Here is a 72,089-nt window from a genome sequence, read left to right on the forward strand (position 1 = left end):
CTATCTAAATTGAATAACAAGCTCAATTAAGCTTTTTAATCAGCACTGATTGAAACATAGGCGCCTATCAAGAAAGCGCGATGCTGTAACATGGCGCCTCTAAAAATTTAGGCGGCCTTCAAAAAAATCAGCGCTATGCATGTTAGGCATGGGCGTGGCTAGACATTAGGCACCTTCTTACAGAATCACTACTCTTAAGTGTGCTTAAGCGTTCAAATGGGCGCCTACCTTTTCGTTGTGCCGAGAGCTGGCCTATTTATTGGGTGCCTCCAAAACAGGTGCCGCTCAGCGTGATTCACTAAACAGCACCCGATTTTACTTGAATGACGCTGAACATATCGGCGCCTAACTTTTGGGTGCTTTGTATAGAATTTGCCTTATGTACCCTAAATATTAATATGATTCTACCAACATTATCAGGGCCCCTGAGAGAGAGGGCGAGATAGCACGGTAATAAGATTGACCAGCGATCAATAATGCAGCAGGATGTCATGTGAAACTAGGGGTATATAGGTCAAACAATTTTTATTTGTTTAGCTTTCCATGTTTAAGGGATCTTTTTGTTTTATTTATTTATTTATGGGCTCAATAGTGTACAGTGGATAATTATTCTGGGAGAATATGGGCTTAAATCTATTTTAAACACCTATTAAAAAAAAACAATGACTTTTAGCATTTATTAATAACAGGTATTAAAACAATTTTATCTAAATTTCTCTAAATTGAAATATACCACATGGTGGAATATGGTTTATTTGTATAGTAAATATGAGAAAATATATGCAATTAAGTCTGGCAATGTGCGGAAATTTAAAAAAAATTTGGAACTGTATGTTGAATATGAAGGAGTAATTTTTCTGTTTTCATTGATTTAGGGGTCCTTTTACTAAGGTGTGCTAAGCGTTTTAACATATGTTTAGCGTGCACTAAATCAACGTGTGCACTAACCACTTAGGTGTCCATAGGATAACATGCTTGCATTAGCGTTTATTATGTGTTTAGCGCATGCTAATATTTACCACACGCTAAAAAGCATAGTGCACCTTAGTAAAAGAGGGAGTTAGTAAAAGAACCCCTCTTATTTACTTATTTAGTTAGATTGTTCGTATTATTTGTAATGTTCTATTTAAATTTTAATAAAATATTTTTGGAAAAAAAATAGTGTACAGTGGTGTATATTACTCTTCATTAATGCACCAGTTGATAAATAGTGCATGCTATTTATCAATGGGGTGAGCTATGTAATAACATACATAGTAACATAGTAGATGACAGCAGATAAAGACCCAAATGGTCCATCCAGTCTGCCCAACCTGATTCAATTTAAATTTTTTTAATTTTTTCTTCTTAGCTATTTCTGGGCAAGAATCCAAAGCTCTACCCGGTACTGTGCTTGGGTTCCTACTGCCGAAATCTCCGTTAAAACCTACTCCAGCCCATCTACACCCTCCCAGCCATTGAAGCCCTCTCCAGCCCATCCTCCACCAAATGGCCATATACAGACATAAGTAATAAGTAATTGTGTACTATTGTTACCATGAGAAAAAATCCTGGATATTTTTTTTCCTATTTCAGTTTAAAAATGATGCAAAACAACATGAGACTGTTACAAATAGATGCAAATCTCATTGGGTTTTTTTTTTTTTTTTTTGGGGGGGGGTTTGACTGGGTGATGCTGGCCCACATTTTTAAGATCAGGTTTTACTTGTAACCACATGGTACAATGTTAGTTTAACATTATATACAGTAGCTTGTTTATCCCTTTCCTGATATGCAGATGGCATTGCCAACATCTGGGAGTAGGCAGAAGAAGTACACAGAACATGGTTCAGTGCAAATGTTAGCTCACAACTATAGATGAGAAACTGATAATGCTCACTCATGCTTCTGAAACAACACCGTTTCATTCAAACTCATAAAAGAACACGTACAGTTTGGTGTCTGTTACATAAGAACATACGTACTGTAAGAATTGTCATACTGGGTCAGAACAAACATCCTGCTTCCAAAAATGGCCAAGTCATGCCACAAATACCTACTCAATCAATACAGACAAAAGGGGGGGGGGGAAATGTATATTTCAAACAAGTGGGAGAACAAATGCAAATATACAAATATATATATATGAAATTCCCTTATGTATACTTTCTCACAATCAACAAATGTGAACTGATTTAAAGAGATGTTCAGCAGAAAAAAACAATATGCTCAGAGACCTGGACAAAATTTTCTCCACCCCGTCCCCACAAGTTTTGTCACTTTCCCTGTTCCTGCCCCATTCCTGTAAGCTCCACCGTAACGGCACAAGCCTTGAACACTTATGATTTATTTTTTTTTTTAACTGGTAATTTTTATTAAAGTGTTTGAAGCTTGTGCAGAATGAGGACAGAGCTTAGGCACTGGTGGAATGAGGCATTATGACATCACAGTCTGAGCTTTAGAATGTTGCTACTTAGGATTTTAAAGTGTTTGAGGCTTGTGCAGATGAGGACAGAGCTTGCAGGAATGAGACAGGGATAGGAAAAGAACTCACGGGGACGGGAAAATGAGTCCCTGTAGGGATGGGGACAAATTTGTCTCCATGTCATTCTCTAATCTGGAGACCACGACAGGGATTGACTATTCCCAGTATGTAGCCTCACTATCCAATCATAGCATATTTCTATTTAAAGTGAAATATGCTATGATTGGGTGCTGAGGCTACATACAGGTCTCGGAGCCTATTGTTTTTTTTTTCTGCTGAATATCTCTTTAAATCAGTTCACATTTATTGATTATGAGAAAGTATACATAGGAGAGCTTCATATATATATTTTTGAATGCCACAAACACCTGGCAGAATCTCAAGAAGATTCTGTGCTACCAAACCCCAGGGATAAGCAGTGGCTTTCCTGAGGTCTACCTTAATATCAGTTTATTGACTTTCCTGCCAAGAACGTATCCAAACCTTTTTAAAACTGAGCTATGCTAACTGCATTTTACTATCTGGTAACAAATCCCAGAGTTTAACAATGAGCTGAGTGAAAAAAAAAATATTCTTCTATTTATTTTTAAAAGTATTACTATGTACCTTCAAGTCATGTCCCTTTGTTTACTTTTTCATAGAGTAAAAAGACTATCAATTCACATTTACCTGTTTCAATCTACACAATTTACTAACAAAATAGAATAAATTGGAGAAATCTTTTTTTTTTTTTTTTTACTCAATGAACAATCAAGCTGTGGAATTTGTTGCCAGAGGATGTTGTCAAGGCATCTAGCAATGCTGGGTTTAAAAGGTGTTAGGATAAGTTCCTAGAGAAAAAAAAATAATCCATAAACAATTACTAGTTAGGTACACTTGGGAAAGCCGCAGCTTATCCCCGGGGTGAACTTCAAGGAATGGATCTCCCTTTTGGATCTGCCAGGCATGTCCTAGTGACCAAATTAGCTACTATCACAGGCTAGTCTTATGGATTTTCAGCTGACTTTGTTTGACTGAGAACTTTTCAGTGGTCCTTTGTAAGTGGGCAGAAGGCTTCCTGCCTGCTTAAAATTGCTTTGAATAACAGTGTAGCTTTTTTTTTTGTGGCAGCATGTTCCTCTTCTTCCTGTCATTTCTGCTACCGCTTAGCTGAGATATCATGGTCGGTGCTTGATAAACCTTCTTGTATAAGTTTGTGAACGGACGCCTGAGGCCGGCGCCTTGTGCCAAAACACATTTCTGTGTCAAGTCTCTTTTAGTGGATGCATAATAAATGTTACCCTTGTGTTGGAATCAGTGGTCATGCACATTTTTTGTTTTATTTTAGTGCATGGGTAATGCAGGGGCCCTTATAGCCTACAAAACAGGAGATGGCAAGTGTTCCTGTAGTAATATTTAATAATGACCATGGGCTAATGGCAACATTAGTGCACATTCATTAATGTAAAAATATAAAATTGAGGTTTTGACAGCTGTGATAAAAATGACTTTAATGCAATGGCATAGTAAGTGGGCGGATTGTCCTGGGCACTAACTTGGTAGGAGCACTGGCGCATCTCCTCTTTGCCCCCCCCCCTCCTCCCCTGTTCATCTTTCACATCGCCATGCCCCATTCCTCCTTTGACAACACTTCCTGTGTGAGGAGCCAGGAAGTGATGTCAGAAGAAGCCTCAACTGGTGCGAGCAGTGGCTATTCCAGCCTACACAATGCCGGCAAAGATAGGAAAAAGGTAAGAGGAGAGGGCACGATGCAGTAATTTCAGGGCACCAGGGAAAAGTAGGGGGCACAGTGACATTGGGGCAGTAGAGAAGAAGACATAGGGGGCCACATAGAGTGGCAATGTCAGGCACCTTTACCCCCAGGCACTAACTTCCCTCACTCCGCCACTGTTTTTACTGTAGCTTAGTAAAAGGACCCCTAAATTAACTGGTTAAGCTTACGTCTTACCCCTGAAACGCCTGACATTTTTCACATTTAAGCAGATCCATTTTAATTGGACAACAGTTATCTGGTTAAAATGTAGCCAACAATAAATTCTGCAGTTAAATTCTTGAATCATTTTGAATATTTGCTACAAACTAGAGAGTTGCGCGGGGACAGAAATCCCATCCACCCCGCCCGTCCCCGCCAGGATTCTCTCCGTCCCCACCCATCCCCACAAGGAATTACCTCCATCCCCGCCCGTCCCCATAAAAAGCAGCAATTACTTTTGACAGGATCATCAACTCCACAGTTTATTTTGTGTTTGCGCTGCTGTTTTCCTTGTGGATTCTCTTTGGTGGAACCCTTTTATTGTTTTCTGTTCAGGTAATTAACTTATAAACCCCCTCTTTTACTAAGGCTGACGTGTCCATTATATTATAAGGATGAACCCTGCTTCCAAAGCCTTCCATCCCTGTGGGAGTCCCGTTGGCTAGAGGGGGGTCACCTTGGGAGTCCCGTGGGTTAGGGGGGATTTCTGCGGGACCCGCGGGATTCACGCGATCCCCGTTCAGACCTCTACTACAAACAAATTATTCTATGAATCACAGACAAATCCATAAAGATTTTCAACTCAGATTAGACTGAAATACTCAGAGAACACCAGAGAATTGGACAGAGGGAGTGCGCTAGATGTGGTGAATTTAGATTTTTAGCAAGGCCTTTGACAGTGTTCCACACAGACGTCTAATAAATAAACTGAGTGCCCTTGGGATGGGCCCCAAAGTGATGGGCTGAGTCAGAAACTGGTTGAGTGGAAGATTACAGAGGGCAGTGGTCAATGGAGATTGCTCTGAGGAAAGGGACGTTATGAGTGGTGTGCCTCAAAGTTCTGTTCTTGGGCCTGTTCTTTTTAACATTTTTAGAAGCGATATTGCTGAAGGGCTGTCAGGTAAGATTTGCCTCTTTGCAGATGATACCAAAATATGCAATACAGTAGGGATCCTGAAGGGTTGAATAACATGAAGAAAGATCTAGTGAAGCTTGAAGAACGGTCTGAAATTTGGCAGCTAAAATTTAATGCTAAGAAATGCAAGGTCATGCAAACCCGAAGGATGAAGGGGATGAAGAACTTATGTGTGTGACAGAAAAGCGGGACTTTGGTGTGATTGTATGTGATGATCTTAAGGTGGCCAAACAGGTTGAAAAGGTGACGGCGAAAGCTAGAAGGATGCAAGTTTGCATAGGGAGAGGTATGGCCAGTAGGAAAAAGGAGGTATTGATGCCCCTGTATAAGACTCTAGTGAGACCTTATTTAGAATATTGGATACAATTCTGGACACCTCACCTTCAAAAAGATAAAAAGGATGGAGTCAGTCCAGAGGAAGGTTACTAAAATGGTGCGTGGTCTTCGTCATAAGGTATATGAGGACAGACTTAAAGATCTCAATATGTATACTTTGGAGGAAAGGTGGGAAGGGGAGATATAAGTTTAAGTTTATTAGGATTTTATATACCGCCTATCAAGGTTATCTAAGCGGTTTTTACAATCAGGTACTCAAGCATTTTCCCTGTCTGTCCCGGTGGGCTCACAATCTATCTAACGTACCTGGGGCAAAGGAGGATTAAGTGACTTGCCCAGGGTCACAAGGAACAGGCGGGATTTGAACCCACAGCCCCAGGGTGCTGAGGCTGTAGCTTCAACCACCGCGCCACATGGTGTAAGTGCTCATGAGTCGAATCTCTTTCATTTGAAAGGAAGCTCTGGAATGAGAGGACATAGGATGAAGTTAAGAGGTGATAGGCTCAGGAGTAATCTAAGGAAATACTTTTTTATAGAAAGGGAGGTAGATGTGTGGAACAGTCTCCCGGAAAAGGTGGTGGAGACAAAGACCGTGTCTGAATTCAAGAAAGCGTGGGATAGGCACATGGGATCTCTTAGAGAGAGGAAGAGATAATGGTTACTGTGGATGGGCAGACTGGATGGGCCATTCGGCCTTTATTGGCCATCATGTTTCAACGTTTACATTTAAACCAAACTGCTTTTCACATTTTTTTTTAATACTCTATCTAAGGATACGTTTTATATATACATCCCCCATAGGATTGTTTCTACGCTTATAGATATCTTCCATTCTTCTAATCAGCAGCTGAACTTTTGACAGTTACATTTACATCTATTTATTCAGCCTGGTGTTTACAAACATGGTTGATATGACAACAGGCTGTAGCCATGGGCTGAACCTTTCATGCAAATGTTTTGTTTGCAAACAAAACTAATGTTCTTGGTGAGGGCTGCATCCAGGAGCCCAATCTTGTGTCCTTGAATCACTGAAAGAGGAAACTCTAGTAAAACTGAATGTTTGTAAACCGTTCTAATGTTTTTGTTGCTATACAGTCGAGTCCATGAATTCAGCACTACAATGTTTCTCTTTTTAATAGTTTGACGTTGATGGATGCGTCATTTTATCACATACAGTTACAGATTAGAAAATCTCCTGACTGAGACCTGGTGATCACTTTGAGATGTTAAAATCCTAACCTATAATTTACCAATCCAAATTAGGTAGTGATTTATTATGCCAGATTTTTTTATTTGCAAAGCTTTAATAATTTAGGTGCCCATTTATTAGGCTGCTACAACTATCAATGGCAAGCATTAATGCCCAGTTTTAATGTGGGCATTTGAGGGCATTTTCTTCTACAAAATATCTTGGTAAATGCCTGCTGCAGCACTAATGAGCATTAAACCTCAGATTTTTCGGGAAATAACACCAGTGTCTCCACCACTGATTAAACATCAGCATTGCTCTTGCCGGTTCATAGACAACCCCGCGAAAGACAAAGGCGCGCGCCGACAACTGAGCGCAAGATAGAGGTGCACGCCGAAGAAAATTACAGTTTTTAGGGGCTCCGACGGGGTTTTTTATTGGGGAGCCCCCCCTGTTTACTTAATAGAGATCGCGCCGGCGTTATGGGAGGTTTGGGGGTTGTAACCCTCCACATTTTACTGTAAACTTAACTTTTTCCCTAAAAACAGGGAAAAAGTGAAGTTTTCAGTAAAATGTGGGGGGTTACAACCCCTCACGCCCCCCCGTCGGAGCCCTAAAAACAGTAATTTTCTGCGGCGCGCACCTACGCGCTGCACTCAATTGTCTGTGCGCGCCTTTGTCCCAGCGCGCTTTTGACCTGACACCCTCTTGCCTGTTGCTGGCTATCACCAGATCCATGGTGTACCACAATATATCGTATATACTTGAATATAAACCGAGGTAACTTTTTTCCCCCAAAAAAAGGAGGAAAAAAGGTTGACTTGAATATAAACCAGGAGAGTTTAACATTCAAATGGAGTGCCTTGCCTTGTCCTGCCCTACCTGACTCTGCACCCTATTTTCCCTTCCTCACTGCTCTGCCAGGCTCTGCATCCAGCCCCCCTCCCTCCTGCCTGCTGTGAGAACTGATGGTCCAGTGGTGGCTGGGACACCTCCTGCCTCCTGTCCCAGCCAATTCTAATTATTTTTATCTCCCTCCCGCCTCCTCCACGTATATTAAGTATCCCAGGTGGTCCAGCGAGTTCGCAGCCGTCAATTAGCTAGCAGTTCTGCTTGGGCAGGAGTGAAGAAAGGTCACTCCTGCTGCGATTCACCGATGGACCACCAGAGATACTTAAAGTATGCGGGGGGAGGCGGGAGGGAGATAAAACTAATTAGAATTGGCTGGGACAGGAGGTGGGAGGGATCCGTCCTGTCCCGGCCACTGCTGGCCCACCAGGCCACATGATGCTGACTCAACTATAAACCGTGAGCCCATTTTTGAACCATTTTTTGGCCCCACAATATTGGTTTATATTCAAGTATAATAAACACTCCAAAATATTGTGAAACACACTAAAACCTTAGAAACTTGGCTAAAGTACAAGACACCATTACCTACAACAGGTAATATATAGAGAGGTATCAGGGATCTCAAGCGCTCACAGCTAAAAGCCCGATGTTTGTTTCAAGGCTAATAACTACAATGTGAGCTATCATTGGTCCCGTACATAAGAACATAAGAAGTTGCCTCCGCTGAGGCAGACCATAGGTCCATCCTGCTCAGCGGTCCGCTCCCGCGGTGGCCCATCAAGCCCATTGCCTGAGTAGTGGTCTATATCTATCTATACCCCTCAATCCCTTTTTCTTCTAGGAATCTATCCAAACCCTCTTTGAAACCATTTAATGTGTTCCTGTCTACCACAGCCTCTGGAAGCGCGTTCCATGTATCCACCACCCTCTCTGAGTTTGTATGATTTAATGACAGCATGGCATAGGAAATCATTAAATCATACAAAATAATATAAAAAACTCAGAGAGTGTACGGGACCAATGAAAGCTCACATTGTAGTTATTAGCCTTGAAACAAACATTGGGCTTTTAGCTGTGAGCGCTTGATTCACTAAACAGAAGAAGGAACACCAATTGGGCTTGCCGATCCAAAATGAAGCGACTGCTGAGGACCAGACGCTTACTGTCCCTGCTGACTCTCCTGCTCTCTGCTCCCCATATATTCTGCAAAAAGCGCAGTACAGTGTGAGCCAAATTGAAATGGTTCATAGACAATGGCGCGAAAGACAAAGGCGCGCCCGGACAATTGAGCGCAGGGCAGAGGTGCGCGCCGCTCAAAATTACTGTTTTTAGGGGCTCCGACGGGGGGTTTTGTTGGGGAACCCCCCCACTTTACTTAATAGGCATCGCGCCGGCGTTATGGGAAGTTGTAACCCTCCACATTTTACTGTAAACTTAACTTTTTCCCTAAAAACAAGGAAAAAGTGAAGTTTTCAGTAAAATGTGGGGGGTTACAACCTCCCAAACCCCCCACAACGCCCCACAATGCGGCACAATGTCTATTAAGTAAAGTGGGGGGTTCCCCCCCACACACCCCCGTCGGAGCCCTAAAAACAGTAATTTTGAGCGGTGCGCACCTCCGCGCTGCGCTCAATTGTCTGGGCGCGCCTTTGTCCCGGCACGCTTTTGACCTGACACCAATTGAAATGATTCCTTATTAATGTCCACTTGTAGAGATGTCTAAACTGCGGCCATCGCTCCCCCTTTGACCTCACTTGTGCTAAGAGCTAGCACATGCGCAAATCACATCTACAGCCAACATAGATGATCTGCGCATGCATCTCAATCACTCTACAGCGGTCCATGCGAAGCTGAAGCTGTTGTGAATCGGTCGCTCGGCAAGATTCAGCCATGGATCGCCCAACAACAGTGAGTTTAGTGAATCTAGGCCTTTGTCTCCACCATCTCTTCTGGGTAACTATTCCATGCATCTACCACCCTTTCTGTAAAAAAATATTTCTTTAGATTACTCATGAGCCTATCTCCTCTTAACTTCATCCTCTCATTTCGGAGCTACCTTTCAAATGAAAGAGACTCACCTCATGCACATTTATGCCACATAGGTATTTAAATATCTCTATTATATCTTTCCTCTCCTGTCTTTCCTCCAAAGTATACATATTGAGATCTTTAAGTCTGTCCACATACACCTTATGACAAAGACCATGCACTATTGTAGTAGCTTTCTTCTAGACCAGTGGTTCCCAAACCTGTCCTGGGGGACCCTCAGCCAGTCAGGTTTTCAAGATATCCCTAATGAATATGCATGAGAGAGATTTGCATACCTGTCACTTCCATTATATGCAAATCTCTCTCATGCATATTCATTAGGGATATCTTGAAAACCTGACCGGCTGAGGGTCCCCCAGGACAGGTTTGGGAACCACTGTTCTAGACTGACTCCATCCTGTTTATATTTTTTTGATGGTGCAGTCTCCAGAATTGTATACAATATTCTAAATAAGGTCTCCTCAGAGTCTTATACAGGGGCATCAATACCTCTTTTTTTCTACTGGTCATACCTCTCCCTATGCACCATATTGTCCTTCTAGCTTTAGATGTCACATTTTCAACCTATTTGGCCATCTTAAGATCATCACATACTACCATACCACAGTCCTGCTCCTCTTTCATGCACAGAAGTTCTTCACTCCCTAAACAGGGCCATTCCCTCAGGTTTTTGCAGCCCAAATCCATGGCCTTGAATTTCTTAGCATTAAATCTTAGCTGCCACATTTCAGACCATTCTTCAAGCTTCTCTAGGTCCTTCCTCATATTATTCACACCATTCTATTGCAGATTTTGGTATCATCCACAAAGAGGCAAATTACCCGACAGCCCTTCAGCAATATCGCATATAAAAATATTAAATAGGACAGGCCCAAGAACTGAACCATGAAATATACCACTGGTAACATTCCTTTCCTCTGAGCAATTTCCATTAGCCAATAGCTTTTGTCATCTTCCACTGAACCAATTCATAACCCAATTGGTCTCTTTGGGGCGCATGCTGAGGGCACTCGTTTATTTTTTAGAACACTGTCAAAGGCTTTGCTAAAATCTAAATCTAGCGTACTCTCTCTATCCAAATCTCTGGTCACCCAGTCAAATAAAATGATTGGATTTGTCTAACAAGCTTTGCCTCTAGTGAATCCATATTGCCTAGGGTCCTGTAATCAACTGGATTCCAGAAACTGCAATATTCTGTTTTAAAAGTGTTTCCATTCATTTACTTACGCCCTATTTCTACATGTGAATACACTTCCCCCTCCCCATTCATGGTTTCCCTACTCGCGATTTCACATAATCGCGATATTTTTGGGGGGCGGGAGGAGGAAACCCCCCCCCCATATTTTTGTCTTCCCCCCGGCATCCTGGCCTTACCTGGTGGTCTAGCTGGTTTTCAGGGTAGGAGCGATCTTCCTACGCTCCTGCCCCGTGCAGATAGCCATTAGGAAATGGCTGTGGGGAGTTCCCATAATCTCTCGAGAGACTACAGGAACTTCCCACAGCCATTTCTTAATGGCTATCTGCACGGGGCAGGAGTGTAGGAAGATTGCTCCTGCCCCAAAAACCAGCTAGACCACCAGGTAAGGCCGGGATGCCAGGGGAAGGCGGAAGGGAGGCGGGGGTGGGTCAGAACTGGATATTTGCGGTTTTTCACCATTTGCGGTCCATCTCTGCCCCTATCCCCAGCGAATAATGAGGGAGAAGTGTACTAATTTATGCATAAAAATTTCTTTTAAAATTGCCTGACTGACTGATGGCATATCAATCTCTATATGGCCTCATTATCATTAAACCCCCCTACTTTACTTTTTAGCGCTGGCCGCCGTGGTAACAGCTCCAACGGTCATAGAAATCTTATGCATGTCAGAGATGTTACCGCCGCAGCCGGCACCAAAAACGCTAGCGTGGCTTTGTAAAGGAGGGGGAAAATTAGCAAATATATACTGCTGAAATGCTAGAGAAACTGCTGCTTAACGGGATCATTTATCCAGAGTATCTGGAAGGGCAATTAAGCAAAACATGTTTTTCAATTTTCTCATATCACTAGAAGTCATCATTTTAGGTATGCCTACAGAAGAAATGTATTGAATAAATAAGAAACCAGTCACTTGTTTGTCACTGCAATAATTTGTCTGTCACGACAATAATTTATGTAACAGCCAAATGTGGAAAAAAAAAATTAATCACCTTCATATTTAAATGCCTACTTTAAAATTCTGGGAAACCCTTGCATTGTAAAACTGACATGTCAAGACAGGAACAATTAGGACTTAGTACAAACTGTGGAACCTCTTCCTGAATGATGTTGGAACAGGCAAGAGACTTGGCAAAAAGCCACCACATTTGCAGCATCTCTAACACTTGGCAAAGCTGGAGGCAGATGATTTTCGATAGACCAATAGAAATTGGCTGAAAGTTTAAAGTTGAATGCTTAGGGGCTCATAATCAAAAGAGAAAAACATCCAAAAACTAGCAGTTGGACGAACATTTCCCAAATAGGTCCAAGCGCCGATAATAAAAACAGGTTTTGGACGTATTTCTAAACGACCTAGGCCTACATAATGCCGCTGAACGACCAAAGCTAAATGGGGCATTTCGGGAGGAGTGTCATGGGTGGGAGTTGGGCGGGACATGGACTGGCTTAGACTTAGTCGTACAGCATGTATAACCGAAAGTTATACGGCCCACGATCGATGGAACTTGGACGTTGTGACTTAGACCATGTAAAGCATGATCTAAGTCACAAAAACGCACCCAAAGTCACCAGATAAGCACTGCAAACACATAAAACAGACCCTCCACACACACTACCTCAGTGATCACCAACCCCACCACCCCCATAAAAATATTAATTATACCTTTAAAATTCAGCCTCCAGACCATCATCACCTGGCCGCCTGGCAAAGGAAAGCCTAGTCGTCTAGCACAGAGGCAGCTTAAGTCATCTTGGGAGTGGGTTAGGGACTCATAGAGAGTTGGACCCATGCCCATAAGCACTTGTAATCATTGCATTGATACTGAAACATGTGCACTCCCCTATACATCCCAAAACCCTTTTTTACTGGCATATAAGTGGCTCCTGCAGCCATAAGGGCTATTAGGGTGGTAGATAAGTGGGTCTAGGGCAGCAATGGCGAACCTATGGCACGCATGCCAGCTGTGGCACGTGAAGGCCTTGCAGCTGGCACGCGGGAAGGTCCGCAATAGAGAGCTGCACGGGTCGCGGGGATCCCATGGGGACGCCTCCGAGGGTCGCGGGGTTCCTGCGGGGCTGGATGTACTAAGTCGCGTGGCTTTTCTCCCTACCTGCTCTGCTTGCAGCACAGAGCCGAACGGAAGTCTTCCCGACGTCAGCGCTGACGACGGTAAACAAAGCCCTCCCTCCCTCCGACGTCTGCGCTGACGTTGGGAAGACTTCCGTTCGGCTCTGTGCTGCAGGCAGGGTAGGTAAGGAGGAGTAGCCTCGCGGCTCGATGGCTACCAAGGGAGGGGGGGCGGTCCGCCCCGCCCCATGTGCAGCACAGCCGGCCAGGTCCCCTTACTTTTGTGGCGCTTTCCCGACCGACCGACAACAGCCCCGGTCCGACAAACCTCCCTGCCCTTAACCGTGAATCTAAATTACCTTCTTACAGCAGCTGTAAGAAGGAAATTTAGATTTGCGGATAAGGGCAGGGAGGTTTGTCAGACCGGGGCTGTTGTCGGTCTGTCGGTCGCGGAAGCGCCACAAAAGTAAGGGGACCTGGCCGGCTGTGCTGCACCCGGGGCGGGAGAGAAGGAGGGGGGAAAAGGACGCTGAAAGCACTGGGGAAGACAAAGGGGTGAAGAAGGACGCTGAAAGGCCATGGGGAAGACGGGGTGGGGGTGGAAGGACACTGAAAGCATTTGTGGAAGACAGAAGGGGGAGAAGGACGCTGACAGGACATGGGGAAGACAAAGGGGTGGAGAAGGACGCTGAAAGGACATGGGGAAGATGGGGGGTGGGGTGGAGAAGGACGCTGAAAGGCCATGGGGAAGACAGGGGGGGTGGAGAAGGATGCTGAAAGGCCATGGGGAAGACAGAGGGGGGAGAAGGACGCTGACAGGACATGGGGAAGATGGGGGGGGGAGAAGGACGCTGAAAAGAAATGGGGAAGAGAGTGTGGGGAGAATACGCTGGCAGGGAAGAAGACAGAGATGCCAGACTATGGGGGGAGCGGAGGGAAGAAGATGGGTGCCAGACCAATTTGGAAGGGGGGAGAAAGGGAGAGGCACAGTAACAGAGCAAATGGAAGACACAGAAAGAAGAGAGACAGTGGATGGAAGGAACTGAATGAGAACATGAGGAAAGCAGAAACCAGGCAACAAAGGTAGGAAAAGAATTCTATTTCTTTTTTTTTTGCTTCAGGATAAAGTAATATATTAGTTGTGTTGATAAAAATTTATAAACAAAAGAGGCTCTGGTAGAAACCCATTTACAAAGTGTGTATTCTTCCCAATTAATATTTCCAAATTAATAAAGTCTTTTTGCTTATTTTTAAATGGGTTTCTACCAGAGCCTTTAATTCAGTAGCATAATTAAATGAAATAACTATTTCTGAAGTTTATAGGGACGGGCGGGGACGGAGGGATTCCTCACGGGGACGGAGGACATTCCTCGCGGGGACGGGTTGGGACGGAGGGATTCCTCACGGGGACGGGTGGGGACGGGTGAGACTTTGGCGGGGACGGGTGGGATTTCTGTCCCCGCGCAACTCTCTAGTCCACAATTAAGATATGCGGCGCGGCGGGAGGCGAGTGTGCTGGTGTCTGCTTTGCAGCTCACCTGGCAACAGGGCCGGACTGGCCATTGGGAGGACTGGGCATTGTCCCGGTGGGCTGTGGCCCATCCTCCTGTGCTGGCTGCAGTCCTGTGAGTGGATGTTTAGCCTGCCTGTCTTCCCCTTAGTATCCTATGAGCCAGGCAGTGTGTGAGGGGGAAGTGGGGGGAGGAAGAGAAGCTTCACACTGAGTCAGTCACAGGAACTCAGTGAGGCTGTGGTGTGACTCCACATGTGACATCTGTAATCAGGAACAGTTCCTAGTGCTCCCATGCTAGAGAGGTGAAGATATGGGGGGAAGTTAATGTGTCTAATAATGTGCTCCTCTGTAAAAACCTCTGTATCTTCCATGGGGGACATGCTAAATTCGAGGAAATAAAAAAGCTGCTTATGATGATTGCATAGAGAACAACCAAACACACTAATCCTCTGCGCTGTACCTTATGGAAAACTCAATATAGCAAAAAACAGTAAAGTGTATATGTGGCCCTTCACAGTGCTTTTGTAAACATCATAATAAAATAACAAAGGCTCCAATAATGAAAAATAAAAATCCTTTTCCCATACACTCAGGTTGCACAAGTCCGGTTTTTACCCGGACAGTATATTTTTTGACCAAAACGGATGTCTACAATTAGTAAAATTCCCCAATCACATATTTTTTTATGGGGACGGATTTGTATACAGCACTTCATTAGATTTTTTTTATTATACAAAGTTTATCTTTTTGTAGACTTGAAGTCTTGAACAAAGAAAATGAGTACAGCAAAAAAAGCAAAAACAGATAGTGGAAGACCATTCCAAGAGGCCTGGACAGAGTACATATGGAGTGATTGAAAGCAGTGGGAAAGCATTGTGTATTATGTGTAATGAAAGTGTTGTGTCTCGCACATCAAGTGTCAAACGTCACTTTGAGACCAACCATAACAGTGTTGCTGAACTTGGTTTAGCTCAAAGAAAAGAGTTCCTTGTAGGAAAATTAAAGAAATATCACTCCCAGTCTCTTAGTTTTAGCAACTATCTTTCAAAAACTAATCATCTTACAGTTGCCAGCTTTCAAATTTCACTGTGCATGGCAAAACATGGTAAGCCCCTCTCTGATGGAGATTTTATCAAAAAGGCAATTTTGGCTGGGAGTAATTCACTCTTTCATGATTTCCAAAACAAGGATAAAATTGTGCAGCGCATCTCTGAGATGCCGCTAAGCAGAAATACTGCAAAAGATAGGGTTCTGCGAATGGCTGCTGATGTTAGTCAACAGCTTACTTGCGACTTACAAAAAGCACCCTTCTACTCCATGTGCTTGGATGAAAGTACAGATATTACTAACCATGCAAGACTAGCGCTCATTTTGCGTTATGCTACTGGTGACATCATGAGAGAAGAGCTGGTAAAACTGCTGTCTTTGCCTGGAAGAACACAAGGGATAGATATCCTCAATGCTGTGATGAAGGCTTTTTCATCACTAGACATAAGTCCAGAAAAAGTAGTTTCAGTTACTAGCGATGGAGCACTTAGCATGGTGGGGACAACATCAGGATTCATTCATTTCTTTGCTAAGGAAGCAAAACATCCACAGATTCAATTTCACTGCATAATACATCAAGAGGCTCTCTGCGCCAAAGAAAGCAGCAAAAAACTTGACGCTGTCCTCAAAGATGTAACAAAAATGGTGAACTTCATCATGGCGCGTGCTCTTAATTTTTGACAATTTCAAGCCCTTCTTGATGAGGTTCAGGCACAATATAACACTTTACTGATGTACAATAATGTCCGGTGGCTGATCAGAGGATGAGTGTTAGAGAGATTTGTGGCCTGCTTGGAAGAAGTTAGGCTATTTATGAACGAAAAGGGGGAAGACTATCCTCAACTCACCAACATGGCCTGGCTTACCAACCTCATGTTCTTTACAGATTTTACTAACCACTTTAATGTACTAAACAAAAAATTACAAGGCATGGGAAAAACAGCAGAAAGCATGTTTAGTGACATCAAAGCTTTTGAGAGAAAATTGCATGTTTTTGAAAAAGACCTTGAGAGTGGACAGCTAAAATATTTTCCCAACCTAAAAATACATTTGGATAATTCTACAACATTTGTGGACAGTCATAAAAAACACCAGGAAATCCACAAAGCATATTCCACCATTGTAGCCGAAGCAAAGGAGAATTTTAGTAAAAGATTTTCTCAGTTCCGTAAGATGGAGACAACCCTTTCATTTATAACTTCCCCAGAAAAGTCCACATTTGAAGATCTTGATCTTTCCTGCTTACAGTGGTTGGATATTCAAAATTTGGAAATGGAGCTACTGGAATTTCAAGAAAGCTCTATCTGGAAAAGTAAATTCAATGACCTGCGTGCGGCTCTTGAACGTATTGAGTGTGAAAGGGTGACAAATGAAATCACTGCTAGCAGTTCTGAAAATGAAATCCTAAAAGCGTGGAATTCTCTGCCAGACAATTTTAAGTCAATGAAAGCACTTGGGATTGCTCTTCTTACTTTGTTTGGGTCATCCTATGCTTGTGAGCAGCTGTTTTCGGCTTTGAATCATATAAAATCTGATGCTAGAAAAAGATTAACGGATGACATGAGTGCTGCATGTGTTGCTCTGAAATTAACGCACTATGAGCCAAGGATTGACAAGTTATCAGCATGCATGCAACAACAAAAATCACATAAATTTTTTTCAGAGCATGCCCAATGCATATGTTTACAAGAAGCAGGGTTTTCAGTTTGCAGTTAAGACACTTTCTAAGTTATTTAAATATTATTTAAATGTTATTTAAAAAAGGGACTTTACATGGCCCTGTTGTATTCCAATCTGGAATTTCCAATAAAAACGGTTGGTTTAATTGAAAGCTCTTTTGTTTTCTTTACATCATATTATTAGAAATGTAATGATTTAACTATTTTCTAATTTGATTGTAAATTTTACAAAAAAACATGTATAGACTCTTTGGGAATACACACCGAGTCTTGACACAGTTAACAGTTTTAAGAAGTTTATCTTTTTTTTTACTCAGGATACATTTGACATGTTATGTGAATAATACATTTAAAATATATTGTGTAACTGAATCAAATTCTTCCTAAATTCATTAAATTGAATGAAATCATTAAAACATTATAAATTGCCAATAAATTGAAATGAAAACCAAAGGATTGTGAATCAAATTGATTCTCTGACAATACAAAGATTCCAACCTTTAAAAATGATGTTACATAGTTCAGGCAACTTTATAAAGAGTTTTTAGATACTAAAATCTTGTTATTAAGGTTTAATTGACGTGCTGGCACTTTGAGGAAATTCTTTGGTTTTGTGCGGCAGTTTGGGCACTCGGGCTCAAAAAGGTTAGCCATCACTGGTCTAGGGGATTCTGGAGGTGGTTGGGGGGGCTCACCATGACCTATAAGGGAGCTGTAGTGAGGAGAAGACATGGCACCCTTTTTGTGAAGTTCACAGCAGTGCCCTGTAAGGTACCCCATTATTTAGTTGGCATGTCTGGGTGTTCAGTCCATCACTTTGCAGACCCCTCCCACGTCCAACAGGGCTTGTTCTAGGCATTTTTGACTTGGACGAAAAGTTAGATGAAAATGTGGTATAAAGATGGACGATTTAGAGACTTGGACGATCAGATCTGCAGGACGTATAATTAGACGATTTTCAAAAGTAAAAAAAATTTTGGAAAAAATTTTGTATTTTTCGAAAATGTGTCTTAGGCTGTTTTTTTACTTTGGACGACTTGTGACTTAGACGAAAATGGACTTAGCATCACAAGCTCTGTCCAAAAAAAACAAAACAATTAAATTGAAAGTTATTATTGTTTTTGACAAATAACACTATCCCATCTCTGAAAAATGTATAAATCTTCTTGAGAGTTTGTAGACTGGCCTTTTCTCAGATTTGGTTAATAAACCCCCTCCCTCCCTTTTACAAAACTGCACAAGTGGCTTTTAGCGTTGGCCGGTGCGCTGAATACTCGGTGCTGTTCCAGCGCTCATAGGAACTGTCTCCTTATTTTCTCTTTCCTTCACTTTCTACCCTATGACTGTTGGAGCAGGGCAGAGTATTCAGCATGCTGGCCGGAGCTATAAACCTTTTGTGTGTTTTTTTTAAAAAGGGGGTGGGAGGGGTAAATCAGCTTTATTATGGTAAGTTGGACTCTTAATTATTCTTTTCATGAGATAACAAACATCTAGAACTGAGTAAAGAAATCATGTAATTTCCACTATTATTATGGATTATGATTAAAGTTTTAAATAGCACCCTAAAGCAAGGTATTTGTCATAGATATCATAGGCCACCCCAGTTAAATAAGAAGACCCGATATCAAAGTAGCTGTTAAACATAAGTGCTTGATAATAAGGATGTGGAATGGAGAAGAGGCCCAATAGTTCAGTAGTCCCCACTCTTTTTTTGCACCATGGACCAGTTTTATGCAAGATAATTTTTCCATGTACTGGGAGGGGGAAGGGGAGTGATTCAAGCACATAAACAAAGTGCATAATATATAATTTATCGCATATATTATATAAATGGAATTATGACATTTTATATTATACATTTTGGGCCGGATTCTGTAACTGGCGCCCAAGTCAGCAGCCGCCTTAAAAGCAGCCACTAATTACCTGTCAATCATTCCAGGGCGCCGGTTACAGAATCACGCCTATTCAGTCAAGATAGATGGCTGAAATGTAGGCCCGGATAAACCCTGGTCTACATTTAGCCGCTTATCTTTGTCACTAGATCACAGCAGCCGATTGCGGCAGGGGAATTCTCCACCTCCACCCCATCAGCTGAACAGCAGGGACTCACCAAACCCATAATTCAGTAACCAGCACCCAAGTTGGAATGCCTTTGAGGGTGCTGGTTACAGAATCACGACTTTGGGGAGTCCCTGCTGCTCAGCTTATGGGGTAGGGGGAAATTTCCCTTCCACAATCAGCTGAGCGGCTGCAGCATGGAATCCCCAATCCAAACATGAGTCGACTGGCAGGAGGGATGCCCACTCCCTCCCGCTGCCACACCTGAACCCCCCAACATTGTCTTCAGTAGGAGGGATGTCCTTCTTCCCGAACCCCAAAACAACCCCTGGCAGGAGAGATGCCCACTCCCTCCTGCTGGCACACACCAAAACACATGACCCCCAAATACCCCTCCGAACCCCACCCAGACCCTCTGTACCTTTATCTGCAAGGCCATCAGGAGGGATGCCCACTCACTTCTGCTGGCATCCCCTGAACATCCTTGGCAGAAGGGATGTCCACTCTCCCCCGACCCCCCCCAAAAAAAACAACCTGCACATGTAAAAACTAAAAAAACAACAAAAAAAAACTGCACGTACCTCAGAAACTGCCACATGATGTAAATCACTACTAGAAACAGCTCCTATAAACCACGGGAGACATTTTTGCAATAGCGATTTACATCACGTAGCAGCTTCTGAGGTAGGTGTGGTTTCAGTTTTTTTTAAATGCTATTTGAAAGGTTATTGTTTTTTTGCTTCATTGGCCCTCTATATGATCCTGCAGTCTACCATCACCAAGCATTATTCACATTGGTACAAAGGATCCAACAGATCTATATAAAGATCCATTTTAAGTTGGCCTACCTGGCCTTATGGCGAGTGTTTTTACATCTGCCTATAGTTTCCAGCATGGGGGGTTCAGGGGGGGTGTCTGGTTGATGTGGGTATGGATGTAGAGTATATTTGTGAGAGTGGATGGTGTGCTTGTACGGGTGGTTGGTGAGTTTCTGTTTTGGGGATTTAGCAGGGGGGTCAGTTTGTTTGTTATATATAAGAAAACTTTTGGTGGGGTTGCCATGAGAACCATATCATTCTTGCTTTTGGATATGTGCAGAGGTTTCACTGGTTGTGCTTTGCGCTTCTGCTCAGTTTATTGTATTCTTGCTGATCATTGTTCTATTCTTGTATTTTTTTGGTCTCTCTTGTTGACTCCTCAATAAACATATTTTCAAAAAAAAGTTATATATCCTCGATTGGTTTGATCTTTTCTCCATTTTTTGGCCTTTTTGATGGAAATAAAAAAGCATTATTTCAAATGTATCTACCGGAAGATAAATCCAACTTCTATGCTCCCAAAATATTTATATATTTTTTTTTTAACTTATGTGTTAATCTAATCCACATAGTTGAAAATATTTCATCATTTCAAAGCAATTATAAATAATGAAAATAAACCTGGCGCCCTAACTTACCCAAAGCTCCTTAGATATTTCATTTTTCTTATAAATTCTTGTCAGGAAGAGAAATGTTGAATAAAAGCAATAGTTTTGGATTTCACCATGCTCGAGTTAGGTTATGATATTTTCATACTCCAAAATAAAAAAAAATGTTAGGTTTCACAAACTACTGCAGACACTGTAAAAGGAACCCCTCTATAAATGAGCGTGCGGTGACCAGGGTTAGACACCACTTATTTACTTTCTGTTTATAAAACTTAATTCCTGCTTTCAACCCTGTGCATTCTATTGTGTGCCAATGATCACTGAACATGAGTCCTTTCAAATCAGCAGTGCCTGTGGCTTGGCTCCTTACAAGAATCTTTTAAAATTATTGCTTTGGTGAACAACTCCTTACTTATCATCAGATCATTTCTTAGCATTTTTTTAATGCTAGAATTTGCAAAAACTACATCGTTTTTCTATGTGCACCTCTAGAGCCACTAGTCACTAGTTTTAACCTGCCGGTTCTACTCAATTTGTAGCATTTTTAATCATTGTAAAGGGAAGGGAAGGAGGAGAGAGAGATTCCAGATTAGGGGAGGGGTAAGGACAGAGAGATGTCAGACCAAAGTAGAGGGAAGAAGGAAGGGAAGGAAGGTGGAGAGATGCCAGACCATGGCAAGGAAAGGAAAGAGATTCCAGACTACAGGAAGAGGGGAAGGGAAAGAGAGAGATGCTGGACCATGGGAGAAGGAGAGGAGAGAGATATCAGAAATTAGGAAGGGGGAAAGAGAAGGAGAGAGATGTCAGACCACTGGAGGGGAGGAAGGAAGAGAGAGAAATGCAAGACCATGGAAGATGGATAGAGAGAGAGATGCAAGACCATGAAAGATGGATAGAAAGATTCAAAACTGGGGGGGGGGGGGAGGAGAGAGATGTTGGACCACAGGAAGGGGGAATGAAGGAAAGAGAGATGCCAGACTGTGGGAAGGAGAGGAGAAAGATGCCAAACCATAGGAGGGGGAGGAATACAGAGATGTCAGACCATGGGAGGGGGGAGAGAGAGGTAGGATATGTGTTCAGAGATGGAGGGGAAGGGGAGAAAAAGGGAGGATATGGTTTACAGGGAGAGAGAGAGAAGAAATGTTTCTTATAGATGAATGGGAATAAGGGAGAAGAAAGAGGGAGAAGATGGTAACACATGGATCGATGGGAAGGGAAGGGAAGACATGGAAAAGTAAATAGATTTTGAGAAGAAAAGAAAAATGGAAGAAAGTTGAATGTTAAAAGTTAATGCCAAAGATGGATGTAGGCTTATTCCAAAATCAAACAAGGGGAAATCCAAATAAATGCAGGGGTGAATAGAGAAAACTTAATTGAAAATAACAACCCCACATAAATCCTGAATCACATTTGCTTTGATGCATAAGTCTTATATCAAGTAATGGATACTTCATGTGCTCATAGAATGCTAGTTCACAAGGTGCCAACCGGTAAAAAGAGAATATTTCTACCAGTGGTGCAAATAGTAGTCTAATCATGGCACATATTACCAAAATATGCTTTTAAATAATTTCCACAAATATAATGTATCAACATGTAACCAATAACAAAAGCACGAGCCATGTTTTACTGATTCTACCTCAGAAAGCCGAGAAGCAGCTTAAATTCCAAAAAGTCATAATAAATGGACATAAGAACATAAGAACATAAGAAGTTGCCTCCGCTGAGGCAGACCATAGGTCCATCCTGCTCAGCGGTCCGCACCCGCGGCGGCCCATCAGGCCCATTGCCTGAGCAATGGTCTATACCTATCTATACCCCCTAATCCCTTTTTCTTCTAGGAATCTATCCAAACCTTCTTTGAAACCATTTAATGTTTTCTTGTCTATAACAGCCTCTGGAAGCGCGGGGGGGGGGGGGAGGAGAGAGATGTTGGACCACAGGAAGGGGGAATGAAGGAAAGAGAGATGCCAGACTGTGGGAAGGAGAGGAGAAAGATGCCAAACCATAGGAGGGGGAGGAATACAGAGATGTCAGACCATGGGAGGGGGGAGAGAGAGGGAGGATATGTGTTCAGAGATGGAGGGGAAGGGGAGAAAAAGGGAGGATATGGTTTATAGGGAGAGAGAGAGAAGAAATGTTTCTTATAGATGAATGGGAATAAGGGAGAAGAAAGAGGGAGAAGATGGTAACACATGGATCGATGGGAAGGGAAGGGAAGACATGGAAAAGTAAATAGATTTTGAGAAGAAAAGAAAAATGGAAGAAAGTTGAATGTTAAAAGTTAATGCCAAAGATGGATGTAGGCTTATTCCAAAATCAAACAAGGGGAAATCCAAATAAATGCAGGGGTGAATAGAGAAAACTTAATTGAAAATAACAACCCCACATAAATCCTGAATCACATTTGCTTTGATGCATAAGTCTTATATCAAGTAATGGATACTTCATGTGCTCATAGAATGCTAGTTCACAAGGTGCCAACCGGTAAAAAGAGAATATTTCTACCAGTGGTGCAAATAGTAGTCTAATCATGGCACATATTACCAAAATATGCTTTTAAATAATTTCCACAAATATAATGTATCAACATGTAACCAATAACAAAAGCACGAGCCATGTTTTACTGATTCTACCTCAGAAAGCCGAGAAGCAGCTTAAATTCCAAAAAGTCATAATAAATGGACATAAGAACATAAGAAGTTGCCTCCGCTGAGGCAGACCATAGGTCCATCCTGCTCAGCGGTCCGCACCCGCGGCGGCCCATCAGGCCCATTGCCTGAGCAATGGTCTATACCTATCTATACCCCCTAATCCCTTTTTCTTCTAGGAATCTATCCAAACCTTCTTTGAAACCATTTAATGTTTTCTTGTCTATAACAGCCTCTGGAAGCGCGTTCCATGTATCCACCACTCTCTGAGTGAAAAAGAACTTCCTAGCGTTTGTTCTAAACCTGTCCCCTTTCAATTTCTCCGAGTGCCCCCTTGTACTTGTGGTGCCCCTTAATTTGAAAAATCTGCCCCTGTCTACTTTTTCTATGCCCTTCAGGATCTTGAAGGTTTCTATCATGTCTCCTCTAAGTCTTCGCTTTTCCAGGGAGAAAAGTCCCAACTGCTTCAATCTGTCGGTATATGGGAGATTTTCCATTCCCTTTATCAGTTTGGTTGCTCTTCTTTGTACTCCCTCAAGTACCGCCATGTCTTTCTTGAGGTACGGCGACCAGTACTGGACACAGTACTCCAGATGCGGCCGTACCATTGCACGATACAGCGGCATGATGACTTCCTTCGTCCTGGTCGTAATACCCTTCTTAATGATACCCAGCATTCTGTTTGCTTTCCTAGAGGCTGTGGCGCATTGCGCCGATGCCTTCAGTGTTGCGTCTACCATCACTCCCAGGTCTCTCTCCAGGTTACTAACCCCTAGTGATGTTCCCCCCATTTTGTATGTGAACATCGGGTTCTTTTTCCCCACGTGCATGACCTTGCATTTCCCCACGTTGAAGCTCATCTGCCACTTTTCGGCCCACTTTTCCAGCTGCGTTAGATCCTTTTGGAGATCCTCGCAGTCTTCCTTGGTTTGAGCCCTGCTGTATAGTTTGGTGTCATCTGCAAATTTAATGACTTCACACTTAGTTCCCGCCTCTAGATCATTTATGTAGATATTGAACAAGAGCGGTCCCAGCACCGACCCTTGCGGAACTCCGCTCGTGACCCCTTTCCAGTCTGAGTAGTGTCCCTTTACGCCAACCCTCTGCTTCCTGTTTGCCAGCCAGTTTTTGATCCATCGGTGGACCTCCCCTTGTACCCCGTGGTTCCATATCTTTTTAAGCAGTCTCTCGTGTGGCACCTTGTCGAAGGCTTTTTGGAAGTCAAGGTAAATGATGTCTATAGATTCCCCTTTATCCACCTGGCTGTTCACTCCCTCAAAGAAGTACAATAAGTTTGTGAGGCATGATCTACCCTTACAGAAGCCATGTTGACTCGGTTTTAGCTGCCCATTTTTTTCGATGTGTTCACAGATGCTGTCTTTAATCAGTGCCTCCATCATCTTTCCCGGGACTGAGGTTAGGCTCACCGGCCTGTAGTTTCCCGGGTCCCCCCTTGCGCCCTTCTTGAAGATGGGCGTGACATTTGCTATTTTCCAATCCTCCGGGATCTCTCCGGTTTTTAAGGATAGGTTGCATATCTGTCGAAGTGGCTCCGCTATTACGTCTTTTAGTTCCTTGAGTGAATGCCATCCGGACCCGGCGATTTGTCGCTCTTTAGTCTGTCAATCTGCTTGAGTACATCCTCTTGGCTTACCTCTAAATCGACCAGCTTATCGTCTTGGTCTCCTATTTCGATCTCCTCGGGTTCTGGAATGGTGGTTATATTCTCCATCGTGAAGACTGACGTGAAGAACTCATTTAACCTGTCAGCTATCTCTTTCTCTTCTTTTACAACTCCCTTTCTGTCTCCATCGTCCAATGGTCCCACTTCTTCTCTCGCCGGTTGCTTCCCCTTGACGTATCTGAAGAACGACTTGAAGTTTGTTGCTTCCTTTGCCAGTCTCTCTTCGTATTCTCTTTTTGCTTTTCTAACCACTCGGTGACACTCTTTCTGGTGTTCTTTGTGCCCTTTTTGGTTCTCCTCTGTTTGGTCTTTTTTCCATTTTCTGAACGATGCTTTCTTGTCGCTTATCGCCTTCTTCACTGCACTTGTTATCCACACTGGGTTTTTTGTTCTATTTTTTTTTTGCACCCTTTTCTGAACTTGGGGATGCATATGCTTTGTGCTTCGTGCACAGTCTCCTTGAATAAGGTCCAGGCTTTTTCTACGGATTCCGTCTTCCCTATGTTGCCTTTGAGCTTCTTTCCCACCATTTTTTTCATGGCATCATAATTTCCTTTTTTGAAGTTGAGTGCCGTCGTTGTGGTTCTTTTCCCCTTTGATGATCCAATTTCAAGCCTGCACTGGATCATGTTGTGATCGCTGTTACCTAGTGGGGGTAATACCGCCACCTCCTTTGCTGTCCCCCCTAGTCCGTTGAAGATTAGGTCAAGAGTGGCATCGCCCCTTGTTGGTTCCGTGACCAGCTGCTCCATGAAACAGTCCCTCGTGACTTCTATGAATTTTGTCTCTCTTGCGCAGTTTGAGTGCCCAATACTCCAGTCTATCCCAGGATGGTTGAAGTCCCCCATCACCACCACATTTCCGCTTCTGCATACCTGCTTCAGTTCAGCCTCCATCTCCTGGTCGATTTCTTCCGGTTGTCCAGGTGGGCGGTAGTACAGACCCAGTTTAATGTCTGCTCCTGCTCCTCCCTGTAGCTTAACCCATAGTGATTCCAGGCCATCCGCCCGTACTGTTGTTTCCGTCCTGGCTGATGGTATGGAGTCTTTTATGTACAGCGCTATTCCTCCACCCTTTTTATGTGTCCTGTCTCTCCTGTATAGCTTGTACCCTGGTATGGCCACATCCCATTGATTGTCCTCAGTCCACCACGTTTCTGTGACTCCAATTATGTCTAGGTCCTTATTGCTGGCTGTGATTTCCAGTTCTCCCATTTTGGCCCTCAGGCTCCTAGCATTTGTGTATAGGCAGTTTAAGACCCAGTTTTTTGTCCTCTCTCTTTGTTTCCCTTGTGCTTTGGTATTCCTGTAGTTTCCCTCATGGTTTGCCAGCCCCTGAGCTTCCTCCTCCTCCTGTTGTGTGTGTGTGACGTCCTCTGCCTGTTTCCCCTGCGCCTCCTGCTCTCCTAATTCCCACTCAGTCCTGGGCTCTTTTTCACAATGACTTTGCCCCTCTGTTTCCTGTTGTTCTGTGTTGGTGCCGCTTACCTGGTCCATTTGTGCCCTCGATCCCTGCAATGCGTCTTTAGGTCCTTTTTCAACCCATACACCCTCAGTCCCGAGTCCTCTTTTACACTGTCCCAGTTCAGTACCTTTGTCAGGTACTGATGTCCGATGTGTCGAGGTCAGGTCGACTATCGGCTTTCCCCTTCTTCTCAGTTTAAAGCCAAGTCTATGACGTTCTGGACGTTGCGTGCCAGCATCCTCGTCCCAGCTGTGCTAAGGTGCAGTCCATCTTTTCTGTAGAGCTTGTTCTTCCCCAAGAAGGTAGTCCAGTTCCTAACAAAGTGGAAGCCCTCCTCCTCGCACCATCTCCTCAGCCAGAAGTTAATTGATTGTAGTTCGCTCTGTCTCTTTGTGTCCGCTCTCGGTACTGGCAGGATCTCTGAGAAGGCTATCTTCCTTGTCCTTAGTCTCAGTTTCCTCCCCAGGGTCCTGAACTGGTCCGTTAGTGTAGTCCTGTTGAAGTTTCTCCTGCTGATGTCGTTGGTTCCGATGTGGATCACTACTGCTGTCTCCTCCGTCTCGGCTCCCTCCAGGATCCTCTCGATATTGTTGATGATGTCTTTTGTTCTTGCCCCCGGGAGACATGGTATGGACAATAGAAAATAAATGATTTAAAGTCCCTGCTTCGAGATGACAGTGCCAACATCTATTAGACTTAGACCTATCCAATTTTTGTAACCGAACAGGGGTTCATATAATGCTCTATGTAATTCAATTATGAGGGGGAAAGGGGTAATTTTATGATTACATATTGTACAAGGTATTGATTATATAATAGGAAGGGGTGGGAAGGGTGGGAGATAAGAATATATCATTTGTACTATTGATGATTATTAAGTGATATGCTTATTGTTAATCTGTGTTAACATATTGACACACTTATTCTAAGTTTGAAAATGAATAAAGATTTTACAAAAAAAAAAAAAAAAGTTTAGTTTTAGTTGAATTAAGCTTCGTCCGGACAGAAAGGGCTTAGCACACCTGAGAACAGACTTGTCTAACCTATGGCCCACTAATCCCCTCTTTTACTAAGGTGTGCTAACCGATTAGCTCACGCTAATCAAATTAGTGCACGCTAAATGCTAACACATCCATAGACTAACATGCACGCATTAGCGTTTAGCATGCGCTAAATCGATTAGTGCGCGCTAATTGGTTAGCACACCTTAGTAAAAGAGGGCCTAAGTGTTGTTGTTTTTTCTGTCCCTTGGAAGTTTGGCAATTTTTGTGCTGCTTATAGCAGAATTCCTGCTTCCCAACCACGACGAAGCTCTCTGGAGTTCACAGAGAGCTGTGTTGTGCTGGGGAACAGGAATCCCATAGTTTCTTCTACAGGTAAAGCCAGATGAGGAGAAAGAAACAGGGTGAAGACGGAGAGGAGTACATGGGGAAGAAGGAGAGAGACTTGGAGAAGGTTGGGGGAACGTAAGAGAGAGAGCAATAGAGACTAGACTGGAGGGTAATGTAATGTAATTTATTTCTTATATACCGCTACATCCGTTAGGTTCTAAGCGGTTTACAGAAAATATACATTAAGATTAGAAATAAGAAAGGTACTTGAAAAATTCCCTTACTGTCCCGAAGGCTCACAATCTAACTAAAGTACCTGGAGGGTAATAGAGAAGTGAAAAGTAGAGTTAGAGGAAAAATAAAATTAAAATAAACATTTTAACAAGACAGCATTGATCTAAATACTTTGGAAGGTAGAAGAGAGGAGAGAAAGGAATAGAAGCAGAAGGGGGAGCCGTTGAACAGTAGAATTCTGGAGAAATTTAAATGATAGAAATAGAACAAAACAAAGACAAAAGGCAAAACAATAGATAAGATTAAAGATAAATCATGAGAGAAAGAGAGACTGCGTGAAGGCTGAGGAAGGGACAACACGATCATGTCATACTCTGTGGAAAAATTTGATGGTGCGCGTTTTGACCCTGTGAATGTTACAAAATATACTACTACTGCGTATTATTTCTGTAACACTACAAGACATATACACTGCTGTAACATAGAAGAGGCAGTCCCTGCTCAAAAAAGTTTACACTAGTCATGACAGACAAACTGGACAAGAAGGTGCTCAGGTGTGTATGTATCAAATATGGCCGCCAGTAGAAAAAAGGTTGGATAAACCTGCCTTAGAAAAAGGGTTCCTATATTTCTTTCTAACCAAACTCTTATGACTTCAGCATTAACACCATATTTCTTATTTGTTTCAAAGGAGAAAACAATAAAGAGAGTGTTTTTTTTTTTAACCAGCTTAGGACAATATTTGCAAAGCATTTTTCCCATAGACACAGAATGGGAGAAAATCCAAGGACAGTAAATCAGGACTTTAATTAGCACATGCTGAGCAAAGCAGACATTTCGGTGTTCTCCATGCACTGGTAAGCTGGTCCAATTCATCTAAAAAAAACACATGTGGAAGAAAAGATTTACAGTGGCAGTAATAAGATGTCATTTTACAATTTGTAAACTTTTCATAGCCTTCACCGCAAAAACAAATCTAGAAAAGAAGGAGCTTTAATATTCAGACTATTAAATGTCAAGTCCACATCCCTTGAACACAAATAATTTTAAATGTTATTAAAAGAGCAAATGAAAGGTTTGTTTAATGAAGGGCTTTTTTGCTAAAATGTGCGGTGATGCGGGATTTTACTGCACGCTAAACCCAGACAATGGAGCACTTTTGGAGAATTTTTAAAAAAATGTATTTTATTGCGGGGTGAGCTAATATTCCCCCTCCTTTACAAAGCCACGCTAGCGCTTTTAGTGCCGGCTGCCGCGGTGACAGCTCTGATGCTCATAGAATTCCTATGATCTTGCTATTGATCTTGGAACACATTAAAAAATGATAATGTTTGCACTCCTAATCCAGTCAATATAAACAGCCGCTCAAAACAGTATCAGTGGCTGCTTATATTGACTGGATTAAGAACGCAAACTTTATCATTTTTAACTTGTTCCAAGATCAGTAGCAATACAGCTATTTATAAAGGGCTCCTTTTACTAAAGGTGCGCTAGCGTTTTCAGCGCACGCTACATTGCCGCACGCGTTAACCCCGTGCTAAGTGCCGAAAACTAACGCCAGCTCAATGGAGGCGTTTAGCATCTAGCACGCGTGGTATTGCAGCGCGCGCTAAAACCGCTAGCGCAGATTAGTAAAATGAGCCCTTAATGTTATTAGTACACGATTCAGACGCTTGAAGCAGGCCATTATGGCCGAAACACGTACGTGTCAAGTCTTAAATCGATATAATAAAGTAATTGAGCACCTCTGATCGCCTTTGCTGTTTTTCTTGCCTTAAAATGCTATGCACCTAAGTACTTTCAGGCATATTTAAGTTAGAGAAAGAGACTGGGACTTGTATCCTGCCTTTTTGGAGTGTTATACCCATACTCAAAATGGTTTACATACAGGTACTGTCGGTCCTAGTAGTCTCACAATCTATCTAATTTATTTTAAAAATTTCTATTCTGCTTATCTAGACAGATTTCAGTTTTTACATACATAATGTACCTGGGGCAGTCGAACATTGAGGCCCAAATTCTACAACCAGCATCTAATGTTAGGCACCTATTTTGGAAGTGCCCATCTAGATAAACGCCCATCTAAATTGAATAACAAGCTCAATTAAGCTTTTTAATCAGCAATAATTGAAACTATCAAGAAAGAGCGATTCTGTAACAAGGTGCCTCTAAAAATTTAGGCGATCTTGAAAAAAAATACGCGATATGCATGTTAGGCGTGGGCGTGGCTTTGTGTTAGGCGCCTGGTTACAGAATCGCTGCTCTTAAGGGTGCTTAAGCGCTCGCATGGCCGCCCAACTGTTAGTTGTGCCTAGAGCTGGCCTATTTTATTGGGGGCCTCCAAAATAGGCGCCGCTCAGTGTGATTCACTAAATAGCACCCAATTTTACTTGAATCGCGCTGAACAGTGCCTAACTTTTGGACACTTCTTATAGAATTTGCCCCTAAGTGATTTGCCCAGAGTCACAAGGAACAGCATGGGATTTGAACCCATAACCTCAGGGTGTTGAAGCTATAGGTCTAACCACTATGCCACTTACTGTATGTGGAAAGAGGAGCTCACATATCCAGGTCTTCATGCCTCTTGGGTCCTGTAAGTGGAATGTTACCAGGATGTTCCGGACTTCAGCCCCATAATATTCATAGTTTGGCTTCAAGAACCTCTGTCCTACACTTTCCTTTGCTATTGGTATCCACATGTAGCAAGACATCTAACTTCCTGCAGCTTTGTCTAAATTCTTATCTAGGTAAGAGAAGCTACCAAGCGATCCTCATATCCATCAGCAACCACTCTCTACTTGCCTAATGATTTAATCACCAACCACAATGGCATTTTGCACTAAGTATACACACATTTACAGCATGTATTTAAAAATATTCTGCATATACAGTACCTATACGGATAACAATAAAAACATACATACTATAGCACACACTTGGCTTTTAGTCGTGTGATAGCCACAAGGTCAGAAACATGGACGCTTCATTGCAAGATTATGACACTGAAGAACAATGTTCAGTAGTGCGCTTTCTTTGGACAGATGGAGTGAAACCTGTGGAAATTCACCATCAGATACTGACTCAGTATGGACATGGAATCATGAATCGACAAAAGGTTTAAAGCAGGGAGAACAGGTGTAACTGACGACGGTTGTTCTGGTAATCCATCAACACGCGCACACAGGAGCACATTGACAGGGCGGATGTTTTGATTAGAGAAGAGCAACAGATAACTGTGTCTCAATTGACTGCAAATTTGGATATCGGCTATGCATGTGCATTTGCCATAATTGAATGCTGACTTGGGAAACAGGAAAGTCTGTGCACAATGTGTTCCCAAACAGCAGCGTGTGGAGGTTGTGACCCAGTTCCTGAGACGATATGAAGGGATGAGACATGGGTGTCATCACCTAGCTTAAGTGCCAAAGCTGTTTAAAAATGATTTAAAACCCCACAAAACTGGCACCTAGATCTCGTTTACGGGGGTGCCTTAGAATGCCTAAGGTCAAAGCAGGTGTGGATAACAACCAAAAATAACCTTAGACGCAATTCATGTCAAACACAGGTGCCAGAAAACCCAGACCTTCATTTCCAGCATCTATGTTTGATGAAGCTGCAATTCTACAAATGGTGCCATTGCATGATTGACATATGATTGGCAGCCATTTAAGGCTATTCCCTTCATTATCTTGAATGTTTCAATCATGTCCCCTCTCAGTCGCCTCTTTTCAAGAGAGAAAGGGCCCAGTTTCTCTAATCTCTCACTGTACTGCAATCCTCCAACCCCTTAACCATTTTAGTCCCTCTTCTCTGGACCCTTTCGCGTAGTACCGTGTCCTTCTTCTTGTACGGCGACCAGTATTGGATGCAGTATTCCAGGTGAGGGCATACTGTAGGAAGATTTATGGTACTCTAAGCAGTTGCATGAACAAATCACGTCTGTTAGTTTTGTCTAGGGAAAACCATAAACTCTTATCCAGGTCCAAATATCATGGTCTATTTATACGACACAAAACCCAGGCTAATGAGAAATATCTTTAATATGAAAATAGAAAAATATAATTCACAAGCCAGCTGCAATATTTAAAAATATCTGATTACTACAAATGAAACTCAGTACATAATTATCACAATCTAATTGTTAGACAATTAAGTAATTCTACTTGTTACACACACACTAAACAATTCCTTATAATAATAATCCCTGATTAGCAAATGATTATATTATCACCAATGGAGCTTTACCACCCTTGTCCTATCACAATTGGATCCTTATCTAATTCCCAAGCTAATAAGACAGTAATTTCCGTATGCTCACCCTTAATCAGCCTCTCCGGCACAATTAGGTGAAATGGAATCTTTTCTTGTCAGCTGTGGTAGACGGAAGAAGTCCTTTGTTAAAGGTACGTGTTGGTCAGTCTTGGGTAAGGCAATACATCATCAGCAAACAAGTTCCTATCCGTGCTGAATTCAGAGCTGTTTAAAAAGTCTGAATTTCTCTATCTTAAGCAGAGAGTCACACGAGGTAACTTACAGGTCTAATTATTAAAAAGAAAGGTTACGTGCAAAACACCTGTGTGAAGAAGTGAGCTACCCCGCACCTCAACACAGACTAACTAATTAATTAGCACCTTCTTTCTTGGATCTCATCAGATGACCTCCTCGGACCAATCCAGAAACAGAACTTGGATGAATAGCCTTTCTGTGGAAAGTATCATATAGGCTGGTAGACCCAGGGCCGTTAGACAGATAAGAACAGGATAATTTCTCCAAGACTCACACCGTCCCATTATGAAGGCACAGATAGATGTCCTTGCATAGTAACATTCTGGTACATACCCATAATGCATCAGGCAGAAACAGCAAAGCTGTGTACTTCTTTCTTCTTGCAATTCATGCTGGAAAAATCTCTTGTTCAGCAGAAAGATTTCTTGAGACAATGGTTCAGGCTTTGATGACATCATAGAGGCCTAACCTGCAGGTGTGAATACGGAAACACCCCTACAATACCATGGCCCAGTACAGTGGCATGATAACCTTCTCCAATCTATTTGTGATCCCCAGCAGTCTGTCAAAGCATTTACCATGCCAATCCGCGCTTAAAACCTCTAGTGCCTCTTGATAAAAGGGGCCACAAGTGTTATTCCTGTCAAAGTACCAGTGTCTGCTTGCCTTGGTTCCTGCTGCCCATCTTTGTCTCTCTCTTCTTATCCCACAATAGAAAAGAGAAACAACTTACAATTATTTTGTATGATTTGGACATTTCCCCAGCAGGCATACTGGTAGAATTGTTTACCTTGGTGAAACTCAATTTCCATAAAACGTCATGGCTTGCAGTCAATCTATATTTCATACTGTTACAGTATTAGACTCTCTCTGTAAATGAGAAAGACAGCCGCTCTTGAGTCCCTGAACAGAAGTATTAGCTGTAATGATATTCTTCAAAATTTCAACCTGTTTCTCTACTCTGTTGCTCTCTCTTTTCATCAAATTACAAAGTTTTCTTTGGCTAATGTTTCAGGATAACCTGAAAGTAATTCTGAATACAGATGTTTCAGTTAATTCCGAGGTCGTGGGTTTTTTTTTTTTTTTTGGGGGGTGGAATACAGAGATGTCAGACCATGGGAGGGGGGAAGAGAGAGGGAGGATATGTGTTCAGAGATGGAAGGGAAGGGGGGAGCAAGAGGGAGGAGATGATGCATAGGGATGAATAGAAGGGGATAGAGAGAGAGGAGATAGTGTACAGAGATGGAGGGGAAGGGGAGAAAAAGGGAGGTGATCAAGCAAGATCTATACATCAAAGCACTAGGACATTAGCAAAGAGGGCTTCAGCAGTTTTGGGATAAAATGTTTATGGAGGAGTTAACCACACAACTTAAGTTAGACTCTAACCCTTTCTAAATTTATTTGAGTTCTATCCAGAGCAAGGGTTATCAGCACTTTGAGAGGATTAAATTAGATTTTTTGTTTGTTTGCTTTAGGATTACGGAATCACATCATACTGATATGGAACCAATACATAGATTTTTTTTTATTATTCCTCACACATCCTTGTAGCAGCAATTGATGAAGTAGCTAGATTCCAGTGTTGATTCTATTCCCACATTTAAGTTGTGTTTATTTTTCATTCATTTTCTTTTTATTCTTGTTGTGGCAGCTTGGCTTTCTCTCATTTTTCCTTTTTAGCTATTTTTATTTATTTGCAATTGTTTCATGTATCGACTATTGCACAAAGCATCGCTAGGTGGTTTACAATAGCATTTATTGACAGGTTCTGTTGAGGGACAAAGGCGCTTCTTTCTCTTTTTGTTCTGCATCTGATCTACCTGTGTAATGCAAAAGGGGAATTATGCATCTCATGTTGATAAGTGATATATGTGATACATAGAGCTACAGAATATATTAAAGAATCCAAGCTTAGAGACTTATGAATGGATAATTGGGATATGAATGGACAATTAGGATAAAAAAGTATTTTAATGCATATTAATCTGATTGCTAGTGTGATGCTGACTGAAGTTTTGAAAATCCTTTGTAGTCTTTTTCTCTTTTTATACCTCTTCTTTTTAAAAAATTTAATACTCGATATCTGTTGTATCTGGCTTTTTGTTTTGACCCCCACAGAAAAGATTAAGGGTCTGATGAATAACTGGTTATTTTCTTTCTCCTAGGCAGGCTTCTCTAACAAAGAACAAAGCCAGGGCTGGTCTTTGGGGGGGGTGGCAATCAATCTCCCTGGGCTCCCATGCCACACGTAGGTGCTATTCTCACTATGGCGGGCTCCGTCTCTGGCAGTGTTCAAGGCCCAGTTAAAAGCACCTCTTTGAGAGTGCTTTCAACTCCTAACTCCTTTCACTTTGGGTTCTGTATCCCCCAACCCTATATGTCATATCTGTCTGTCCAAGTTAGATTGTAAGCTCTTCTGAGCGGGGACTGTCTATAAATGTAAAAATGTATAGTGCTGTACATTTCAGCGTTATATAAGTGACACGTAGTAGTAGTAGGGAAGTAGGACCTGTGCCAGGCAGACTATCATCTGTGCCCCAAAATTGATCAGGATAAACAAAGATTAAGTATACCAATGTTTAATTATGAAGAAGTGGAAGCTGTGCAGAGTGTCAGATTCAAATCTGAACACCTTGTTGGACAGATTGGATGGACCATGCAGGTCTTTATCGGTCAACATTTACTATGTAACTATGTTTCTAGTTTCTGCCCTGGGCCCTGTATATCCAACACTGACCCTGAACAAAGGTCTCCTGGATACTTCTTCCTCTATCTATTCTCCCCAGCAAATACCAAGGGCCTGATATTTCACCAAATACTTTTCCCAAAGTATGTTCCCCTTTCAAAAATATCTCAAATTCAATGAAAGTAAAAGAAAGTATGCATCTCTTACTTCTGTATCTTCCAAGTTTTCTTTTGATTGTGAAGCCTTCTCTAATCGTTCTTTAATGCAGTGGTTCCCAACCCAGTCCTGGAGGACCAGCAGCCAGTCAGATTTTCAGGGTAGCCCTAATGAATATGCATGAGAGAGATTTTCATATAATGGAAGTGACAGGTATGCAAATCTCTCTCATGCATATTCATTAGGGATATCTTGAAAACCTGACTAGCTGGGGGTCCCCCAGGACAGTTTTGGGAGCCACTGCCCTAATGAATATGCATGGAACAGATTTGCATGCCTTATCACCTCCATTATATGCAAATATCTCTCATGCATATTCAATTAGGGCTATCCTGAAAACCCGACTGGCTGGTGGGCCTCCAGGACAGGGTTAGGAACCACTGCTTCAATGGATATCACATGATATTATCAACAAGCAGGAGCAAACATTCTCATCCACAGCCGTGTACACTATAGTTTAGAGCAAATTTAATAATTGTAAAACTGCTACCTCTAATGCAGTCTTAGAAAGAAAAAATACACGTATCATGGTGAAAAGCACCGACTACAAAACAGGGCCAGACTGAGGCAGCCAAGTCTTTGTAGTGCAGACCAAGTCAACCTAAGTTAAGTTGACCTGAAATCTAATTGAGCATGAGTAAAATAAATTAACCTGTGCATATGCGTTCAGAGCAAAGTAGAACAAAATTTCAGATAGCATTGTTTTAAAGATGCCAAGAGTGGGGTGGGAAAGAGATTTGCTCTTTCCTGCTTCCACTGAACTTGGGATTCTTTGAAACTCTAAGGGAGAGAGGCCAGTTTGGTGGGAAGGTGAGTCATAGTAGCATAATAACACAACTTGTGGTAAGACAACCTATCTTAACAGTAGCAGATATTTGATGAATTTCTCCCTTAATCATCCAATTGCTGACTCTGACTCTGGAGTACCCCCAGAATAGTACACTGCCAAATCCACACATGACAATAGTGCCCCAACAATTGCGCAAATGGATAAGTGTGTGCATGACAATGGCGCCCCGTCAATTGCCAGAACTGGATATCTGGAAGGGCCTGATTTGCTCAGACTCCTCAGGCCTCCTCCCAAGGGAAGGGGCCTGAGGACTCCCAAGGGATGGGGACTCCCAAAGGATGGGGCCTGAGGAGCCTGAGCAAATCAGGCCCTTCCAGATATTCAATTATGTAAAGGGTTCCCATAATCATATGTAAACCTTACCCTAACACTAGATAGGAAGTGAATCTTGTAAGTGTAGTGGGGGGTCCCCCACCACCTCAAAAAGACAAAATAGTATCCACCGTTGGGGTGCATTTGACGGGTGACCTCCAATTCAGTGCACACATTTGTCATGTACACAATTTTCGGAGTGCTATTATCGTGCGCGGATTTGATGGGTCACCCCCAAAATAGCTAGTTTTACTTCAAGTGCTAACCAGTCATTTTCAGAAGCACTAACCAATCAAATATTGAAAAGGGCCGGTTAGCCCCAAGCAGGCAATTTCACTTGCCAGGTGCTATTTCTGGCCAGTTAAATCACTTTTAATATATCAATCCTAGTGTATACAAATGAAAAGTGATTTAGCCCAGTTTTTAGCATGAATTGAAAATTTGGCAGCTATTAGAATGGGAAAAGATTATCAGGTGTTTTGTATGTCTCTAAGAAAAAGCTAGCTTTCAAAATTGAAAGGGTTTAAATTGTCAATCCTACATGCCTTGCCTTCATTATTCATAAAACTACATTTTCATATTAAAAAAAAAGCCAATTACCAGGAGCAAAGGTATACAAAATTTTTTTTAAAAACCCACTTCAACCACATTTACCTTAAGCTTGGATTGTCCAATTCGGAAATGTACCTTACTCCTATAGTTACAATCGACACATGCATGTTACAGAACATTAATTGCACAGACTGTACTTATTTCCAAAAACTTTAAAATAGATGGTTTTCACATCATATTTTCATTTATCTGGCTAAGAATTTATAAGACCTTACAAAAAAAAAAATTCAAGGTTTTTCCATAGCAGTTTAATATTTTTCTTGATTGATCGCTTAATCAAATTCTAAGCGATGAACATATTAAAATATAGTCAAATAGAGACAAAACATTACAAACTTTAAATAATAACATTGGGTAGATAACTAATACATTATACATTATACTCATTACATAAGGTAAGATAAGGGTTTGAAATACAATTAATAAAGAAAAGCAAAACAAAGGAAAAATACAATAGGGAAATAAATAACCACAGAGCATAATACAATAAAATAAAATCGCTGGTTTAAGAACTGTTTAATTAAATATTAAAAGCATCTTTAAAAAGAAATGTTTTTAAATTACTTTTAAATTTTCCCAGGTCCTGCTCATTCCGTAAATAAATGGGGAGAGCGTTCCAAGTTTGAGGAGCAGTTACAGAAAAAATAAACTGACGTCTAGTATTAATAACCTTAAGTGATGGAATGGTCAATAAATTTTGCTCATTAGACCTCAAGGTTCTGCTTGGATGATATGGTATTAAATGTTTAAATATGAATGCAGGAGTCTTGTAGAGAAGAGACTTAAAAACAAGTAAACAGAGTTTATATGTTATCCGATGGATAACTGGGAGCCAGTGTGCATCTATCAAAAGGGGTGTAACATGGTCATATTTTCTAGACTTAGTGATGAGTTTAATGGATACATTCTGGATAATTTGAAGACGTTTAATTTCGTTTAGTGGTATCCCCTTAAAAAGAGCATTACAGTAATCCAATTTAGAAATCACTAAAGAGTGAATGAGAATGTTTATTGATTTAGGGCATAGAAATTTTGCAATAGATCGTATCCTATGTAATCTGTAGAATGTAGATTTAACTATAGTACTAATATGATCATGAAAGTTCAATTTTGCATCAAAAGTTACCCCTAAGATTTTTATATTATTAACTATTTGTAAAGGTATGTTTTTTATTGTAATGGGAGAAATAAGAGTAGAATTGTCTTTCCATGGGAAGAGCATCACGCAATAACCATTATCTCTTCCTCTCTCTAAGAGATCTCACGTGCCAATCCCACAATTGTTAAGAATGTCTGAAAAAGCCAAATTTGAAAAAAAAAGTCAAAAACAAATCTATTTCTTTTCTGTCTGTGCACATTCCTAATAGGTAAGTAGATTACCGTACTCAACTCCAAAATGCTGAAGATCAAAAAAGTGTAGAAAGGTGCTGAAATAACGGGACCCCCTTTACTAAAAGGGATTAAGCCCTAACACCCACTTAGCGTGGAAAATACAGACTACTGCAAAATGCATTAACGTGTTTTATGGTATTTTACCTGTGGTAAGTCCTGCATTAGCTATTTTTCAAAATATTTTGGGAGAGGGTGTTGGGCAAGGAAGCATTAAAGGAGATGAGACTTGTATACTGCTTTTTCAGCATGTGGTTACAATCAAAGTGGTTTACCTATTTTTAGACAAGTACTTATTTTGTATCTGGGGGCAATGAAGTTTTATGTGACTTGCCAGAGTCACAAGGAGCTGCAGTGGGAATTGAACTCACAACCTCAAGGTGCCGAGGAAGCTGCTCTAACCACTAGGGGCAAGATTCACTAAGCCCACCGATCAAGTCCCGACCACTTAGCGACCACACAAGATCACACATTTTCCTCCGACCCGATTTACTAACCTCTTGTCTCGATCATTCTCCGATCCGCACATGCAAATGAGGGGGGGAACGGCATTCCATTGTAGGCAGGCAGCTATTCACTACAAAAAAATGAGGGACACCGATTGGGCTGACCGATCAAAAATAAGCAACGGCTGACGACCAGTCGCTCAGGGTCCTTTCCGACTGCCCTGCTCTCTGCCCCGACTCTCCTGCCCTTCCCCGCAGTGCAAGCCCATGGTTTTAACCCGCAGGTTTAAACCACGGGCTCGAAAGTAAAGTTAAAAGAAAAAAAAAATTGCTTTTTTAAACATGCGCAGACCATTAACAGCAGGGGTGTCAAACTCAATCACATAAGGGGCCGAAATCTAAAACAAAGGCTAAGTCGCAGGCCAAATTTTTTGTTAAGATACTTAGGGGTCCTTTTATTAAGGTACGCTAACCAATTTAGTGTGCACTAAATGTGCAACTTAATAAAAAGGACCCCTTAGTCTTAGTAGAAGTATAGGGTTACAACCTCTCCAACCCCACACTGGCTCTGTGATGAGCCAAAATGAAAAATTAAAGACAGAAGCCTAAAATAGCTAAAATAGAGGGAGGGTGCGGACGACCAAGAGCGGTGACGGCGATCGTGAATGCCAAAGCCACAAAAAGGTGGTATACAAGTCCCCATTCCACTTCCCTTTTGATTGTAGCCACAGAAAAGCAGTATATTATATGCAGTTAAGGAGCTGGGAGGAGCAGGGTGCAGGCCACTCATTCCTCATATCCAGTATTTCTTTCCCTCCCTCTGTGCATCCATTTTCCCCCCTCTCATCCTCAGTCCCCTCACTGGATCTCGCTCTTCCCTCCCCAAGTTCAACATCCCTCTCCCTCCTTGCTCACCCTTCCATACCCCCATACATCACCTCTCTGCCTCCTTGCATCTCACACCACCACTGATTTTAGTGATCTCCCTCTTACCCGATTTGACACTCCTGTGCCAGATCCACAAGAAGCTATTGTGTCATTGTTGACATCAGCGTGTTTGTGCTGCTGCTGGTTCCGTATAACCCAGGGTGCAGGCAGCAAGGAGGATGAGATGGACCCAAATGTCGATGGCAGCTGGGAGGACCAGAAAGAGTGCAGGCCTCTGGGAGGGTCAGCCGGGAGAGTGCAGGCAGCCAGCCAGGCGAGTGCAGGCGGACCTGAATGTTGAATGTGAAGAGCGGCACGAGCACAGCGTTGCACAGCTTAGCAAAACATGGCGGACTCCTGGCAGGCCAGCTTTATTGGAAATTTTAATTTGTATGGCAGGCCAAATTCTAGTACACCGCGGGCCAGAGTTTGACACGTCTGATCTACAGGCAAAGAAGATGGTCTGCACATGCTTCAAGAGAGATCCGTGTGGTCGGAGGAGGGAGAGGCGTTCCTCCGATCACACCCATTTAAATACTGACACGTTGTGGATCAGTCGGCCTGCCGCGGATCGGCCACAGATCGGGCACGATCGGCAGGTTAGTGAATCTAGCCCTAGGTCATTTGAATTAGCACACACTAATTATGCAGGAACATTTAGCACCTCTTAAATAGGAGGGCAATAAGCTTTTACAGATACCATGTGCTAATACAAACAGCGCATGACCTGAAATTCAAAAATTGGAAAACACCATATTAAATCTGGGCTTAGAGTACTGGAATGTCCTTTGTTAAAATGTACTAATCCAGATTTTAGCGCACTTGAGTACAAGAGCTAATGCCAATTTTATCACATTGCTGCTGGCACAACAATTCTATACTCCTTTATTGACCTACAGCCTGATGCAATAACATGTGTTATAGTGTTATCACAAGCCAATATGCTTTAGGCATCAAAGACCCCACTGCATTTGTAGGACAATTTTATAATAGTTTATTTCTTTCTGGCTCTTAGTTTATGGAACAATTTACTCCGCTCTATTAAATAATATACATCATATAAGCTATTTAGATCTAGCTTGAAGACCCATTTGTTCCGTAAAGCCTTTAAAGACACTGGAATGCTGGACAGGGGCAGCGGAAGCATTGTTGAGAATGCCAATTGATTGTTGGCTTACTATGTTTGAACTCAGTAAGATTTTTGCTGGAACAATCGTGTCTGTCCTTTCATTTATTGAAGTTATTTTTCCTGTTTACTATTTTTTTTTAACCTTGTATATCACCTCGATTTGGCCTTGGCTAAGATTAATGATTCATCAAGTGTTAGATAAACATAATAGTAATCTAGGAACCTGCATTTACATGCCGTTTGCATGGGCTAACCTAAGATTCCGGTTGACCAATGTGCCTAAGGCCCCGCTTATAGAAGGGGCATTAGGCAACTGGGCCAATCAGGCCCTAGGCCCCTCCACAGTGCATCCCACAATGCACCAGGAATGGGCAGGCCTCCCATTCAGAGGAAGGCGGGCCTGCCGGGCAGATGGAGGGAGGACCCGGCCGGCTGGACATCTACTAAGGTTAGAGGAGTGGTTTGGGAGGTTGGAGGGGGGGTTGTCTGGCCCTCCTGCCATCGATGGCGTGGGTGTTGGGGGGGTTTGTGTCAAGTAGGAGGGATTTGGCACCCTCCTTCCAGTAATCGCGCAGGTGTGTGTGTGTGTGTGTGTTGGGGGGGTGTGGCTGGCAGGAGAGATTAGGCATCTCTCCCTCCGGGGAAAGTTTGGGAGGGTATCGTGGCGGGAGAGATTAAGCATCTCTTCTGCCACAATCATTACTGGTGCAGGGGTTCGGGTTGCCTGGGCTGCTGACAGAATAAGGCTTCTGGGCGGCAAGAAGAAGGTGCAGTGGTGACGGACGGACGGGGGTTTGAATTGACGCTGGAGGGAGGGAAGGAGGGAGCTGGCAGGCAGTGGCAGCGGTCTGGGGGGGTTGAATCGTGCACTGGAGGGAGGGGAGGCAGGAGCGGCAGGGAGGGAGGGAGACAGGCAGGCTTTGGCGTGGCAGGCTGGATTCAGGGGTGGGACAAAGGCAATGATGGGGACATAGGAAGGGGCACTAAGGACACAGGAAGGAGGCACTGGGTGCACTAAGGACATGGGAAGGAGGCACTGAGGGCACTAAGGACATGGGAAGGAGGCACTAAGGACATGGGAGGGAGGCACTAAGGACAAAAGAAGAGGCACTACAGAGTAGAGAGCTGCACAGGAACGGAGACGACGGGAATCCCGCGGGACCCACGTGGATCCCGCGGGTTCCCCCTCTGCGTCACGGGGATCCCATGGGGATGCCCCCTAGGATTGCGGGGATCCTGTGGGGACTCCCCCTAGGGTTGCAGGGATCCTGCGGGGTTCGATGCAACTCGAGCCACGAGGCTTGTCTTCTTTTTCCTACCTGTTGTGCCGCAGCACACAGCCGACCGGAAGTCTTCCATGATGTCAGCGCTGACGTCGGAGGGAGGGTTTAAGCAAAGCCTTCCCTCCCTCTGATGTCAGTGCTGACATTGGGGAAGACTTCCGGTCGGCTATGTGTGCTGGGGCAGTGCAGGCAGGAAATAGAAGACGAGCCTCGCGGCTCGATCTCCATTTTGTTGATAATTTGCTTGCAGATGAGAGCTGGGAGGCGGAACACAAAAGGGGGAGGGAGTGCGTTTTTGGACACAAGGCATGAACTTGGGAAAAAGGATGGAGGAAGGGAGAGAAAGAGATGCTGAGGTGGGGGAGGGAGTACGTTTTTGGATACAAGGCATGAACTTGGGAAAGAGGATGAAAGAAGGGTGGGAAAGATGTTGAGGTGGGGGAGGGAGTGCATTTTTTGGACACAGATGGCATGGACTTGGGAAAAAGGAAGGGAGAGAAAGAAATAGTTGTGTACACGGGAATGGAAGAAAGGAAAATTTTTGGTCATAGGGAGGGAGTGAGGTACAGATGAGAGGGAGAAATATTGTGGTGGAAAGGGAACAGTGGGACAGATTGAAATGATGCAACAGGGGTGGGGATGGGTGGGATTTTGGCGGGGATGGGTGGGGACAGGTGGGATTTCTGTCCCCGTGCAACTCGATACTACGGACACAGGAAGAGGCACTACGGACACAGGAAGGAGGCACTGGGGGCACTAAGGACATAGGAAGGGGCACTATGGACACAGGAAGGAGGCATTGGGGGCACTAAGGACACAAAAGGGGCACTATGGACACAGGAAGGAGGCATTGGGGGCACTAAGGACACAAAAGGGGCACTATGGACACAGGAAGGAGGCATGGGGGCACTAAGGACACAAAAGGGGCACTAAGGACACAGGAAGGAGGCACGGGGCACTAAGGACACAAAAGGGGCACTAAGGACACAGGAAGGAGGCACAGGGCACTAAGGACACAAAAGGGGCACTAAGGACACAGGAAGGAGGCACAGGGCACTAAGGACACAAAAGGGGCACTAAGGACACAGGAAGGAGGCAGGAAGGGGGCACAGGAAGGGGGCACTAAGGACATAGGAAGGAAGTAGGGAGGGAATAGAAAGGGACAATTGTTGGGCCTGAGTGCAGAAAGAAAGAAATGAAAGAAAGGATGCAACCAGACACTCATGAAATCACCAGACAGCAAAGGTAAGAAAAATGATTTTATTTTCAATTTAGTGATCAAAATGTCAGTTTTGAGAATTTATATCTGCTGTCTATATTTTTGTCTATTCTTCTATAGTTACTGAGGCGACATTGCATATTTTAAAATCATATGCCTTGACATCAATGGTAATTAACATTTTTTTTCTGTGTATAGTGTGATTTGTGGGTTTTTTAATTTTATGGTTACCATTATGAATTAAGATATTATGTATACATGGGGGTGGGATTGGGGGCAGGACTGACAATTAATAGATGTCCCATTTTGATGAAAAAAAAATAAATGGTCACGCTAAGTATACCGGTTTTGACTTGGTCTAAGTCAAAATGTATAAGTTCTGTCTTGCAAACCTGTCAAAAGTTTTTGGCTATGGCTGCCAGATGGCTAAGTCTAGGTCGGCCACCTCCCACCCTATCCACTCCTCCAAAAATGCCCCTTTTCACTCTGGGTGTACTGAGGCAGTGAAAAGGCCTAAGCTGGTTTTAGATATATTTAAAACCAGTTTTGATAATCGGTACTTGGACGATCTGTCTTTTTGATTGCCTAAGTACTGACGGGATGCTTTTTTGGACATTTAAAAAAAATTATTATTATGAGCCCCATAGTGTCTCCCCCCACGGTGATTACATTCATACACTAACAGAAAACAAACTGTTTTACCGGCCATAAACATCAAAACAGTAACTAACGAATAACCTGAAGATTCAGTTGTATTTTTATTTCTATATATTTTTTAATTAAGGTTGTAAAAGATGTCTAATATAAGAATAATCTGTGGCTCCCCTGTACGTCAACTCATAATAATTACCTTTTAGTATTCTTAAATAGCAACACACCATTGCATTTGTGTATGTGAATGTGAAAAGCTCAGACCCAACAGCCAACCTCTAGTGATAAACACGGAGCAAGTTGTTAATGAGACCATCACAGCTGATCACCATCTCAAACCACCGCATACAGTAATAGATCTTAAATGCTGAAATAATCAGCCTGTACTTATCTTGAACGGTGGAGAAACTGTGACCTGTCTCACAACTGCTCCGGTCTTGTTGCTATGTGATACCAATTGCTATATCTGTCTCATATTTCCCTCGACCCCCCCCCCCCCCCCCAACTCGAGTTTCACGAATTGGAGCTTCTTCAGGAGGGGACACTACAAGAAACAAAATATTCAAACTGTGATAAGTATAAAAATAAAATGACACCTTATCAGCATACAATAACGCACACAAATAATCCCCTCAATGCTAATTTCTTATCTCTTAATCAGCTCACCCGTTCGCGGGACTCCCTCACCCGAACAAACCAACAGCGCAAATGACAAACAAAAGTCAGGTGCAGGAAGGCTGCTATTAAATCCAAAATTGTACTGACATCAAGACGGGAAAAATTCCCAAAGACGCTACAGTGAAGTTAAAAAATCCCGCCCACATGGGCAGGATCACATTACGCTGCAAACCCTAAACAAAACAGAGCCACAATGAGGGGGAAGCCTAAACGTGCTGACGCCAACTTTAGGCGGAGCCTCAATTGCGCTCCAAATTCAAAAATACAGAAACTTTTGTATGGTCAAGCCAGACTAAATGAATCTGCCTAACACAGGGCATTGAACAGCGAAAAATCACAAGCTCTAAAGTTGAAACCACTCTATTTCGATGTTCAATCCTCCTGGCCCCAGGGAGACGTGGCTCACAGTTTGGGACCACTGGCCTAACCCCGGTAAGCTTCTCTGAAGACCTTGGACTGTTATGAGCTTAAAACATCCAAAAGACCTGAGAAATCGCTGGACCTTGGTGATTCAGAAGTGTCAAATCCTGTTCATCTGGAGGATCCAACAGGAGAGCCATAACACCATCCATTAACTGTCTGACCTGTACAGTAAATGTAGAGCAGATATTGATGATACCCCCTTCATTTACTGTATCTTAAAGTTTGCACTTAATGTGGCAAGTACAAAATACTTAACCACATTCTAGTAAAAGGGCTCCATAGTTCCTTTTTTTTTTTTTTTAGTTCAACATATGTTTCCTAGGATAATATCAACATGAAATAAATAGCCCCTAGCCCAAGGGGCTAATTCCCAATTTCCACCGTTGGACAGTTTAGTAGATAAACTGGTTCATGAATAATAGAAATTAAAAAAGGGTACCAGTTTGATTAGAGACATGCTTAAAATGATTGCTAATGAATGAATGATGGATTGACAAAACTCAGGAGTGAAATCCTCTATTTATATACGGAATATTTACAGCACTGGTAGCAGCAGTAAGGCAGACCTTGCCATGTTCTGTAGACAGATCCCCTGCAGGAGATGAAAGGGCAATTTTCCTTTCATTACATATTCCGATCCTCATATATCTGCTGGAACTAGGTCGCCAATTTATTATGGGTGTGTTCAGCTGAGAATAACAACCTATTTAATATACTATAAGAAGCAATCTGTTTTACATTTTATTCATTTACTTAGCTTATACCCTGTAGGTAAAAATAAGTCAATCATCTTTTGTCGTAGCACACGCCAAAGTCCCACTAATGACAAAGAGGACAAAATGTAAATGTGTCAAGGAAAATTTTGTCTACAGACATATACTATGAACCCCAGCAGAAATAATTTGTACTCCTTAGCATTCGAGAAGAAACCTTTTTGCTTTCCCTTGATATGGGCTAACTGGTATAATGCATTTAGGAGCCCTTTTTCTAAAGCCTAGCATGCACTAATGGAATTATTGCATGCTAAATGCTAAGAAGCCCCTAGGTATAAAATAGTTATTGGGCCTGGGAGGGAGGGAGCCAGTAGATTCTAGGACTCTGGGGAAAGGATTTGAAGTGGAGGTGGGATATAAGGCTGTGGTGGTGGTGTTTTTTTTGCTTCACCCATCTTGTCAGTGCCTGAGCCAATCACCACTAGAGCAGTGTTTTTCAACTGCCAGTCCATGGACCGGTAGACAAAAAATTTCCTGCCGATCCTTGAAGGCTCAGTGTCCCCTGCAAGTGCGTGTCCGTCTTCCTTCCGGCTTTGCTGATCCTCATCTTCAGCGCCAGCTGCACTTGTTTGCCAGGACAGCACACAATGGCTCTTGCATGCTGCACGTGGCTGAACTGGAACTGGGTCAGCAGCATGTAGCGTGGAAGAGCCGCTGCGCACTGTTCCAAACAAGTGCAGCTGCCGCTGAAGATAAGGAGCAGCCAAGCCGGAAGGAAGATGGACACATGCTTGCAGGGGACACTGATCCGGCTTCGGCAGAGGGGTTCATGCCCAGCTCTACGGCCCTGAGCAAGTAAGAGAGAGAAGGGATAACACAGGACAAAGGGAGAAGGGGGGAGGAGCACTTTGGAACATGGGAGAGGCATGAATTTAGGACAAAGGTTGGAAGATAGGGAGGGACATGAACTCGGGACACAGAAGGAAGGGAGGAGGCATGAACTTGGGACAGAAGGGAGTGGATAGAAAGGGAGAATTGATGTGATGAGTTTGTAAATGAGAGGGAAAGATGGTGCACATGGGGAAAGGAAGAAAGAGGAAAATTGTTGGGCATAGAGAGAGAGAGAGGAGTGAGGAAGAGATTCATGGGGAAGAGAAGAATGAGAGGGAGAAATGTTGGATATGGTGGTGGAGAGGGAACAGAGGGACAGATTGAAGGGGATGCAAGGGGGAGGAATGATGGACATAGTGATGGAGGGATAGGTGTGGCATAGTGCTGTAGAGGGGTGATATAAGGAGAAATGTTGGGCATGTGGCAAGTGGGCAATAGTGAAAAATGCTACACATTATCAGTGAGATGAGAGAGGGAAAATGTTGGCTATGGCAGTAGAGGAAGTGGGAGAGATGCACAATGGATCTCTTTCCCCACTCCCTGTACAAGAGATGGAGACGGGGACCAAGTTCACAGTGACGGGACGGGGATCGAGCTGCAGGGATGGGGCAGAGACAGGAGTTTTTATTTCAGTCTTAGTAGTTTGCCGGTTCACAAAATAATTCAATAAAAAGGTTGAACAACAATGGTATAGAGAACTTCCAATGCCCCAACAATTTGATCAGTACTTTCTATAAACCCTATTTATTTATTTTAAAAATTTATATCCTGCTTATCGACTAAATAGGTAATATATACATAAAAGTAACAAGCATTACCTATCAATTAATAGATTATCAAATAAAAACTCTCAAGGAGAACCATCTTCTTATCTTCAACTCCATATAGGAGTTTTTCAGGCCCATGAAAAATCACATACCTACCAGGACCCATACAGTTTCTAGAGAAACAGGATCCTTATATGGATTAAACTTCCTAAGGTCCAAGTCAGCATTGCCAAATTTTTGTTCAATATAGAATTTGTGAAAAAATAAAGTGTTTGACAGATTTATTGAGGAAATGGAAAATGGCTCTAGATTTACCAAACTACTCATATTGATTTACGAGAGAAAAGTAATATACAAATAACCCAATCCTGCACTTAAGGAAGAATTAAGATGGTACATAGTATGACAATATTTCCTTGAAATGCCACCATTATGATTCTTGTGGTAAAGACCATAATTAAAGGTATGATGTGGTGGTTGGAATAGTCATTTATGAGTCATGAGTCTAATTCCTACTGACATACAAACTATCCCTTTGAACTTATGCTAGCCATCTTATTTTCCTGTGGCTTAGTTTACCCATCTGTAATTGGGTAACATTAATAATCAATAAGGATCAGATTCTGTATACGATGATGATATTGGCGGCTACTTGATCATGTATCAATCATGTGACGGCACCGCGAAAGATAAGCGCTGGAAATGTAGACCAGGGTTTTCTAGGCCTACATTTTTGGCACCTATTTTTCTTGTGAATCGTGCCTATGTAGGTGCTTTAAGGCACCTAATGCCACTTCTGACATTAGCCATGCCCATTGTGGCATTAAGTGCCGTAGAGGATGACAGGGGGACAAATTTATCCCCGTCCCCGTGGGAACTCATTTTCTTGTCCCGTCCCTTCGAGTTCTTTTCCTGTCCCTGCCCCATTCCTACAAGCTCTGTCCTCATCTGCACAAGCTCAGACACTTTAAAATCCTAAGTAGCAACATTCTAGAGCTCAGATTGTGATGTCGTAATGCCTCATTCTACCAGTGCTTAAACTCTGTCCTCATCTGCACAAGCCTCAAACACTTTAAAATCCTAAGTAGCAACATTCTAGAGCTCAGATTGTGATGTCATAATGCCTCATTCCACCAGTGCCTAAGCTCTGTCCTCTGCACAAGCCTCAAACACTTTAAAATCCTAAGTAGCAACATTCTAGAGCTCAGATTGTGATGTCATAATGCCTCATTCCACCAGTGCCTAAGCCCCGTCCTCACCTGCACAAGCCTCAAGCACTTTAAAATCACAAATGTTTAAGGCTTGTGCAGTTAGGGTAGAGCCTACAGGAATGGGGCAGGGACAGTGACAATAACTCAAGGGGAAAGGGCAGGGAAATTGAGTTCTGCAGGGACGGAGAAAAATTTGTCCCCATGTCATTCTCTTCCATTAAGCGCCTATATAGGTGCAATTCTAGTGCCTTTTATTTAGGTGCCAGTAGATACTTTAACTTTAATGGGGGGGGGGGTCATTTTAAATGACATTTCTCAATTAACTTAGGCATCGGTACCTAAGTTTAGGCACCATTTATAGAACTTCCTCCTAAAGTTCTTCCTGCTCCAGTTTTCTCTTTATAAATCTTATGCAAATGAGCCACAAACTTAATAGCCAGACTTTTACGGCCAGTTGTGGCTTTATGCATATTTCTGATTCAGTATTACATCACAAAATACAATGGGATCTTAAATCTGTCCTTTTTTTTTTTTTTTTTTTAAGGTGTTTTGTTATATAGTATTTAAAAAGTATGTTGCATTTGGTTTGCTATTTTTAAGGTGTTAGACTAACTAGTCTGCCTAAAACAAGTGAGAAAATATTGTAAGTGAAAGTATGCATTTCTGGCATTCAATACAGAACATTTAGGGCTCCTTTTATTAAGCTGTGGGAAAAGTGGCTTTATCACACCCTTAAAAAGATATTATGCCCTAACCATACCTGGACTAGATTAGGCTGAATCTTGACCTGGGCCATCCAAGCCTCAGCCGAGCATTTGAATGAGGCATGAAGGGTAGAGGGGTGTCTGCATCAAATAAAAAAGGCCCAGTACAGGTGTTTAGTGTGAATTTTAAGATAACTTTATTTTCTGGCTTTATACTGTAGTGCAATTCAAAACATACGAACAAAAAAGCTCTCACTGGTGGCTAAACAGCCTGTTAGCCCACCATTCTTATTCACTTTACAGTTTAAGAAAAAATATGGCAACTTCAAACAGCTTGCCTCTGGAGCAATTCTCAGGGTGTAATTAGCCTTCTCACCCTGATCATGGGATTCCTAACTCTTCCGTTACCCTTAGTTAATCAGAAGCAGTAATTCTTAATTTCTTTGTTATTTTGTTTTGTGAGGCAACACCACATTATCAGAATCAGCTTTTACTTCTGTGACCATGCCTTCAAACATGTCTAATTCCTCAGGCTCCATTTCCATATCCTCTACTAACATTTATTCTGGCATTTCCATCTCAAATTCAGTACCTTCAGAAGAAAGATTTGAGGCTTCAGTTCTGAGGTTTTCTACCTGCTTGTTTTTGGGAAGTGCTGGTCTATGCCTTCTGAATCCGGGATTGCACAGGTCCCCTTCTCCTCAAGGATTCAGGAATGCTGCAAGTTTGTTGCTGCCTCCTTGGCCTAGAGACCACACCATTTTCTCTAGCATGGGGCTGATTGCCTCTCAAAACACCTGTGGTTCTCTGGTACTTTGCTAATGAGCCTGGATAGCTTCCCTGCTCACTAACCCTGCCCCCAGCAGAGCTGATTGCAGGAGCTAATCCCTTTGTGGGTTTTGCTATCACCTGCCCAGTGAATGCTGGTACCTGTAGTTCTTTGCCTTTAGCATTCCCTACACTAGAACTAGGTAAGTATAATCGGATCACTTTTGGGTTGCCTTTCACTGGGGATAAATTCTGCACGGTAGTTTCCCTAACCTGCCTGCTTCTAGGAACAGGTTTAGGGATAGGTTTAGAGCACTGCATGGTTTCTTCCAGCATGACAGGACTCTCCCTGTCACAATAGGTGAGTCATTCTACATAAGCAGGTTATCGCCTCATGGCCACAAGCCATCTGAAGAAAGAATCTATTCTGGATTTTTTTCTGTGTCCCTCCTACTTCACTGTGAGATCTACTGCCACCTGCAGTTAGTACCCAAGCATGCTAGAGCTCCAACCCAGTAAGGACAGAGAGGGGACATCCCAGCAATACAACTGTTCTGCATTAATCCTTTTCCTCCCTCTAGGGATGGTTCCTCTAAATCCCTAGTTTTCTAGCTCTCTTCCTTCTTTCTCTTGGCTTCGGGCAACTCCTTTTCCCTTCACAGATTTCTTATTTGAGACCACATACGCAAATGAGGTTCCCCAAAAGCCCCATGGGAGCTTGTTAGACCCAGCTCGTCTTTGCATATGGCTTTCCTTCAGATAGCTTCCTTCCTGATACCTGAGTTTTATGTGACAGAATGTACATCCTGTCACAATTGGGCACAGAGAAGAGCAGTCAAGACCAAAGGTTGAAAATTTGTGACTTCCATAGAAAAAGTTATCAGTGGTATGGATGGGCCTTCAGGTGATGATGTGGGACCAATTAATGCTACCCATTCTCTAGATATTAAGGAGCCATCTGGTTCCTTATGCCCTGATAATACATTTCAATGCTTCTCTACAATTGGGAGTGGTACCAGAAGACTGTAGCAGGGCAGATATGGTCCTTCTCCACAAAAAGTGGAAGTAAGGAAGAAGTAGGGAACTATAGCCTGGTAAGTCTGATTTCTATAGTAAGTAAATTAATGGAAACATATTTATAACAGAGAACAGTGACGTTTCTGGAATCCTGTGGATTAGAGGACCCATGGCAAAATGGATTAACTTAAGTTTCCAAGATGTACACGTTTTTGTTTTAAATTTGGGGCCCATATATTCAAAATCTTTCCTCTAGAGCACAAAGTATGATTGTTAATATTTTACATTGAAGCTTTGGAAATATTTTTAACTTTGTAATATCTGGTAATATGTGTCATCTTCCACTCAAAAGAGAGAGGGGGAAGTTCGGGGGTGTGGGGTAGAATGAAATAGGTCATATTGAAATGTATATTGAAGGAATGATGAATTTCATTTTATATAATAGTTTTATTAATTAGTTTAATATAATGTGAATTGGAGGAGAAAAAAGGGAAGGGGAAGGGGAGGAGGAGTGAGGGGAAGGGGGGAAGGGAGGTGAGGGGTAATGGGGGGTTGATTGAGGTCATATGAAAATATATTTTGAAGGAATGCTAGAAATATTTATGTAAATATGATATTTGCAATTCTATTTGAAATGAAATCTATTTGTATTATATTATTTCCTTCAATAAAATGTTATAAATTAACTAGAGGCAGGTCTTGACAGTCAAATCTGATCAATTTCTATGACTGGGTAACCAGAGAATTAAATAGAGGGAGTGTAGCAAAGCCTTTGACAGTGTTCCACACAGGTATGTAATAAATAAACTGAGTGCCCTCAGGATGGGTCCCATAGTGATAGACTGGGTCAGGAACTGGTTGAGTGGAAGGCATCAGAAGCTAGTGGTCAATGGAGATCTCTCTGAGGAAATGGGTGTTACTAGTGGTGTACTTCAAGGTTCGATTCTTGGGCCTGTTCTTTTTAACATTTTGTAAGTCATATCACTGAACGACTGCCAGGTAAGATTTGCCTCTTTGCAGATGATACCAAAATCTGCAATAGGCACCACTAATGGTATGAACAACATGAGGAAGGACCTAGTGAAGCTTGAAGAATGGTCTGAAATTTGGCAGCTAAGTTTTAATGCTAAGAAATGCAAGGCTGCAGAAACATGAGATAACGGTACAGTTTAGGGGTGAATAATTTTTGTGCAAGAACGAAACTTGGGTGTGATAGCATGTGATTATCTTAAGATGGCTAGTAGGAAAAAAGAGGTATTGATGCTCCTGTATAAGACTCTGATGAGACCTCATTTAGAATATTGTGCACAATTCTGGAGACCACATCTTCAAAAAGATATAAAAAGGATGAAGTTGGTCCACAGGAAGGCTACTAAAATGGTTGGTGGTCTTTCTTATAACACAAACAAAACTGAGAGCAAAATCAAAATCAAAAAACTAACGAGGATTCAAGAAATAATATCTACTTTGCTGAAATGTTGAAATGTTGATAATATGAATAAGATTAATAAAATATGTATATATTCTTTATGAAGGAGTTTGCTTAGTACTGCACTAACATTGTATCGCTTTTTGATTGAGTATATTTCTAAGCAGGGGATTCTTTTTTTGAGTGGGTCTTTCTTATAAGACATATGGGGACAGATTTAAAGATCTCAATCTGTATACTTTGGAGGAAAGGCGGGAGAGGGGAGATATATACAGATGTTCAAATGTCTCACAAGAAAAATAATTGTAATCGTAACAAATAAAACTATAAAAATTCACAAAAAGCAACAATGTTATTAACCAGTGGTGGGTTTACCTCAAAGAGAGACACGTTTATTACAAAACATGGAGAAAAAGCCACAAAATACTGTTACAAGGCAGCAATCACATTGATTTAAGACTATTCGTTTACTTCTCATGGGCATAAAAAACTCCACTTACAAAAATGCTAATCTCATATAGGGACCAAGCACACCACTGTGCACAGGGGGGGTCCTTTTACTAAGGCACGCTAGCCGTTTTAGCGCACGCTAAACGCTAACGCATCCCTTATATTCTATGGACGCGTTAGCATTTAGCGCACGCTAATATTTAGCGTGCACTAAAACGACGAACGCGCCTTTGTAAAAGAGGGGGAGGGTTACTAAAAAGGAAAATGAAAGCTATCGCTTAACCACATTCACCACATGTCCAGGGCCGTTTCCTTTCACCCTCGGCATCGAAAAGGTGTTGAATTAAACTGTCACAAACTACTCACAGCCTATGCTCATTCTCACGTCCAACAAGGTTCTCGTTTCGCCGCTAAATGGCTGCGTCAGGGATTTTGAACAGCTAATGCGCTCACAGCATATCCGCGCACCACTGGCACAAGACGCCCCGCTTGAACAAAAAGGTTACACTCAAATCAATTTTCGGAAAGACCATTTCTGGGAGGGATGGCGTCGCCTCACAACTGACAGAATTAGTAAAAAGCGTACCATTCCAGCCTCTGATTCAGACTCTTGGGACGCAGAGTATCCCCCACCCCCCAAAAAAAAAAAAAATCCATCTTTGCTCATGTTGGTAAAAGGTGCAGTTAATATCTCCTCTCCATTTTGTAAAAGGCATGCGTTCTAAAACAAAACATTTAAATTCTTGAAATGTACGTGGTTTTTCCACACAATGACGCGTCAACATGTCGAGTTCTTTTTTTTTTTTATGGCCTTGTAACAGTATTTTGAGGCTTTTTCTCCATGTTTTGTAATAAACGTGTCTCTCTCTCTCTGAGGTAAACTCGCCACTGGCTAGTAACATCATTGCTTTTTGTAGAGACGTTTAAACACCTACGTGGCGTAAGTGCGCATGAGGCGAATCTCTTTCATTTGAAAAGAAGCTCCGAAATGAGTGGGCATAGGATGAATTTAAGAGGTGATAGGTTCAGGAGTAATATAAGGAAGTATTTTTTTTTTTACAGAGAAGGTGGTAGATACATGGAATAGTCTAAATGCTGTACAACCTATTTTATTCATTTTTATTTACAGTACTTACATGTTGCCTTTTACTAAAGCGGCTCACAATAAAACATACACAATCTTTCCCAAAACAAATATATTGATCCTTCAAGACAGTTAGGCCTAGATTCACTAAGCAAACCGATCGTGTGCCGATCAGTTTGCAACCCCTTTACGACCCGATTTTCCTCCGATCCGATTCGCTAACCTGTCCTCCGATCCGATTCTGATCCGTGCATGCAAACGAGGGAAAACGGCATGCAAAGTAGAAAGGACGCGATTCACTAAACATTTTTCTGGCACACCGACTGGCTGGCCGATCCAAAAACAAGCGACTGGCGAGGACCAGCCGCTTGTGCAAAAACCCTGCTCTCAGCCCCGATTCTCAAGCCTTCGTGCTGCCCTGTTAAGCCCCGACTCTCCTGTCTTTGCAGCCTACTCTCCTGCTCCGCCTCCCTTCCCTGCAGCGCGAGTCTGTGGTTTAAATCCGCTTTAAACCCGCGGGTTAAAACCATGGGCGCGTGAGTAAAAAGGTAAAGTATAAAAAAGTAAAAATAAAAAAAGCACGGACAGCAAACGCATGCGCAGACCGTCTACAGGCAAAGAAGATGGTCTATGCATGCGTCGGGATCGCTCAATAGCGATCCATGCAGTCGGTGGGGAGCGTTCCTCCGATCGCCCCCATTTGAATATTTTCCCGTCGTGAATTGGTTGGCCCTGCACGGATCTGACACGGATCGGTCACAATCGGGCAGGTAATTGAATCTAGCCCTTAAAAACCTTTCCTATAATGACAGAGCAAAAATGTATTAATTAAAATGTAGGGCTTTAAAGTTGTTGGTTTTTTTTTTAAACTGTTGTAAAGAGGTACTGAAGAGAAAATACCCTGGCAGGTTATTCAACAACTGTGGACCTGCGATGGAAAAGGCACAAGATATGGTTTCTGCATAATGTATCACTTTCCTAGTTGTCTCGGATCTTCAAGTTTCAAGTTTCAAGTTTCAAGTTTATTAATTGGCTTGTTCAATCGCTTAATCGGATTTCTAAGCGATGTACAATAAAATATACATACATAAGGAGACAAAAACATTACATACTCTTAATTAATTATAATATAAACAAAAGGAAAGAGGGGATGAAATCCATTTTTCTAGTAAAGAAAGGACATACAGGGAAAATACTAAAGGAAGTTGGAAAAAAAAAAAAAAAAAGCAGAATAATTCACTAAAATAACATTTTATACTAAAATTTAATTAAGTTGCAAATGCATCTTTAAACAGAAAGGTTTTTAATTCGCTTTTAAATTTCCCAAATACTTTCTCCTCCCGTAAAAACATGGGAAGCGCATTCCAAATCTGGGGAGCTGTACATGAGAAGATAAATTGTCTTCTTGTACTAATAATTTTTAGCGAGGGAATTGATAAAAGGTTCCGTTCACTAGATCGTAAGGTTCTTTTAACTGAATATGGGATAAGTAATCTAAATAAAAATGCTGGAGTCTTATTTTCCAATGTTTTAAAAATAATTGTACATACATGCCGGCTTGTACAGCTGGATTAAATTCTGTAGACAATCAGGGGATATTTATGGGTCACGCAACACTTAGCACACATTAATTTCCATTAGTATGCACTAAGCTGTAGTCAAAAGGCTCCTTAGTGATTTAAATGGCCTGATATTTTCCTTATATTTGTTAAAAAAAAAATATGGGGGGATAACAGGTATGAATTGTCCTCCCTGTGACCAACACATATTCCTTTGAATACTGGATCCACTAATATTTAGCAATTGAGGTAAGCATTATCATTCTGTTTTCTAGTCATCTTAGATACGTAGATTGCATTCATCTTTACCTAGTCATTCAGGTAACAAAATAATAAAAAAAAATACTGAAAAGAGAGATTAACAGCATATGGAGTGGGCGAGTGATTCTTTCTGCACAGTTGTGGCTGTGCCAAGACTTCATATCAAGTCATTGCACACAGTTTTGACCGGCATGTTCGAGTGCAGACCTCTGTCTGTGGCTCGATGGTATGTGCTGTCCCAACAATTTCAGTGGTTTGTGGCTAAGACGAAAAGGCATTTAACATGTTTGGAATGTGGTTTTCGAGCCCGCCTTGGCATCCCGCGTTTCATGTCTCAATACAAATGCCTCAACTGTTTTTATTGTTCTTGTAACTGCTCTTCCTCGACCCCTTCCCCCCACCCCCCCAATATACACACACACACCCAAGAGCGAAAGGGCTTGGCTTGCGTTTGCAGTTGACAATACTGCAAATGGAGCTTTCATATTTCTTTCCAGGTTAGAATGGTAAAAATATCAGGGAAGTTGTTTTCAGAATATTTTTCAGGGTCAAGCAATAGGGCGAGAAAATGCCAAGACAAAAGTATTATACCAAACAGGGTCGATAGATTTCTTTTTAGCAGTTTCTGTGTCAGTGAAACCGATTGGCCTTTTACGGGACGAACTGCCAAATTTCCAAGCTGCAGCGTTTTTCAGGAGGTAATAACAATAACACAGCATTAGCAGCCGCTACTGTGCTTCTGAATGATATGAAGGAAGTACCGGTCAATGTGTAACAGAATGAATGAGGAGGGACACGTTTAGCTAGTCACTGCTTACTCTGCCTGACCCGCTCTCTGGGTTCAGTGCTGCTACCCTGTTATATTGATGCTAGGGGTCATTCTAACTGCTGCTGTCCTAACTGATCAGCTGCTCCGGCACTCTCCTATATCCATTTGGGATAATGCTCCCCATTAAAAAAAAAAAAAAAAAAATCATACACACAAAAAAGGAAAATGATATTTTCCTATTTTAGCAAAGGTAGCTTGCATTGTTCATACCACTCACTGTTGGCTGTGCCCTGTTTCACCTATGGTGTCTTGGGCCTGCTGCTTTCTTGGGCTGGTTATCAGTGGCATTACGAGGGGGAGAGGCACCCCTCCCCTACCTCCACACTCTCCTTCCTCGACATGTTCTGCCGCTTCCCTTCCCCCGTACCTTTGCAACATTCCTAGAGAAATCAGCAAACCTCCAAGCTGCTGTCGAGTCAGCATTGGCTTTCCTTCTGATGTCACATCCTAGGTGCGGGTCCAGGAAGTGACATCAGAGGAAGAGCCAACACTGGCGTGACAGCAGTTTAGGGCTTGTTGCTCATGCCTGGAACATTATAGCAGTACGGGGGAAGGGAATCGGTGTGCATGCGTGGCAGTGGGGGGAAGGGGGAGTGGCGAGGAGGACAGGTGTCTGCCCCCTCACCGAGATGGCACCCGGGATGAACTGGCCCCCCCACCCCCTTTTACTACGCCACTGGTGGTTATCAGGGCAGAATTAACTCTTTCATGAATCCGAGGCAGCCAATCATGTTAGATCTCCCATCAAAATGTAAATCTATCTTATAACTTCCACAAATGGGCGGCAGGTAATTTTGACTGTAGAGCAGGGGTGCCCAACTTCAGCCCTCGCCAGGCCAGGTTTTCAGGATTTCCCAAATGAATATGCATGAGATCAATATGAATACAATGGAAGCAATGCAGGCAAATAGATCTCATGCAAATTCACTGGGGAAATCCTGAAAATCTGACTGGATTGGGCCCTCGAGGGCCAGAGTTGTGCACCCCTGCTGTAGAGGAAAACCAATAGATGAATAAGAAGCAGGTAAAAAAAAAAGTCGCGCTTCCCCCAATCCTCCTTCCAAACAGAAGACAAGGCAGAGGAGGGTAATAAGAATAGACTTCTGGGGGTAACTGTGGTTTTGCCCCTTCCTCCACTCATCTTTCTACTAAAAGTTGACTAATTGGGGCAAAATGTACCTTGGGAGCCATTGAATTTGCACACCTGAATGTGTTCCCCCTAAAGATTTAACCCTCCAGTGCCCCACATATCATAGTTATATTGTGAGCCCACCAGACAGATAGGGAAAATACGCAGAGTACCTGCTTACTATTCAATGTACTATAAACCACTTTGATATCCATAGAGGAAAGGCAGTATAATTAAATAAAGAAAACTATAACCATAAATATTTGGGGTCCTAAGCTCATGACTAGTTTGCCTATGCCTTAACCCTGCCCTTGTGATTATTAGGATTGTTCTGTTTACTTATAGAAAACAGTAAAATTTAAAGCAATATATGCTGTAGCATATCCCATGTCTACGACCTTGTTATTTTTGTGTAAAGAACTTTCCATGAAAGCTGTGTGGAAGACAAAGGTATTTTGCTCTTTAAAATGTGGATTGCTTCCAGGTGGGACAGCTGAAATGCTTTTCAGTAAATGGCATGATTTTGTCCATTAAAACAGGAGTACGACTGGTGCACTATTTAAGACAAAGGAGTCTTTAGACTGGAACAGGGCCCAATAGGGCAATGAAATGCAGGATTTTAAAAGGTTGATTCCTACCTTGATTTGGTGATAATACAATTAACTTGTAATTGAGTCTGCCTGGCAGGCTAGAAGTGGAATAATAACTAGGATCCCTACCAGAAACATTGGCACCCAAATAGCTGGATTTGTCTGCCAAGGTATGCAGGGGACCCAAGCCACAATTGCTAACAATTTAGATTAGATTATGCTGTGAATTCTCCACCCTCTTGAAAAATATTTTGCTGCTGCTACGACTACTTATCATTTCTATAGATGCATACTGTATGTATGTATGTATGTATGTAGATACACACATATACATACACACACATGTATATGTATGTATGTATATACATACACACATATGCATACACACATGTATATGTTTGTATACACACACATGTATATGTACATACACACATATACATACACACACACACACACACACACACATATATATATATATATATATACACACATATACACACACACATATATACACATACACACACACGTATGTGTATATATATATATATATATATGTGTGTGTGTGTGTGTGTGTGTGTGTGTGTGTATGTATGTATATATATATATATATACTAGTTGTTAAGCCCGTTACATTAACGGGTGCTAGAATATATGTCTGTCTGTCTTTTTCTTTCTGTCTCTTTCCTCCTTCCATTTCCCTGTGTAGCGCTGTCTCTGCTTTCTTCCTCAGTCTGCACTCTCAAGCTGTAACATTACTGCTTAGCTTTTTCTCCCTGCAAGCATCTGTGCTCTCTTTCTCATCCCCAGTCTCTTTGCTCTTTTTCTCTTCTTGCAGGGGTCTCTGCTCTCCTTTTTGTATATGTTCCTGATTCCTTCAAACTTCTGTTTTCTCTGTATGCTCCTGATCCTGTGTTTCCCTGTAGGTGTCTCTTTTTTTATTATTTTATTCCTTCTTCAGTCTCTGTTCTTTATCTGAACATTCCCTTCCTCAGTCTCTCCAACTGCAGCTCTCTTGCCCTCTAAGCCCCTGCTGTGCATGTCACTCCTGATCCCCTCTAGTGTTTAAGCCTGTTAAAGCCTCCTTCCTTCACATGTCCCCTATTTTCAGCCCCAGCTCCAAACTCATTTTTTAGCCCCCCCCCCCCCAGCCCTCTTCTCCCATCTTTTTCCTTTCAGCTTCCAGCCCCCTTTTCTCCCATGTCCCTGGAGCCTATTAATCCACCGAGAAGCCCCACCCTTCCCTGGCCCAAATGGAAGCGTCCCTTTCCCTCTCTGTGGCAGTGGTTGTTTTTATTTTTGGTTTTGGCCGGGGTTTCTCCCACTCTTCCTCCCCTTCCCCTTTTGCCCCCTCTCACTGTTTTGCTCTCCTGTTCTCACCCATTTTCTGCCTCGCTTTCCCTTTCTCTTCCAGGACCGGTCTTGCTGTCTTGTTATGGCGGCTGGGTTTCCATGGCAACCCTGCTCGCGGGTCTGTGAGTGTCGGGTCCTAATGTTATTTCCTCCTATTTGAAGCTGTCCAGGTCTGGCGGCGCCGTGTCGGTTGGAACCGGGGAGGCGGGGCCTGGCTCGGTAGGTGGTGGAAGAAGGCTGGGTAGCTGCTCGATGGATCGCAAAAAAAGGAGGAGGGGCTGGGCACTCGGAGAAGGGAGCCGTTTTAAAAGGCGCCCCCGCGGCTCCTCTCATGCGCTGCAGTTGCGTCGGAAGATGAGAGAGGAGCCGCGGCGGTGGCTTTGTGGGTCCGTAGTCAGAGAGAAGTAAGACTGGGGACTCGCGCATGCGCACTTCTGCGGCCACAGACCTACAGCGCACGGAACACGCAAATAGGAGTGCGCATGCGCGAGTTAGCCTTTTATTATATAGGATATATATATATATGGTCACAAGCCCGATTCCAATGCCGGCTTTGTGCCAGTAAAGACCCTTAAAAAACAGCCCCTGAAACTAGTCCGGGCTAACCACTTTGTCCCTGTTAGGCAGGAACAGGACCAGGAAGCACAGGCTGTGTTCAGACCTGCTTTAGAACATAGCCTGGTGAAAACTGGCAGGGCCCCTTTAAATCCTCCATTTTGTAAGAGGCTGGCTAAACAGGGCAGGAAGCAGCCTCAGCTGAAGGAAGCCCGGCCCCTGAGTAGGACTGGGCGGGGCACAGCAGCCTTAGAACACTTGGAGAGCTGGCTGTCCAGGGAGAGGGGAGGAGGAAAGGAAGTTTCCAGGTGGAAGGAACCTCCACCTTCTCTCGAGCCCACAGACGTGAAAATGGTTGACCCAGTGGAAGACCAGCAAGCACAGGAGACCCAGGTACCAGAGGACATGGATTGCAGTTCCCTTCCAGAGCTGGAATGTCCGGAAGCCATGGAAGTATTTGAACTGGCTGGGTGTGTGTTTTTCAGAGCTGGATTTTGTTATGGACTTTTTTGTGTGCTGGGTGACTTGCTGCAGGAACTTGGCTTAAGGACAATTAAGCCACATGAGCAAAGCATTACTGGGGAGAACTGTGAAAACCCAGAAGATTGGGAGTCAGTTTGCATGACTACTGGATAGTATGTTTGGAGGTTATATTTTTCATTTGTGCTTTGCTGTACCAAGGAGCTGTATTGGTAGAGCTCATATCCTTCCGCTCCTGTATGCTTGAAGGGAAGGGAGAAGCACAGCTACATTTTGACTGCTAAGAGTGTTTCTTTGTTTGAGAGTTAAAGGCTGCCAGAGACTCTACTATACTTTGGACTGTTCTCACTACTTGCCAGTAGAACTTACCTGGGACATTAGTAAAACTCTGGGAGAATTAACCAGACCAGGCTGGTAAACGCAATATTATTTTGTTTTTACTATTATTGCCATGACCTTTTGAGTCTGTTACTTTTCATGCATTTTTGTTTGGACCTGTTCGGATGAATAATAAATTTGAGTTCTTTCTTTTGAAACCTACCTGTGTGAAGCCATATTGTTTTTGAATACAAGATAGTTTATCCACAACAGGGTCTTCCTCCCTCTTGGGGAAGCACGCTAAGGGAATATTATAAGCGTGAGCCGGTTACCGCTAGTCTTGAGGGCCGGCCATGCTACAATCTATCTATCTATCTATATATATGTGTGTGTGTGTGTGTATCTATCTATCTATATATATATGTGTGTGTGTGTGTGTATCTATCTATCTATATATATATGTGTGTGTGTGTGTGTGTATATCTATCTATCTATCTATCTATATGTGTATATTAAAGTTCTAATGGAAGGGATATATGGATGAGTGCCAGGGAAATATCTGGATGGTAGTATAGGGGGTTGTGTGAGCGTGACGTGATGTGTGTGAATGAGTATGAGATAGAGTTAGAATTGGGAAGGGCTGAATGGGGGGTATGGGAGTGAGTGGCAATGGGGATGGGGCTAGGGGTATGGAGAGGGTAGGACAGCAATCAAGGAGGTAGACAAATTTCCACATTCCTTTTGATGGCAGAAAGAGGTTTGATAATGGCTGCTGGAATGAGGGCTGGGCTCCTCAGTTTTGTAGACTGGTACCCTTAATCTTGATGCTCTAACCGAAGCTCTTATGATTGGTGTGCTAACAAGAATTATGTCCTGAAACGTTCTGGGGATAAGTTTGCCCATAAAGCGAATAAAGACCCCTCAGACACTTCGTACACATAAAACAAATGGAGCCTGCATCCAGAAGACAAAACCGAGCAATTCTAAGCAGCAAAAAGAGAAGCTGAGCTGAGTGGGCCATTGCTATTATGTCTCCTCAAGTACAAGGCAAGGGTTCCTATTCTGATTAATAAGTCATAGAAACATAGAAACATGGCCCATCCAGTCTGCCCATCCGTAGTGATCATTATCTCTTTCTCTCTCTGAGAGATCCCATGTGCTTAGCCCACGCTTTCATGAATTCAGGCACAGTCTCCGTCTCCACTACCTCTTCCGGGAGACTGCTCCTTGACTTTTCAACTGTATACTTTTATTCAAGACCCATAGGGGTGATACAGTATGTGTTGGCAAAGGGAAAGCTACATGACACCGATATTCTAATAGTTTCAAGTTTCTTTAAAATATTTGATTTGATCTCAAAATCCAAATCCAATGCGATTTACATTTAGTTAAAAATTAGGTTAAAATAAAAATCAAACAAACAGGACAATTAACACTAATTATAATAAAATAATACGTTTGAAAGAGGGAGGCGAAAAAAAAGTGGCTTAAATACAATTCAAAAACAAATAAAAAAGGATAGGTAATGAAACAAGAGGTTGGGGAAAGTTACCCACTTAATTTTCATTTGGCAGTATTCCTAGTCCATTATAAAATCATAAAATTTAAATAAGTCAGTTAAAAGCATCCTTAAAAAGTCAACTTTTTAGGAGGCTTTTAAACTTGCTGAGTAATTTTTTTTCTCTTATGTTGATCACTATATGACCCAAATACTAATATTAAAACATGTCTTTGATCCCTAATGCCTATTTTTTCCCCTCCCTTAGATGCCTCACTAATTATGACAATGGATTACAACATAACTCTAAATCCTAAATTGGACAATTCAGTGGGGATGTCCAGGTTGCAGGTTCATTCAGTGAATTTTCACAAATTTAGCATTGATAGATATGTTGTGAATTATCCACCCTTGTGAAAAATACCTTTCTACTACTACTTATTCCTATAGCACGCACTGTATATTATATTAACCATGTAAGAAACAATCCCTGCTCAACAGAGCTTATACTGTAATCTAATCAAACAAACTGGACAATCAGGGTAGGGAATTACAGAGGAAGTGACAAAATAGACATGGGTACTGTTTGCGTTCCGGGATTTGTTTCCAAGGGTGTCTGACTTGAAAATGGGACCCTTGGAAGAGACCTTCAAGACTACAGAGCCAATATTAACTCTTGAACTGAAAAAAAAAAAAAAAATCAGATAAAATATATATAAGAACAAATAATTCTTTAACTATTAATGAATATAGCTTATGGATGGATTACGCCATTGACTCATAGCAGCATGCAAACTAAGGAATCCATTTTGTGATGTTTCATGGCTCCACTATGTTGCTGCTGCCCAGCAAGGGGCACCTCAGCCTATGGCACCTGGTATTCCCGGTACACCGTCAATAGCATGCCAACAATTCCGCTCCACCAAATGCGCACACCGACAAGTGTACGCATGAAGGGAGGGGAATTGCCAAGGCAGAATTGTAAGTGGATAATTCAGATTGCATCTGCATTGAACACTGCCCTCAACGAGAGCTTGAGTGAATGGGGGGATTCCCCCCCCCAAAGCGCAAACGGGAAGGGTGGAAACAGGATGGGTGAAGTGCTCAGAGCGGACAGCGTGAGTTGTACATTTAGTGTGGGGGGGTTTCCCCCTCAACGAAAACACGAATGTAGTGGGGGCTTTCCACACATACACACCCTCAGAACGCAAAAGGGAAGGCATAGAGTGGTGTGCATTTGTGCTGGGTGCAAATGGGGGCGGAATTGTCGGCACACCAATGTCCTGTGCAAATTTGACGGGTCACCAGGTGGTCTCCCATCCAAGTATTGGCCAGGTCTGTCCTTGCTTAGCTTCCAATTGTAAGAGCAGCCTACTCAGGGTGGCCAAGCTATAGGTAAACTGGCAAACGGTATTTGGATTTGGGAAATATGATTAAAATTTTAAAATGTTGAGCATAAAAATAACCCTCCTATTAAAAAAAACCGGGGTCCTGTTTACTAAGCATTTTCCCACAGACACAAAATGGGAGAAACCCTTCAGTAAATATACAGCCTAGCGAGAAAAGTTGAAGAAGGCTGTACATATTTCACTTTCCCTTCAAATATCTGGCATGACACCGACAAACATAATTCTTTAAAACAGTTTAAACTTCAGGAAATGATTCATAGCAGAGATATGAAAGGCTGTTAGAAGTTCATTTTCATGTGAGAACAGGAGAAAGCAGCCATAGCTGCAGGGGAGGGAGGGGAGCGGCTGATAAGGGTTAAGGTATGTTCAAATGTGTGGGTGATGAATTGATGAATAGCAAACATAGGTGTCATTCCTCCCTAAACTCGCTTTTCTCAAACAATGCATCCGGTAACACAGTTCAAGCAACAAAGTTGCCACAACTGGTTTTTCTTAAATTATATCTTGAGGATATTTGCAAAATTTTTGCTATTACTAGCAGTCTATTTAGGAGACTTTTTACCATTACATTACATTAGGGATTTCTATTCCACCATTACCTTGCAGTTCAAGGTGGATTACAAAAGAAGTATCCAAGATATATTACAACAAGAACTTAAAAAAAAAAAAAATTGGTCATTTTCAAAAAGAGTAAGAAATGGGTAAGGTTATTTGTTTGGGGTAGTTGGCTTTAGTGAGAGGTGGAGTTTCAGACTTGCGGTATTATTTCTTTTTTCAGAGTTTTCTTGAAGAGTATGGTCTTTATTTATACCATGTGAGATAAAAATTAGCAGTTACTGCACATTAATCCCTGGATCCTATATAGGTCACCCATCATTGGAAGTGGATGCCAGCTCCATGCCTAAACCAATTTATTAATCAGGAGATACAATCAATTATTGGCATTGCAGTTATGTGCTAAACAAGTGTTCTTAAACCTATCCTGGGGGACCCCCAGCCAGTCGGGATTTCAAGATAGCCCTAATGAATATGCATGAATATAAAGTAGATAGTAGGTATGCAAATTTATCTCATGCATACTCATTACCTCAACAAAAAAGAAGGTAAAATTTACACACAAACATTTTTATCATTAATTTGTCAAAACAATGATATAAATCAATTGTTCATTAATAATAAATGTCTTATATCATCCTAGCACAATATAGTGAACACACACAATACAGCAATGAAAGTCCCTCCACCCCCCAAGTCTAAAAACTCTCCTTGAGTATTGTGGTGTGACTGATGAAAATCTTTTTGAAAGTTGAAACCTAAGGCAAGTTCAAAAATTCTTCGACAGAAAACAATTCCAGCTCATGGTCCAGTCCCTAGTCCTAGGTCTCCTTGACCTATATCTCCCCTGCTCCGCAACAATGATAAAACAACTACAAACAGTACAAAACACAGCCCTGAGACTAACCTATTCACTAAGTAAACACAACCACATCACCGAGGCATACCTCGACTCACACTGGTTCCCAATTCAAGCAAGAATACTATTTAAATTCTACTGTCTACTATTTAAATCCATAAATGGTGACAGCCCAGCCTACTTGAACAACCGCCTAATCCAAACTACCACAACCAGACACAGGAGAACCCAGACACCATTCGCATACCCTCCAATCAGAGACGTCAAACAGAAAAAAAAACTGTACGGTGGCCTTCTAGCCACACAGGCAGCAAAACTAGACCACCAACTCTCCAATCTAGTAATTTGCAACCCCAGACTGCAAAACTTTCAGAAAAGAAATAAAAACCTTGCTATTCAAGAAATCCATGAAGACTAACTAACACCGTGTGAAACATTTCAATCCTTTGAAGCAACCCGCTCTACTCTGTAACACCTCTGGACATGTCCAGAAATCCTCTTCTGTAATCCGCCTTGAACCGCAAGGTAATGGCGGAATAAAAATCACTAATGTAGTGCAATGTAATTACTTATCAGGTTTGGTGAATGTGTTACAACGAAAGGAGTCAAAAGTGGATTGGCATCAGAGTCATACTTCAAACTGAACTATGGATATGTGATACGGAATACACTGATAAGAGTATTCTTATTAATACCTCGATACTCAAGGAGAGTTTTTAAGACTTGTGGGGGGAGAACTTTCATTGCTGTATTGTGTGTGTTCACTATATTGTGCTATGATGATATGATATTTATTACTAATGAATGATTGATTTATATCAGTGTTTTGACAAAGAAATGATAAAAATGTGCATGTGTATAAATTTTAGCTGCTTTTTTGTTGAGGTATTGAAATAACTGAAGCAAAAAAAGAGTTTGTATGATTGTCCCATTGTATTGTGGATTGATACATATTCATTAGGGATATCTTGAAAACCTGAGTGGTGACAAGTTTAAGAACTACCGTATTTTTCACTCCATAAGATGCACTTTTTTTCCCCCAAAAAGTGGGTGGAAATAAGGGTGTGTCTTATGGAGCGAACCCCCCCCCCCCCCGGTACCTTTTTGTAATCCCAGCAGTCCAGCAGCCTTCCATACTCCCACAGTGCTGAGCATGTAGAAAGACCACCCCCCAGTCTGATTAGTTACTCGGAGGTCAGCAAAACTGCGACTGAGCCAGATCGCGGTTCAGAACAGTCCCTGTCTCAGCAGCCAGCTCCATCAGCTCGCCCCCTGGTGGAGCCGTTTCTACCACAAGCTCCTCGGCTGCCTGCCACAAGTCCCAGCTCTTTGCACAGGGCTTTCTCTTCCCGGTGTCCTCGTCTACTGCCTCCCCTGTGCACACATTAGTGACCCTGATGCTCTTGGGAAACAACGCTGGCTCTAAGGCATTCAAGGTTCAAGGTTTATTAATATTTGATTTATCGCTGAATCTGTTTACAAAGCGATGTACATAAATAAAAAAGAATAAAATATAAAGATACAAATTAAAACTCAGTAACGACAAATTTAAGACAAGACAAACTTGAAATGGGAGAAAAAGAGGGGGAAAGATTACATCTGTTATATATAGAAAAACAAATAGCGAGTGACGGCAGTGACTGAGTAAGACCTGGGCAGAAGTGGCGTGTGGCCACCCCGGGATTTTGCCTAGTGTACACTGCTCAGACAGGGGGACAGCTGGATGACGAGGGTGGCAAGAATGCTGCAGAACAGCGCACGGGCTGCTGGACTGCGGCTCCCCCGAGCCCGTTCCTTCCTTCCGTGTTGGATAGAAGAGAAGACGCTGGAGACCCGGGAGAGAGTTGAAGGGTGGGAAGCGGGAGACATAAGAGATGGTGGGCATGGAAGAAGGGATAGAGACACAGATGGGCAATGCTGATCACGGGGTAGAGGGAGGAACAGGGAGAAAGAGGATGACATGCAGGACAGGACAAGATACACACACAGAAGGAAAATGTGGAATATGAGAGGGCAGATGTAGAAACAGGAGGAAGGAAACATAGAAAAATAGAAGATGACAGCAGATAAGGGCCATAGCCCATCAGGTCTGCCCACTCTACTGACCCACCCCCAAGGAAAGGAACAGGATATAGAAGGGAGATGTTTGTTACACAGGACAGATAAGGCTGCAGGAGGAAGATGGTGGACATGGAGAGAGAAGAAATGTGAGATGGACAGAAACTATTAAAAAGACAAGAAAAAATAGCGCTTTGGCAGCTGCTTTCATGGAGTGTCTGTTGTGTTTATTTATGGTCATTTACCCTAAATCAGTTGTTACATAGTAATCACATGGCCCACAATATCTGACTGAATGTGTACCCCCTATATTGCGCTCCAGAAGCTGCCTATACCATTGAGAAGAGTTAAGGCTGCGAACTGTGAGGATGGGGGTAGGGTTACCAGACATGTCCTCCTTTTGGAGGACATTTCCTGGCATCTGGACGGCTTTTCAAAACCCAGCACTTTGTCCAGGTTTTGAAAAACTTCCAGCAAGGAGCAATGTCGATACAGTGCTGGACCTGCCACTAGGCCCGCCTGCTCTGTGCCCTGCCCTGGCCTACCACTAGACCACCAGAGGGGGGGATAATATACAGAGCCTGGAAGGAAGGGGGGACAGGGTGCAGAGCCTGGTAAGGAGTGTGGGGTTGGGTGCAGAGTCTGGCAGGGAGAATTTGGTTCAGAATGGGGTTTTTTGTTTTTTTTTCTTGTTTTCCTCCTCTAAATCATATAGAACTACAATGTTACCTGTTAAGATAGCTGCTTGCTGTTTAGCATGTTCAAATTTCCATATTACATGAATAGGGGATGAGCATGAACTATGTTGACTCACAATTATCACCTGATAGTTTATTGCAGGGTTGCCCAAGTCCGGTCCTCGAGATCAACTGGCAGGCCAGGTTTTCAGGATATCCACGATGAATATGCATGAGAGCGATTTGCCTGCTCTGCCTTCTTGGTATGCAAATTGCTCTCATGCATGTTCATTGTGGATAGCCTGAAAACCTGGCCTGCCAGTAGATCTCGAGGACCGGACTTGGGCAGCCCTGGTTTATTGTGTATTAAGTGTTACTGTATCAGATAAGGCAGGGGTCTCAAAGTCCCTCCTTGAGGGCCGCAATCCAGTCGGGTTTTCAGGATTTCCCCAATGAATATGCACGAGATCTATGTGCATGCACTGCTTTCAATGCATATTCATTGGGGAAATCCTGAAAACCCGACTGGATTGCGGCTCTCAAGGAGGGACTTTGAGATCCCTGAGATAAGACATATCACTTAATTCCATCTTTATAGGTGGCTTATATACAATATTGTTACCCCCTAAGAGGGAGGGGCAGAACTCAGCCATGTCTTTTTCTATTTGCATTACCCTAAGCAGTTTGTGATGCCATGCAAATTATACATCTTATGAATGAATTGCTATCGCTCATTAGCTGATTTTTTTTTTTTTTTTAAGAGAAGGGACTTGATATACTGCCTTTCTCTGGTTGCAATCAAAGTGGTTTTTACATATTATCTACAGGTACTTATTAAACTATTCTAAACCGTGTTTTCTGCTTCTGGTTCACTTTCTTTGATCCACTACCTCAAAACTATACTCAATGCAGCGGGAAGAATAAATAAACCATTATGATGGTCATTTGGGTGAATTATTCAAACCACTGGCAGTGTCACACAATGACTGCGGTTACTGAAATGAAAACACAGTGAATAGAATAGGATAGGATATGTACAGTAATCTGCACATGTGTGACAAAGACAACAGATGGCAAGAATGCATAAAACTTTAATGTTCTCCAATCTGTTTGCTTATTTTTAATCAGCTATCTTCATCATTACCGCTGTTTACTTAGCTTGCGTATGAGCTGGTTGACACACCGCGCAGAAAATCTCAGTCCATTGTGCAATTTTAAATAAAAACGTGACACTCTGGTTCAGATTGGAGAATATAGAGAGATTAGGTACCTCCCTAAAGAGGGGGGGGGAGGGGGTGAATAGCAGTTTATGGACTTATGTTCTAATATTTCTGCGAGGGGCCGCTGAAAAAGTTATCAGCCTAACCAAGAAGAGAATGATGTGGATCAATTAAACTTATTTATTTAGGGGTCCTTTTACTAAGGCGTGCAAACCGATTTTAGCACGCGCTAAATGCTAATGCGTCCATTATATTCTATGGGCACATTAGCATTTAGTGCGCGCTAAATCGGTTAGCGCGCCTTAGTAATAAGGACCCCTTAATTTGTTTTCTATCTCGTAATCCCCAACAAGCTCAGAATAGGTTACAAGTTGAACAAGGTGATTTACAGGTTAAACATATATAATATACAGTCCAAACGGTTACAATATAATGTGAGTGTCCTAGTATGCCAAATACAGATGGACAGGTTCCTATATACATTTCTCTTTTTAAACATATGGTAATAGAAAAGGGATTATGTAAAGAGGTATGTTTTTATTGATTTCCTAAAGTTCAGGAGCCCTTCGAGGGATCAGATCGGTGGGGGTATTTGGTTCCAGTAGCTTGCTAGGAAATGGGAGTCGGATCGGCATCCGACACGTTTTGTTTCATTTCTTATCAATGAAATGAAAAGTGTCTGTAAAAGTGTGGAATAACTTGTAAGTCTCATGGCTCCACATCATCCTCTTCTTGGTTAGGCTGAGAACTTTTCAGCGGCCCCTTGTGCACTCTTGGATCATAGATTCATTTATACAGGCATTTTTGTACATATGCACCATCATACACACATAAAATCCCTCCCCCACCAAAAAAAAAATAAAGTATGCACTTTTGACAAGAACATACATTCTTTTGCATGACATGGGTGTAGGCATGTTTGGAGATGCATTTTGTTGCTCAAAATTCAGCACCCAAAAAATCAGCGCTGAGGATAACATTGGCACTCGCAATTCCATTTGCTCTTTCTTACCCTATTTACTACTAAAAATTCAACTTCAGTTCATTTCTACAGTGGCAAAACCTTGGCCGCAGCTTTATTACAATAAACATATTCTTTACAACAGAAACATTACCATCATAGTGTAGCATTACAACATTTTTATATCTTCCACACCTAAGTGGTACCGCACTAGCTGATCTATTTTTTAATCTCAAATAGTTTTTAACATTTGAATCCCAAATGCATGACCTGTGGTACTGTAAGGCTATGTTACAACTCATGGCGGTACTGCATAAGAGTCCAAATTACCCACTGACCCCACATCATACAAAAATTAATTGCTCTTCATGCCTTCCCCACCCTCTCTTTCCCACAAGTTGCGCCCTCTCACCCTTCCTACCCCCCAAGCTATCTACCACCCCCCAAAGAAAACAGGGGTAAGAGCTGGGTAGGACAAGCACCCTCCACCTGGCCTCCCACCACCCTCACCACCCTAACCCAAAATAAACACCAACTCTTCCCACCCCAAAACACTCCTAGCATCCTTTTTTCCTTTCCCCTCTCCTTTTTTCCCCGGTCACCAATCCTCGATCTCCAATCCTCTCCCTTCACCCTTACCTCTTAGCATTTTTCTTAACCCTTCATGTACCCCCACACCTATGCTCACCCAATGTTGTCAGCCCTCTGTCAAAACAGAGGGCTTCCTTATTCTCTAATGGGCATTCCGAGCTAGGATCCTTTTTAGGACAGCACGGAGCACCAGAATATATGCTCAACTTTGGACAGTTACACCAACTGAAACCAGGTGTAAATCTTGGTGCACAAGTTAGACGCTGATCCGCACAATAGCATAGCAGTGTGCATATTTTAATGAAACACCCCCTGACCCGCCCATGCCCCTTCCATGACCACACCCGCTTTGCAGATCCAAAGCAGCAACACACACTATTCTATAAATGGGTGTGTAAGTGTGTTTACACATGGATCTGCCACATTTCAGTGCCTTGCATTCATTAGAACGCTTTTCCATGCAGCCATGAGCAGGCGCGAAAGAGGGTTCACCACTGGGTCACCAGGAATTCTAATGGTATGCAGGGGAGGTGGGAGGGAGGTAAAAATTCTTAGAATCGGTTGGGACAGGAGGCGGGAAGGATCCCTACTGTCCCGGCCCATCACTGGACCATCAGGACTTACGGTGGGCCAGGTAGAGGCCTGCAAGGCATCGGGAGGGAGGGGGAATATGGTACGGAACCTTGCAGGACAGGGAGGGA

At 42.5% G+C, this 72,089-nt stretch overlaps 1 long non-coding RNA gene across 1 annotated transcript; it reads right to left on the reverse strand.

Moving 5' to 3' along the window:
• Positions 1-28,916: 28,916 nt before the first annotated feature.
• Positions 28,917-50,537, reverse strand: LOC117367166. Its single transcript, XR_004540705.1, has 3 exons — positions 50,334-50,537; positions 49,798-49,882; positions 28,917-29,004 (listed from the first exon to the last, which is right to left on the reverse strand). It is a non-coding gene; the product is annotated as an uncharacterized LOC117367166 (long non-coding RNA).
• Between the last annotated feature and the right edge of the window lie 21,552 nt (positions 50,538-72,089).

Source organism: Geotrypetes seraphini, chromosome 9 (assembly GCF_902459505.1).
Source record: "Geotrypetes seraphini chromosome 9, aGeoSer1.1, whole genome shotgun sequence".
NCBI classification, from domain to species: Eukaryota; Metazoa; Chordata; class Amphibia; order Gymnophiona; family Dermophiidae; genus Geotrypetes; species Geotrypetes seraphini.